The 71,002-nt window shown below is 46.4% G+C and overlaps 3 protein-coding genes across 5 annotated transcripts; 1 reads left to right on the top strand and 2 right to left on the bottom strand.

Moving 5' to 3' along the window:
* The first annotated feature begins 7,880 nt into the window (after nt 1-7,880).
* Kcna10 (potassium voltage-gated channel subfamily A member 10) lies at nt 7,881-9,561 on the top strand. The gene has a single exon (XM_090333694.1). It carries the CDS (start codon nt 7,952-7,954, stop codon nt 9,473-9,475), a length of 1,524 nt encoding a protein of 507 aa, XP_090189820.1. The 5' UTR covers nt 7,881-7,951; the 3' UTR covers nt 9,476-9,561.
* A 15,075-nt stretch (nt 9,562-24,636) lies between these two features.
* On the bottom strand, nt 24,637-37,398 carry LOC150061489 (chymosin-like). Its single transcript, XM_090333693.1, is given in 10 exon segments — nt 24,637-24,774; nt 25,367-25,465; nt 26,214-26,358; nt 26,913-27,026; nt 28,397-28,426; nt 28,428-28,543; nt 31,391-31,509; nt 33,466-33,583; nt 34,517-34,637; nt 37,337-37,398. Coding segments are annotated over 10 exon segments (1,062 nt in total).
* Nucleotides 37,399-48,629: 11,231 nt separating this feature from the next.
* On the bottom strand, nt 48,630-70,115 carry Prok1 (prokineticin 1). Of its 3 annotated transcripts, XR_016535825.1 has the most exons (4): nt 70,089-70,115; nt 68,321-68,510; nt 63,849-63,952; nt 52,150-52,225 (listed from the first exon to the last, which is right to left on the bottom strand). XR_016535825.1 is itself a non-coding variant. In XM_090333692.1 (3 exons), exons 1-3 carry the CDS (start codon nt 55,111-55,113, stop codon nt 48,728-48,730), a joined length of 318 nt encoding a protein of 105 aa, XP_090189818.1. In that variant the 5' UTR covers nt 55,114-55,458; the 3' UTR covers nt 48,630-48,727. The 3 variants fall into 3 exon arrangements, 1 of the variants encoding a protein (XP_090189818.1); XM_090333692.1 differs by lacking the exons at nt 63,849-63,952; nt 68,321-68,510; nt 70,089-70,115 and adding exons at nt 48,630-48,847; nt 55,042-55,458 and having other exon boundaries at nt 52,100-52,225; XR_016535826.1 differs by lacking the exon at nt 68,321-68,510 and having other exon boundaries at nt 70,089-70,110.
* Between the last annotated feature and the right edge of the window lie 887 nt (nt 70,116-71,002).

Genomic DNA, 71,002 nt, shown 5'->3' with positions numbered 1-71,002 from the left:
GCTGAACGAGCACATCCCCTCTGCCACAGACAGCTGACCCGGTGGAGCACCTGCAGCTCACATTGGCCCCAGAGACACACATTACCTTGGGTCGCTCTTACCGGTGAGTTCTCAGACATACTGTTTTGATTGGATTTGTTTCAGACCTGGGGATTGAACTCAGGGCCTGTATACTACTATCTTTGAACTCTTTTGCTCAATGCCACAGCTCTACTTCTGGCTTTTGGGTGGTTAGAGGGAAGAGTTCAATGGGCCTTCCTGCCCAAGCTGGCTTGGGGCTGTGATCCTCAGATCTCAGCTTCTTGGGTAGCTGGGATTTAGGTATGAGTCACTGGCACATGGAAGCCCCACTGTTTTCTTTGAGCCTCTCTTCAATCTTTGTAGCTGAATCTTAATTGCCTTATCAAAGGGCCCCAGGTGCCCTTCTCCTAGAGAGAAAAGAAGAGATCCTGAAGCATTCTGGGGAAATTCAATTGCATTCATGGCAATAAGCATAAGCTAGGGCAGACTGGCTCACTTCCCAGCGTGCTCTCAGGGAGACACATTATTCTTCTGGTCCACATTCCTAGCTACTTATCTCTGGGCCTTCCAAGAACACTGGCCTCAGTCTTGGCCTTGACTCTTCACCAGAAGAAAGCGTAATTGTCTTACCTCCCTGCCTACCACCTTCCAGTCCACATATTTTTGCGCAAAAACACTTTGAGACTTCTTGGGGTTTACAGAAATCTCAGAGCCCCCAACTCAACACTCCACATACAAGCCAGTCTAAGCCAGCCAGCCAGCCAGGAAAAAAATAAATGCGGCTTTCACCTCCTATCTTCCCCTACAGGCAAAAGCCTGTAATTACACCTGTAATTACACTCCAGATGCATCAACAATTATCCAACGAATATTTTTCAGAGGCCTTCTATGTACAAGGCATCATATTGTACTAGGAATCCTTCCCCTAAATCTTCCTGTAGAATACTTTTTATTCTTCTTACTTACAGAGAAAGGAAATGGGGGGGGAAGAGGTTAAGTAACTAGTCCAAGGTTAAAGAGCTTAAGAAATCCTGAAATGTAGGTATGAGGTATTTCTTTAGAGAGAATCCCACAAGAATATAACTCATGATTGGGAAGACTTGAATAAAGGAGACATGTAACCATACGACTTTAATGGCTGGCCCCGGATGCCTATGGAGGAAGGAAAGAGTGGTAAGAGAGAAGGCGCAGTGGGAAACCACTGGCAGAGGGATCAGAGGCCAAGCTCATTCCATCTCTGCATCCCCCACTGAGTGCTACCACAACCTGGGAGACACAGGCACAGACAGGAAGTAAGTCACAGAAGGGAGACTGGGATGGGGTGGGGTAGGCAGACCAAGGGCCAGCATCCCCTGGAGGGGGGCCTCCATTAGGGACACTTGTACCCAGCATGGGGGAGAGGAGAATAAGGGCAGGGGGCCAGGAACATTTTTCACTTTATCACTGATGAGCTGCAATATACGTAGAGAAGATTGGGGAATGCCTGAAGTCTAGGCATATCCCTCACCTTGAGTGAGACTGCCTAGTAACACAGGATGAATTTTAGGCTCAGAATGAAATGAAGGAGTAAGCACTGTAGTTCACACCTGTAGTCCTACTGCTTGGGAGGCTAAAATCAGGAGGATTGTGGCTCAAGGCCGGGCAATAAGTTTAAAAGATCCCATCTAAACCCATAACTAGTTGTGACCATGTATACCCATTAGTCAGTGATAGCAGGATTTATCCAATAGGATGCATGATCCAGGCATAGAACCCAGCCACAAACTGTGAGACCTTTTCTCAAAACAGCCAGTGTAATGCAGACTGAAGCCATAACTCAATAGAATGTGTACCTACTAAGCACAAGGCCCTGAGTTCAAACTCCAGTACTGCAAAAAAAAAGTGATTATTGAAATGAACTCCAGGAAATGGAAACAAGAAAAAAAAGGAATGCATCAAGGCCAAGATCAAATCCCTACACTGTTACTTGCTTACTTCATCACTCTGGACTGAAGTTCCCTCATCTATAATATGAAGACACCTATGGCAGTCCTTCCATCTCAGATCTGTCTTAGGTCAGATGAAAACATAAATGAACAAACTTTAGAAGTTTAGAGCAGAACACTCCATTTGAAGGCAGAAATCATGGGCCTCTTCTACCTCATTCCTAAGGTTTCTTCATCAGGGAACAGATCTGGTCCAGGAACTGTGCGAATTTCCATCTGAGGGTTCCCATGAGTCACCTGCTCTTCTCCTCTCCTCTCCTGTGCATTTCAGATCCCTTTGTTCACACAAGGGGTCAGAAATTGTTGTTCTTTTCCTTTTTCACCAGTCTTGGGGCTTAAACCCAGGGCCTGAGCACTGTCCTTGGACTTTCTCAAGGCTAGATCTCTACCACTTGAGCCATAGCACCACTTTCAGCTTTTATCTATGTATGTGGTACAGAGGAATCAAACTTGGGTCTTTGTGCATGCTGGGCAAGCACTCTACCACTAGGCCAAATTACTGGCCCCAAAGGTAGATGTTTTAATATCTGTTTTTAATAACAAAGGAATCAAAAGTTAGGAGGTTAGGGTGATTTCCCTAGGCAAAGGCGGCAATTGAACTCAGGTCTCCAGAATCCAAACGCCATGTGCTTTCCAACAAACTGACTTCATGAGAATTGGTGATTGAGACCAAAGTTGGCAATAGGAGGAAAGTTAAAGGATTAAACAGAAATGTGCTTTTGGCCAAGACATTCTTTCTCACATTCCTGGGAATAGCTAGAAGTAACTCCAGACTGGGAAAAGTAGGCAGAAGAAGTTTTACAAAAGCGAACACCCCAAATCCCTTTTTCTCTTCCCCATCCTATACCTAGCAGCTAAGTTTTGCTGACCAAGAGATAGCTCTGTAGGATCATCCAAGACCCTGGAGGAGAGTAGGCAGGGTACAGAGCAGCAGGGTAGGGACATTTGAGGACTGGGTATGATTATGTGGGGACTGTCCCTCCTGGCCTCGCACCTCCCCAGAGGCCTCTTATAGATGGCTGACTCCCAGAAGCCCAAAGGGCACTTCTGTGACAGACTCAAACAGAAGCCAACTCACTGAGATCATGCAAGGGGGAGAACCAGACCCCCATGTCTTCATGCATAGACAGAAACTATACCATGAAACTGTACCTCTTGCCATTCACAAATGCTTCTCACTAATGCAATCTGGAAGTATACAGGGCCTAACGCTCATAATCAAAAGATCCAGCGGAAAAACCCAAGAGACCTTTCCCCCAGCTGACTCCCAGAACAAAATACAATGTCAGAAGGGAGCCGGCCCAATCTCCATGGTTAATAGAAGTTCCGTTGTAAGCTCTTATCTTCCTACTAGAATGAGTTATCCTGTGATCATTCCATTCAGTAAGACCACTGCTGCTGCTGCAGCTGCTGCTCAGGTTTTAGGGTGAAAGCTGTTGCCTGCATCATTTTGTCTCTTTAGAAAGATAGCTTTGTCCTTGAACAGTCCCCCAGGGAGAGAGACAGCCTGCCCACACTACACCATCGCCACTCCAACAAGGAAAGGGGTCACATGACCAGCCAGCTGAACCCCCTTCAACCCTGGTTATCTTCTTCACTTGCTTCAAGCAACAGATGACTCTTCAGTCTCATGAAGCAAAGGCACGAGAAAGGACATCTGGGCACAACTGGAACAGACATATCTGGGCAATGTGGATATTTACTGCATTGCAAGTTGTCCTGGGGAGTTTGTATATTTGCACATGAGCACACTTATAGGCCTTCAGTTACTGTGGTAATTCTCTATGTAGTATGCATGGTATGTACAAGAAGACACACATAGCCGCATGATGTGTGGAGCTGTACACAGCTCTAACTTTGGAGGGGGAGGGCTCCCCAGACACAGCCCTTGATGGAATGAATGATCCTGCATGAGAATCCCATGTGTTAGCAGCTCTGCTTTTGTGAAACTCTGAAGGGAAGGAGATTGAGTTTGCAACCAGAACATTGAGGTGTGAATCGCAGTTTCATAGATTTTGGGACCAAGAGACTTTGGACTAGACAGATATCTTTCTGGACCTTGGTGCCCTCATGTGTGAGGGTCCCCCATGGGGGACCCTAGTCCCTGCCTGTGCTAGGACACCTGCTAAGGCTCAAATGAGTATTTTGGAAACACATGATCAGGAGTGTAAATACCTGAGTGCCTCAGCCCATGTGTCAGGACAGGACATGGAGCCTCACTCACTGTGACCATGGTGAGAAGGTCATGGTGAGATGGCTTAAAGGAGATGATTTAGAAGCCATCCCAGGCCTTTTCCAGGCCAAAAGGCATCATTCCTTTGGCCTCCCCTCACCATCATCACACATGCCCCGGACCACTGACCAGTGGTTAGCTGCTACTAACCATCACCATTCGCCTAGCATCTGTCACAGGCATATGTTCTGCTGACTGGTAAGATAAGGACTGGTAAGGCTGCCGGAAAGCTGAGGAACCTTATGGGATGCTTGTGATGCAGGCCTGCAATGCTAGCCACTCAGGAGGCTGAGATCTGAGGAATGTGGATTGATTTTAGTCTGAGCAGGAAAATCTTATCTAGCAAAACTAACTAGCAAAGGACCAGAAGAAGAGCTGTAGCTTAAGTGGTAGAGCACCAGCTTTGAGTGAAAAATCTAAAAGACAGTGCCCAGGCTCTGTGTTCAGGGCCCAGAACCAGTGCATGTGCGCACACACACATACACACACACACACACACACACACACACACACACACACACACACTCTGAGGAAGTGAACCTTACATTAGCCCTGGAACCTATGCTCCCTAGCAAGATGGAGAGCTTTCTCTAGGCTGGCTAATGGAGCCATTTCCTTCCGTGGGGATAGGAGTGATACCTAGCTACCCCTTTCACTCCCTAGACTGCTGTCTTTTGTCTCTCTGTAGATCTGATAGCAGGATTCTTCTATCAGATTCACTTCTGCCTTTTTACTGATTGAACTGGAAATAAGAATTTCCCAGACTTTCCTGCCCTCTGAGCCTCCAACACTGCTCACTTACCTTGTCTCTGCCTTCTGTTCAGAAAGCAGAGGAACTGAGTACCTGCGGTTAACCCTGACCAGGAGGGTCAGGGTAGGGAGCAGTACCAGCGAGTATCAACTTTGTCTCCCTCCATGTTTTTTAGCTGGAAAACTAAGGTCTAGAGTTGGGTAGCAATCTTGACCACTGATAAGACAGAAAGGGTCAGATCTGACTCTTTTGATTCCAAATTGAAGCTGGGCGCAAGGGTCAGTGTAAATCCAAGCTTTAGCTTAGCTAAAGAAAGTGCAGAGAACAGGAAGGAATGGATTTGAGAAGAATCCTGAGATGGCTTAGCAAGACTTATAGTCTAGCTTGGCCATACAAGGTTAAGGAGACATCAAAAAATGGAAGGGACACACCTGTAATGTTAGTTATTCAGGAGGCTGAAGTCTGAGGATCTTGGTTCAAAGCCAGCCCAGGCACTAAAGTCTGTGAGACTCTTATCTCCAGTTAACCACTAGAAAACTGGAGTGGTGCTGTGGCTCAGGGACAATGCCCAGGTCCAGGGGTAGGGTAGTAGCATTGAGATGAAGAGCTCAGGGACAGTGCCCTGAGTCCAAGATACACAACAACAAGAAAAGAAAAAGAAGAAGAAGAAGAAGAAGAAGAAGAAGAAGAAGAAGAAGAAGAAGAAGAAGAAGAGGAGGAGGAGGAGGAGGAGGAGGAGGAGGAGGAGGAGGAGGAGGAGGAGGAGGAAGAGGAGAAGGCTATGCAGAGCAGTCAGGAATTGCTTCTGGCAGACAACAGCACCCTCTCCTGTCCACCTGCTAGCAGCACTGTCGTTGGCCTTTCACCACCCTCACCCTCTCAGGATTCCTGTAATCTTGGCTCCTTGTACTCCGCAACCCAAGTAGAAAGCTGCCTGGTGCCAGGACTATTTACCAGTTGCTTGGTTCTCCAACCAGCTACGAGCCCCGCAACACCTGAAATTGGCCTTGACATGGCACCACCCTCCCTGGGGTCTGGGGGTCTGAGGCACTGTGTGTGTATACACAGATGTCTTTACAGAATGACTTTTTGTAACCATCCCAGACTTCCTGGCAGCTGCTGCCTCACCTGACTGTGGAGGCGATGTTCAGGTTGCTAGGCAACAAAATGCAACCTGTGGGGATGGGCTCTGACCCTGCCTGCTCAGTATAGCTCTGTGACCTCGCAAAGTCAGACCCACAGCCCCCATCTGCACTAAAGGGATGTGTCTGCACAATGACAGAAACCTGGGGCCAAGTCTCCAAATCCTTGACTGCAGGAAGTGCCCAATCTAATGAAAGACTAGAACACCACACCACAAAGATTCATCTTTCCCTGTGTACCCACAAGCAGTGCTACAGGGCACAGGGGCAGCTGAGATCACTGTGATTCACCAGAGCAGTGAAAGTGATAAGGAGAACTTCCCAGAAAAAAAAGGTCCCGCTCCTCCTCTGTTGCATGCCTACTTCATGACAGCCACAGGAGCAGCCATCCCAGGAATCCTGAATGGCAACATGCTTGGACCATCTCAGAGGGGAAGAAAGCAGATGTCGAGCTACGACCATTTAACAAATCCGTCTGGCCAGGGAGCAAAGGTTATAAGATAGAAAGTACAAGATGCCCAGGAAAAGTGAAGGTGCCAGCCTCCTGCTGGGTATCACATGATGAGAAACCCAAAGATCTCCCAGGGGAAGAGGGATAAAAGTGCTTTTACCCAGCATCCTCGGGGAAACTTCACCTTCTGATGCGGAAGTATGGTGTGCAGGTGGCAGGGTCCACATACATAGCACTCTGGAGGGAGAAAAGTATGACACAGGTGTCAGAGGGGAAAGAGGCTCATTTAAATGCTGGGCATGGTGGCTCACACCTGGAATCCTAGCTGCTCAAGAGGCTTACATCCGAGGTTCCCAGTACAAAGCCAGCCTTGGGCAGAAAAATCTATGAGACTTATTTCCAAGTAACCAACAAAAAAGCCAAAGGTGGAGGTGTGGCCCAAGTAATGGAGGGTCAGGCTTCAACCAAAAAGCTCAGGGAATAGCACTCAGGTTTTGTGTTCAAGCCTCGGTACCAGAAAAATAAAAAGAAAAATATTACAACTGCCCCTTTGTAATTCTGCCCTTTTCTCCCACACCTATACTCATCCAAGCAACTATGCATCTGCTAGTGATAGACCACTCTACATTTGCATTCCCTAGACTTTTGTATGGATGAAGTAATTCTGTATGTGTACCTGTTCTAATCTGGTTTCCTCAACGCAGTGTATTTTTTTTTATTTCAGATGATAACCAGGATGCTGGATGAGGTAACTCAAGTCATCAGTGACCCCACAGCAGTGTAGGACATGCTCTGAAGAGAGTACCTCCTCCCCCCTACCCCCACAATCCACAACAGAGCTGCTCAGTAGAACTAGAAAGATCACACACACACACACACACACACACACACACACACACAAAACCATTTTTGTTTATTATGACCCCTCCCCACCCCCTTGTGTATTGAAATTCTCCTTTACTACCTCTCTCTGTCAGGCTCTTTCTCTACATTTTGTTTTTGTTCTAGGTTTGCTTGGGGTGGGGTTTTTGTTTGTTTGTTTCCTTGTCTGTAGTGATGGCTTGAACTCAGGACCCTCAGGTCCTGCCCTGATTTTTTTGCACATAGCTGGCACTCTACCAGTTGAGCCGTGCTTCCATTTCCTGCAACTTCTAGTAGTTTTATCATGAACTCCGGAGGTGAAAATTGATCACAGGGGGAAAATGTTACCAAAATAGCCATGATATTCCTTCTCAAACTAAAAATAAGGCAACAGTTAAGTCCCTTGGTGTCCTCAACTGTATTCTAGCCTTGCTTCCCAGTGATGGATTCCTTCTTCCCCACAGCTCACAGCAGGCAGGAAAGGCTACTTCCTCCACTCTCCCTAGAATGGATGTGTGTGGCTGGAAAGAAATGGAGGTTGCTCTGGTCAATTTTGATACCTCGGATGAAATCCAGGAAGAGCCAGGCTATGCCACAGACTTTGATCCAACCAGTCCCAAAAGCCGGCCCGGAAGTAGCCCCTTCCCGAACTGGAAAATCCTCATCCAGGACAGCAGCAGCCACGAGACTGCCTTCTCCAAGCTCCCAGAAGACTACGTGGCCCCTCCAGGGCCGGAACCAGGCATCGCGAAGGAAGGGAACCAGCGGGTGATCATCAACATTGCAGGGCTGAGATTTGAGACTCAGCTTGGAACCCTCAACCAGTTCCCGGAGACCCTCCTGGGAGACCGGGAGAAACGGATGCCATTCTTCGATTCCATGAGAAATGAGTATTTCTTTGACCGAAACCGGCCCAGTTTTGATGGCATCCTGTATTACTATCAATCTGGCGGGAAAATCCGGCGGCCGGCCAACGTCCCCATTGATATCTTTGCCGACGAGATCTCCTTCTACGAGCTGGGCAGCGAGGCCATGGACCAGTTCCGGGAAGACGAAGGCTTCATCAAAGACCCAGAGACACTGCTCCCCGCCAACGACTTCCACCGGCAGTTCTGGCTCCTTTTCGAGTACCCTGAGAGCTCCAGTGCCGCCCGAGGGGTGGCCATGGTTTCGGTGCTGGTGGTGGTCGTCTCCATCACCATCTTCTGCCTGGAGACACTGCCCGAGTTCCGGGAGGACAGGGAGCTGAAGGTGGTGAGAGACCCCCGCCTCGACGCCAACCAGACGGCGCCGCCCGTGTTCACCGACCCCTTCTTCGTGGTGGAGTCCACCTGCATCGTGTGGTTCACCTTCGAGCTGGTGCTGCGGTTCGTGGTCTGCCCCAGCAAGGCCGACTTCTTCCGCAACATCATGAACGTCATCGACGTCATCTCCATCATCCCTTACTTCGCCGCGCTCATCACCGAGCTGGTCCGGGAGACAGAGCCCAGCGCCCAGCAGAACATGTCCCTGGCCATTCTGAGAATCATCCGCCTGGTCAGGGTCTTCCGCATCTTCAAGCTCTCCCGCCACTCCAAGGGCCTGCAGATCCTGGGGCAGACCCTGAAGGCGTCCATGCGGGAGCTGGGCCTGCTCATCTTCTTCCTCTTCATCGGCGTCATCCTCTTCTCCAGCGCCGTCTACTTCGCCGAGGTGGACGAGCCCGATTCCCATTTCTCCAGCATTCCCGATGGCTTCTGGTGGGCGGTGGTCACCATGACGACGGTGGGCTACGGGGACATGTGCCCAATCACCCCCGGGGGCAAGATCGTGGGCACTCTGTGCGCCATCGCCGGCGTCCTCACCATCGCCCTGCCGGTCCCCGTCATCGTCTCCAACTTCAACTACTTCTACCACCGCGAGACGGAGAACGAGGACAAGCAGAACATCCCTGGAGACATGGACAAGATCCTCCACAGCTCCAGGATGGGCAGCACCAGCTCTCTCAATAAGACCAATGGCAGCTGCTCCACAGACAAGTCCAGAAAGTGACCCGTTTGGCATTGGTTGAGTCCCTTACTTTTCTTCTCCTTCTTCCTCTCTCCCCCTGCTTTTACTGGTTTTTTTTTTTTCTCCCTAGTGACCAAACTTATCTTTTGTGACCAATCGCTGTTTCTGATTGCAAGCTCTTTTAATAAAGTCTTACATCTGTGACATGTCTTAAGCTGTGTCTTCTCAACTCAGTTGAAGATTTTTGTCACCTGTCCTGTGAAGGAGAGCATCAGTGCACTGCAGCCCAAGTACTGGCATCATTTGAGAACATGAAAATACAAACTCCAGGCCTGCCCAGACCCACCCAGTCAGAATCTGTATTTGGGGGGGCGGGAGGGGGGTATTTGCACATTCACTGTTGGAAAACATTGGGTTTGGTCTTTCTAAACAGCAGTTTAGGTTGCCTGGATGCTGGTAGCTCATGCCTATAGTCCTAACTACTTAATGAGGCTGAGATCTGAGGGTTTCAGTTCTAAGTCAGCCCTGGCAGAAAGCCCGTGAGACTCTCGTATCCAAGAAGTCAGAAAGCTTAACATGTCTGTATATCACCTTTCTAATAACAACAAAAATATTTTTAAAAGATTTCACAGTGTTCAAATCTTTTCAGAGAAAGAGCAAGATCTTGATAGTTATTGAGTCAAGGAGATGGGTTTATGGGACTCAGTTTACCATTGGGTTTCTATGTATGGCTAGATATATTTCTACCCTTGGCCACCTGGGTAGTAGTATGGTCACCGCCTCTCTGGGCTTGGTCTAGTATCTTCAACCCACCTGCGGGCTTGGCACCTGAGTTGGTAATCATTGCCCTGCTAGATGTGACAACCTATCTGAGAGATGGCAGCAAGGGGGATTGTGTGTGAGGTGCTTGGTAAAGAGATTTGCAATAGAGCAAATCTTGATACATAAGGACATATAATGTGAAGCTAATTGAAAGGACCTCCAGGATACTGAAACAAAAGCCATGCAATGAATGATTGTTGTCCTTAATGTACTATGTTGTCTCTCATCTCCTTTGCTGTCCCTTGGTTATCTCATATTGGTATAGTATCTCACTTTGTTATCTGATATATTGAATTTATTTGTATTTGGATATTTGAAATTTGATAGGGAAGGGGGGAAAACCAAGACGGGTGGGGGGTGTGGGGGGGGAGGGTAATGGGTACCAAGACATGTGAAAGGGTATCAATGTATGTGAATTAATGCACCTTCTATCTGGCAAATATCATGTAACCCTTTTACTAATTACAATAAAAAAAAGAATGATTTCTTCCATTGTTCTCCTCCCCAGATATATACCTGAGTAGAAAGACAAGGATTTGGGAGTGCCAGGGGGACAGCAGTGCCTTCCCTGCTTAGGAGACAGCATCCTTCTCCTACCTCAGGTTCTCTCCCTGGTGGGCAGGATGCCAGGAAGGCAAAACATGTCCTCCATGCCCTCCCAAGATCTCCAGCAGATTGATCAAGGCTTCGGAAGGCTTGTGGACAGCAATCTGAATGTCCGCCCCCTCATACCCTAGCTCAGTAGGGCTCAGGACAGCCAGGGCCATGTAAGTCTTATTGATTGACAGGAGCTTTTCTCTCCCTCCAGAATAAATCCTCCACCCCCAACCCATTCCACAAGTGTCCATATCTTACCTCTCTCTCTGAATTGGATCCTGGGGTGGGGAGGAAAGAAAGCACCCAAGGCACCCTGCCCTGCTCAGCCACAGACTCCAGTCTCCTAAGAAAATGGAACACATGCCATCCACCCTGCAGCCGTTAGCTCTCAAAGGCCCTTTGAAGAGAGAAGAGCCAGCCTGGTCTCCCTGGGGACTCCTGTGTTGGCTCAGTGACACATGGGAAGAACGTTTGCCCTCAAATGCAGAGATGAAAGGGAGTGAGGGTGGCAGGGGAGCGGGGAGAGGAGGAAAAGGAAGATCAGACAAACTTTTGTTATTGCATCTCAGGGGAAGTGGAGGCAAAAGAGCTGCCTTCAAAATGTCACAGGATAATGAATGCTATTTCACTCGTGTGGCTGCGGTGTCAGTCAGATGCTTGGGGAGAGAAGGTACCCTCCTCAGACGGGGCTTCTAGAAGGTTTCCTGCTCCTATGACCCAGAGGGGCTAAGGCAAAGCCCTACTCCCTCCCCGACCTATCTCCAAACACTGTTATTAACACAAATAATAAATGTGAATGTAATCAACTAAGTTTTTTTTAAAGCAGACTTCCAAGATTATCATGAGAAGTGAAAGGTGTGCTTTGTATGAGGAACAGGAGAAAAGTCTCCCTCCCTATTTCTGTCCTTCATGCTTCAGGAGTTAGAAGCAGAGGAAGGAGTAGGTGAGAAGAAGAGGAAGAAGACAACTGAGGGATTCTGGGAGTACCTTTCCAGTCCCCAAGGAGGAGGGGACCTTCACCCCTCCTCTCTTCTCTCTGGAAACAGCTTCCACTAGAGAGCTGTACAATGAAGCCGCTCCCATCCAACTCTTTGCATCATGTGTCAGAGTTTCAGGTTACTCTGCTTCTTTCCTCATGGGCTCAGAAAAGGACCCAGCGTAGTATGTGGGATTACATGCCTCTGTCCCATCCCTCATGAGCAGAGGTAAAAGGATTGTCAGTTCCAAGCCAGCCTGCGCAATACAACAAGCTCTGTCTCAAAAACAAGCTGGGGTTGGACCCTAGCTCACATCATTCATTCACACTGTCATTCTAGCTACTTAGGAGGAAAAGATTTAAGGATCAACATTTGAAGCTTTCTCAGGCATGGAAGTCCAAGAAATGTCATCTCTAATTAACTTTGAAAAAGCCAGAAGTGGATCTATGGCTCAAGTGGTAGAGCTCTAGCCTTGAGCACAAAAGTTCAAGGCCAGCATTTATACCCTGAGTTCAAGTCTGAGAACACACACACACACACATACACACACACACACACACACACACACACACACACACACACACACACACACACGGCCAAGCATGGTGGCTCAAGCCTGTAATCCTTGGTTACTGGGAAGGCAAATACTGGAAAGGCTGAGATTTGAGATCAGCCTGAACAAAAGGTTTTTTAAGATCTCATCTCAACCACTAAACAACAACAACAAACCTCAATATAATGACATTCACCTCCTTGTCATCTCAGCTACATGACAAAAACAAACAGGAAGATCACAGTCCAGGCCAGCAGAGGCAGAAGGAGCTTATTCAAAATTAACTAAAACAAAAAAGCTTGATGTGGAGTTCAAGTAGTAGAGCCCTTGCCTAAGTTCAAACTCAATACTGCCAAAGGGAAAACAGGAAAAGAAAGAAGGAAGAAAAGAAGGAAAGGAGGGAGGAAGGAGAGAGGGAGGGAGGGGGGAGGAAAGGGAAGCAAGGAAACAATTTAAAAATTAAAAAAGCAATGGATCGCTGAAGTCAAGAGCTACCTCCTCACCACACACACATACACACACTTTCAATATCTGAGCCCTTCCTTCACCCCTGTTCCTGCCAGAGCAGGGGATAGGGCACGTGTTTGACAAATCTCCAAAACTGACTTATCAGGAACCATGCACGAGGCCACCACCCTCTGAGATAGGAAATCCCTTTTTACATCAGCATGTTGTTCAAATTTTAAATGGATTCTTAATGCTCCGCATTACTAGACTGCTTGGAGTTTCAATTCCAGAGCTAAAAGGCAGCCTGGTGGATGTGGTGCTATAGGAGACACACTTGTCCAAGGACCTCCAATGCAGATCTCTCTCCTTCCACCTGTAGGAAAGAATCATTAACACTGAGAGGGGAATATCTCTTGTCCCATGACTTGACTCTCTCTGAGCCTCAGTTTCCCCACCTGTCAACAACATCAATAAACAATATATTGGGCCGGGAGTTTGGCCTAGTGGTAGAGTGCTTGCCTATCATGCACGAAGACCTGGGTTCGATTCCTTGGTACCACATACATAGAAAAAAGCTGGAATTGGTGCTGAGGCTCAAGTGTTAGAGCTCTAGCCTTGAGAAAGTCTAAGGACAGTGCTCAGGCCCTGAGCTCAAGCCCAGGACTGACAAAAAAAACAATATATCAAAATCCCAAGATCACCATGATATACAATATGAGATTCCTTAGCAAAGCATAAAAGGTGCTATTCAAACTAAGACAGAGGTAGATACAGACCTGATCCTTCCATAGGGGATCTGTCTTGAGGATATTTTATGAGAAATGGTCTAGTTTAGAGTAAACCCAGCACTATTGGCTCATGCCCATAATCCTAGCTATTCAAGAGGCTGACATCTGAGGATACTGATTCAAAGCTAGCCAAATCCATCAGATTGCTATCTCCATGTAGCCAGCAAAAAGCTAGGCATGGAGGTGTGACTCAAATAGTTAGAGCCATGACTGAAAAAAGTTGAACCCTGAGCCCAGTTCAAGGCCCCAAGTTCAAGCTCCAGTACTGAAAAAGCAACAACAACAAGGGAAAAAAATCTATAGGGTTCCAGAAGACATGCCTGTGTGATTTGGTTATGATTACCCCATTACAATATGTCAAGTGTAATAGATGCTGAGGTATAAAGGAACAAAAGAAGGAGGAAAGATGATTGATGAAAAGATGAGATTATATCTCTTGGAGGTGGTAACACCTTTATTTCTTAAGATGTAATAAGTTAATCCAACAATTAACAGATTAAAACAACCCACAGAGACATCTCACAAGTTTTGTGGAAGAGGAAAGACAGGTACTAATTACATGAGTCCCTAGACTTGAAGTTAATACTTCCATTACCTTGAAGTTTAATGAGCTGGAGGGAGTTCTCTTGTCATGAGCCAAGGGTGACAGATCTTCTCTGCCTGCTGGCTGGACATCTTTGCCACATGAATCTCACCCTAGACACCTCACAACATGGTTTCTTGTTTTCTTGGAGCCAGCAAGACAGGATGTGAGTTATAGAAAATCTAACATTTGCAAGACAACCTCAGAAGTAAAGTCCCATTACTCTTGTCTGTTTTCAGCATGCCCCTCCCAAGCACAGGGGTGTGCAGCCTGGAGGCCAGGATTACAGAATGCTCTGCTGAAAGGCTGTGGATCACAAGCACGAAGCACCACATAAGATAGTCTCTTATTGGCCAGAGCAGGCTGGAGGAAGAAGGCAGATTTCAATGAAAGCAGCACATTAAAATAAAGTTGTGAGTCTTTCCACAGGAAAATACACGCCCACTCCCACTGAGGAGCCCCTAGACCCATCCAGCCCAGTTTCCTGCAATCTATGTTCAGGCTAAAGGAGGTATAATTGTCTTTCTCCCAGATATTGGATGCTTCTCAGTTGTTTACATTGCTATAATGATAGCCATACTTCTTACAGTCTGTCTTATTTTAGTTGACATAATTTTTCCCAAGTTTTTCTATTTCATTACAAATGATACAATACCATTCTTTCTGACAGCTGAGTAGCATTCCATACACCACATTTTCTTAACCTATTTGTCCATTGAGAGACATCTGGGATGATTCCATATCTTGGCTATGGTGAATAGTGCTGCAATGAACATGGTTGTGCTGGTGGCTTTGGTGTAGACTTGTTTGTACTTTGTTGGAGTGGAATTGCTGGGTCATAGGGTAGTTCTATGTTTTAGTTTTTTTTTTTTTGAGGAACTGCCATACTGCTTTCCATAAACCCAGAGAAACACAGCTTGTAAGCTTTCTCTCATTCATAGCTAGAATGTGCCTATAAATCTATAAGTAAGCACACTGGGTGGTAAGTAAGTAGTTACAAATGAATTAACAGAAGTACAACAAATTCTACTGTGAGTTCAAATAGTATAATTTTTTAGAAAGACTAAGCCAAACCCAACAAAATAAATACCAGGAAATGGATCCTTGCAAAAGAGAGGAGCAAAGGGATAGGGGTAGATGAATGAAGTGAAGAAGAGGGAAGAATGCAATCAGGAATTCATAGACCTCAAAATTAAGAAAAACAAAGGTAAGGGTTGGGTCAAAGGAGAGTGAATATGTTGAAGGGATGACACGATCTAGATGCATTATATACATATAATCTGCTTTGTTAAATGGTGAAAAATACAATACATATCCTAAAAATTTAAGAAAAATGAGGGAAGGGGTGAGTTGGGAGGGGTGAGTGAGAATATTGAAAGAGATGACATTGATCAAGCTGCACTGTATTCATAAACTGCTTTGTTGAATGGCAAGTCTTCTACAACTACTCAGAGATAATAAAAATAAAAATAACTAATCACCCGCCCTGCATAGGAGACTGCTTTGTACAAAACATCTTCAAATATGGAACCAATCCAGATGCCCCTCAGTAGATGATTGGATCAACAAGATGTGGTATTTATACACGATAGAATTCTATGCTGTCATCAGAAAGAATGACATCGCCCCATTTGTAAGAAAATGGAAAGACTTGAAAAACATTATATTAAGTGAAGTAAGCCAGACCCAAAGGACCCAAAGGCTCAATGGTTTCCCTCGTTTGTAATAACTAGTACACACCTAGGACTCTCCTAGCAGGGGATTGCAATAGTGCAAAACCTAGATACATAAGGTCATATAGGATGAGGCTAAATGAAAGGATCTCCAGGATATGAAAACAAGAGCTTTATCTTGTGTGATTGTTGTTCTTAATGTACTATGTTATTTCTTTTCTCTTTTATTGCCCTTTGGTTAATCTCATGTTGTTACTGTATCTGACTTTGTATATACGTTTGTTTATTTGAAATAGGAAAGGGAAGGAGGAAAACAAGATGATTGAGAGGGTGTTGGGGGAGGGAAATGGGGACAAAAACCTAAGAAGGGCTATCAAGGTGTGAGAAGTAATGCATCTACTATCTGTCAAATATAACTATAGCCCCTCTCTACATTACAATAAAAAAAATCTTCTGCTGGGTGTAGTGGCTCACATCTATAATCCTAGCTGAGATTTGAGGATCAAGGTTTAGGGTCGGGCAAATCAAAGCCAAGAGACTCTTATGTCCAATTAACCACTAGAAAAAGAGAAGCGGGGCTGTGGCACAAGGGTAGGGTGGTAGCCTTGAGCTGAAGAGCTCAGGGACAGTGCCAGGCCAGAGTTAAAGCCCCATGACTCCCCTGCCCCCACAAAAAAGAAAAACTTCAAATTCACTATCTTATTTTCTTCTTTGACTGTCTTCTGATTGATCGCACCTGTAAATCCTAGTCACTCAGGAGGCTAAGATCTGATGATCACAGTTGAAAATCTGAGACTCTTATCTCCAATTCACCACCAAAAGCCAGAAATGGAGGTGTGGCCCAGTGCTAACCTTGAGCAAAAATGTTAAGGTATTAGAATAGCACCTGGCGTTCAAGCCCCAGTACTGACACAACAAATTTTTTTTTTAAATCCCTGTTGGGCTAATAAAGGTTACATCTTCTCAGCAAGGGGGTAAGATGCGTAAAAGCCTGGAAAAGCCCAAGAGATCACTCTAGAAAAGTAGACAAGGGAACTAGACACAGGCATTTCTCTAATCTAGGGAGGTCTGGGGTTTTTCTAAAGCAAACAGGCCAAGACCACCGTCTCTGTACACATTCAGGGCTTCCACAAATGCAGCTACAGTTGCTTCCCTTGCCACCCTTCAAATCTATCCTCGCAGGTGGCCTCGGAAGTACAGCTGAATGCCAGCCACCAACTTCTGAGTTAAGATCTGGGACAGCAGGCCTAAGAAAGATTTTTGTGATACTTGTTGGCATAAGTCACAGTCTGGCAGATGGAGTTTGGTTTTGGAATTGCCAACTTTTCTAGGACACTGCAATCAGTTGAGGGGAAAATGGGGCAAAATAATTTAAATAAAAAATATGATCCTTCCCATCCTTGTTCCCTCCTCACCCTAAAAAAAAGTCACCAGGTTGAGTAAGTATCACTCCCGGCTACTGTTGGAGTGTGGAGTGTTGTCCTTCAAAGGCTGTGTGTGTGCCAAAGGCTTGGTTCTCAGCCCATGGCATTATTGTAAGATGATGAAACTTGTAAAGGGTGGGGCCTAGTGGGAGGAAGTTGTGTCCTTGGGGGCCTGTCCTTAAAGGGGTATTGAAGCTCTGGCTCCTTCTTGTATCTCTCTTTCAGTTCGGAGCCATCATGAAGTGAGTGTCTCTTTATCATGAAATCCCCACCATGATGTTCTGCCTCAATGTAGTCCCCAAACAATACAACTTAGCCATCATGACTCCATGAACCAAAATGAACCTTTCCTCTGTATAAGGCCATTTTCTCTGATACTTTGACACAATGACAAGAAGCTGGTTAACACACTCCCATAAAGCTCATGAAGATGAAGACAGGGTCTCACTTGTCATTGTGGCTTTAGGATCTGGTTCTAGGGATGCCTAGGAAATACTTGAGGAGAGAAAAAGAAAGTTCACATGGACAAGGCCAAGAATATTCATCTCCTAGATTTCAGGCCAAGGCCATCACCTATGTGAGAAAGACAACAGTCCCCTGAGTCACCCATCCTCTTTCACCTTCCTGGTTCAGGTGTCTCTGGTGGAGTCAACTGCTGGTCCTCATGTGGCATCTGAAGCTCTCTGGTTCCTGCCAGTCCCTGAGCTGTCATTCTCACACAGCTGGAGCAGTTCCAGCCCTGGAAGCTGTTTGCCAAACTGGGCTGGATCAGAATTGATTTGTGACACGATGGTGGGAGCTGACAGGTATGGAAGGAAGAAAGGAAGCCCCGTGCTGGGATGCCACCACCACCCCCAGTGGCATCTCCCAGGATTCAGAAATCCAAATGTCAAAGGGCAGAGAGAGACCTGGGGACAGATACCCGCTGGCCTTTGTCAGAAAGAACCTCATAGGCTGCAGAAATCTCTTCCTCTCCTTGCGCCCAAATAATCCCTCAAAGATTGGCCCAAATGTTCACAGCCAGGTTGTCACCAAGTGACATCCATGCCACCCTTCTGGGACCAGGTCATCTGACTTTCTGGCCAAAGACAATTTTTGAAGGTCTGAGATGCCCAGGTGATCCTCTCCCTTACTGGCTGGTGTCTGGAACCTCCCAAGACTAGTGAGGACCTGAGGATTCTCTACTCTTTGCCTAGTTCCCCACCTACAGGAAGCATGCACCCAGGTACAGGTCAAAGCAGTCTTCAGCTGAGGTTACTTACCTCGCTGTCTCAGGAGCTGAGACCAAGCAACAGGCCATCAGAGGGACTTGGGGAACTCCAGGATTGTGCTTCAAGCCCAAGCATGCAGATAGACAGCTGCGAGTCAGGGAGTTCTTGAAGACATGCATCCCAGAGGCTGATCTGAGCACCGTGGCTGGGACTGGGGAAGACCCAGCTAACAGATCTCCCCAGCTAGCAGATCTCCCACCAGTTCAAAACTGCCTTTCAAGTTTCCTTGCTCAAAAGACAACCTAAACAGAGCTCTGGGAGAAGAATGGGGCTCTCCTGTTTCATAGCTTGACACAGGAAAAAACAAGGGAAAAACCAGAAAGGTTGAGGGACCAGGGATGGAGTTTGAGAAGATTTAGGACCATACATAGAAGGTTGCCTAGGCCATGCAAAAGCCTCAAAAAGGAATCACAGCATCAGCATGTGGGGCAAGTTGTCCTGCTGCCTATCAGCCCCAGTCATGGCCCTAAACCAGCCCAGAATCTCTACTATGTCTAATGGACGTGACACTGGCTGCTGCTACTATAGCCACCATGCAGACCTGAGCCCCTGAGACATTCTCACCAGGCAGATCCTCACCTGGCCAGCTCTGTAATGATCCAGAGAGGGTGTGTCCAGAGAGGTGGCTGCAGGATAGGGGCCACCTCTCCTGTGATTATCTGCCTCCTGCAGAAGTGACTGTGTTCCGAATGCCAGGACTTCCTCACTGTTCCCAAGGTCACCTGAGGCATAGATGTGACAGGATATAAACAAAAGCCCCTGAAAATGAGATCTTAAATCTTGTCACTAGAGGGCGTTCTAGGACTGGAGCTGACTCGGAGGCAGTCCTGGTTTGTGGGTTTAAAGGACAATTGGGAGTTAAATATTTATTCAAAATGCATCTACTGAATGATTGATTACTCTGTGCCCAACACTAAATGCTATAAAAGGTATAAAATCATTGCAAAATGATTTTATTGTTCATTAGAAAGATATGCAGTCTAAGCAAACAATTATGTAGCCATTTTATTTTTTTAATAATTTTTTATTGTGATTAATAGAAGATTTACATTATATTCACCAGATAGAAGGTGCATAACTTCACTAACATTGATACCCTTTCTCATGACATGGTCCCCATTTCCCTCCCCCCCACCCCCACTTATCTTGATTTCCCCCCCTTCCCTATCCAATTTCAAATAACCAATTAAGCACATATAAAATATATCAGATAACAAGGTAAAAAATTATAACAATATGAGATAACCAAGGGATGGCAAAAGAGATGAGCAATAACATAGTACATTAAGGACAACAGTCACTCATTATATGGCTTTTGTGTCCTTATCCTGGAGGCCTTACATTTAGTGTCGTACTGTTTGGCCTAATGTCTCTAGATTTTGTTCTATGGTAAATATCTGCTAGGAGAGCCCAAGGTTTCTACTGATTATGACAAATGAGGGAGACTATTGGACCTATGTTTCTTTGAGTCTGGCTTACTTCACTTAATATGATTTTTTCTAAGTCTTTCCATTTCCTTACAAATGGGGCGATATCGTTCTTTCCGACAGCAGCATAGAATTCCATTGTTATGTAGCCATTTTAATATGTATTTTTATTATTCTGATAAAGGTGATATGCAGAGGGGTTACAGTTACATAAGTCAGATAATCAGTGCATTGCTTTTCAGACAATGTCACCCTTCCTTCACTCTCTCCCAGTTTTTCCTTCCCATCCCCACTCACGTGTTCTGTAGTTCATTGTAACGTTGCATCTACTGAATACCATTGCTGCATTTGTTCAGCTTTTGTCCTTCCATTTCTGTGCCCTTCCTTGCTCTCCCAAAGACAGATAAATGAACAAACAATACAAAAAGAAGAAAGAACAAACACAACAACAAAGGAAAAAAAAACCTCTTGGTTTCATTTCCTGGAGTTCATTTTGATAAATAACATTTTACATATCAGAGGCACACAGGCATTGTACCTATGTTCCTCCCCTAAGTGGAGGAAACTCCTTTGATCGCGCGGTGTGTAAATGCCTAGAGTCCTGTGTAATTTATCACGTCCCAGAGTATTTCAGATCTAGCTTCCACATTTGAGAGCAAACATGTTTTGTTTGTCTTCCTGAGCTTGGCTTGCCTCGCGTAAGCTAATGTGTTCTAGGTCCATCCATTTCCCTGCAAATGACATAATCTTTTTCTTTCTAATGGCTGTGTAAAATTTTATTGTGTATAACTACCATATCTTTGGGTGCCTCATCTATAAGGTGTCTACGCTGTTTCCCTGACTTGGCTATTGTGAATAGTGCAGCAGTGACCATGGGTGCGCAAATGTCTTTACAGTATCCTGGCTTATGATGATCTGGGCAGATGCCCAGGCGTGGCATGTACCCATTTTATCTACTGGTAACATGTGTGTGTGTGTGTGCACTTATACTTGAGTTCAGGGCCTGGAGCTCTCGCTTGGCAATTTTACTCAAGACTGCCAAGAAGCCACAGCTCCACTCTGTCTTTCAGCTGATTCATTGGAGAGAAGAGTCTCACAGATTGCCCCGCTTGGGCAGACTTTGAATTTAAATCCTCAGATCTCAGCCTCTTGAGTAGCTAGGATTACAGGTGTGAGTCATTAGCATCTGGCAGGTAACTCCCGTTAAGTTAGCACTGATATAGTTAATCCATGCATACTATTGCTTCTCCATGTGTGGTGAACCCCTTTTTCATAATTTTTGCCTAAATACCTTCCTCTGGCTGATCCCGTCATTCCAGTATCTTTTTTTTTTTTGCCAGTCCTGGGCTTGGGCTCAGGGTCTGAGCACTGTCCTTGGACTTTCTCAAGGCTAGAGCTCTACCACTTGAGCCTCTGCACCACTTCCGACTTTTTTCTATGTATGTGGTACCGAGGAATAGAACCCAGGTCTTCATGCATGCTAGGCAAACACTTTAACCACTAGGCCAAACTCCCGGCCCCTCCAGTATCTTTTTAAAGCCCAGTACTCTTAACCCTTCTCACCAGTGTTATTTAACACAAGGCAATTACAACCATGTGCATGCATTCGTCACCTGCACTGTGTGTCCATGAGGCTGGAGGGTCTGTACGCACACCAACGGATGCCATAGCTAAAATAGTGCATACACACCAAGCAGGTAACCATCTCATAATAAAAGAAGTGACCATTCAGGGACCAGGATTGGCAAGTTTGTATTCCTGTGGTTTGAGGGAGGGGTTTTAATGTGAGGGCCACTTTGCCACTTAATGTGCGGCAATATTTAAGCCAAGCAGTTGGCAGATCAAAACAGATGAAAGGGGTTGACGGCATAGCTAAGGATAGAGTGACAGCCAAAGAACGAGAGCATTGGATACTGAGTTTGCATCCAGGTCTCAGACCAAAGACAAAGACAGAGATGAATAAAAGGCCACTACAGACAGAAGGAAGGCAGGAGAAGGCACAGAGGCACTGAAGGGTGTTGAATGTTGCCACTGCAAGATGGCCATTCTGCCTTGGCAGCCCGCCCCCCAATCCCGCCAGGAGCTGCCCTTACTCTGGCCACTCAGCCCCTAGTCTGAGACACTAGGCAGCCAGATTCTGTCCATCTGCCACCATGGGCCATCCCCTCGCCCCAGGTTCTACTGTTCGATTCCTGCTTTGGGGTTTCTCTGAATTTGTTGCCTTTAGGGCCCCCTGGCCAAGGATGACCTTCACCATTTCTGACTAAGTTCTATTTTCCCTTCTGCCACAAGGGAGAAACAAACTGCACAGCTCAAAAAACAATCCATCATTTTGTCATAACATTTCCATTTCAAAGGCTTCCTTTCCAGGCTTCTCCCTGGCCAAATGCTTCCTCTTATTAGCATATGAGCTGGCAGGGACTTGAGTGACAGGAGAGGGGCCAAAAATGCCAGTGTAAGCCAGAAGCCTCAGCCTGTCCACTGGGGGAGGGGGGAGAATGAAGTGTGAGATTGTGCCAAGTCCTCAGGCACGCCATTAAGACCACTTGATCAAAGATGTAACCTCACACACACACCAGAAGGCACAACCACTGTGTATGCCAGGAACTGCTGTGCTGAAGATTCAGAGGAGATACAGATACAGGAGCCTTGTTCAGAGGCCAATTTGTAAGCAAGTAATGACCATGACTGAAGAAATAGTGTAAAGAGCATTCGAGCCCCACTGACAGAGGCGCTATCACCTCTGAGGAGGTGGCATTTAAGTGGTCTGACAGATGAGGCATGATTCTCAAATAAAAAAGGATGGAAGGGGCAGAGCAATTGCAGGGAACAGCAGGAGATGCTCAGAAGTCAGCTTCAGAGGATGCTCAGAGGCCAGCTTCAGGTGCTGTGTGTAGCTGTGGCCAATGGCCCTCCGCTGCCCTCTGCAAGACCTCACCAGCAGACAGCACCAAGGAAGCCACTCAGTAGGACCGCAGTTCTTGAGTGGACATTTCAGAAGGGAATACTCAAGATTTCACAATCTGTCCTGAGGAGCCCACACAGTCTATGAAAGGAGACAGACTGAGAATGCCAGGAGCATCCTGATGGAATATGAGCAGAGCTGAGGCCTGGAGCATGAACTTCACAGAGGGTAAAATATCGATCCAGGAATGTGCAGCCTGGATCAGATCCAAGGCTACAGGGGTGCCACGTGACCCCTATTCCAGGAGCCTCAGGAGGCAGAAGATATCTCCTCACTACCAGCTGGTGACAGGATGCCAACAAGGCCAAAAGGAATGGAAATTATTTGCTCCAGGCTCCACATTTATAACAGACACTTTTTTCATTATCTCCCACTGAGTTTTGGGTGCTTATAATGCAATTGTTATATATAAATGATTAACATATATCACTACTTTATGGCATTTTCTTTTTCTTCTTAATCTACAAAAAAAAAACTAAAAATAATGAAGGTGGCCCAATTCTGTTTCACTTTTGGCAAACAGAGACTATTGGTCCTAGATAAGAAAATGAGTAGCTCCATGCCTGTCATCCCAGCTACTCAGGAGGCTGAGATCTGAGGATCAAGGTTCAAAGTCAGCCCAAGCGGGAAGGTCTGTGAGACTCTTATGTTCATCAGAAATGGAAATGGAGCTGTGGCTCAAGGGATAGAGCACAAGCCTTGAGCAAAAGAGGCTAAGGCACAGCACCGAAAACCTAAATCCCTTGTACTGGAATAAAATAAATAAACAAAAATAAATTAGGGAAAGTATAGAAACAAATGAATGCAATCCCCTAGCAGAGCACTGTCCAGAGAGTCCAAGCAGATTCCAAGCTCATGTTCTCAGAAGCTCATCTGCCCACCACATCTCCCAAGACAGATAAGGGCCTCACATGAGAGACTATATTAAGCATGCCTCCTAAATCCTCAGGGGAACCCGTGCTCTGCTCCTATCACATCTGCATTTCCTGCACAGGAAATGCCCAGGGCTCTGTGCACATAGGCACTCCGTGTGCTTGACAGTGGCCATCTTCCCTAGGAAGATGCTGGATGCTCGTATCTCACTTTGACTGCCAGCTTCTGAGAGCCAGCCTGCAGGAGTCTGCTTCCACCTGGGGCTTTCCTGTGCGTACTGATGGCTGCCTCTTGAGTCTTTATTCAAAGTGATAGTAACCTTGGAACCCTAGGATCTCTCCCAAATGCTTTTTCCACCCTGCCATCCATCCATGAAGAGAAACCCTAGACTCAATGCCTTTCGATGATGGCCTGAGTATTCTCTACTCAGCCCCACCATCACACCCTGGCCTGTCATCCTTGGGTATCTTTCTTCATTCTAGAAAGAGCTAAGGCATGAGGTATACATGCCAGGTCTTCCCTGAGCTTGAAATAGAAAGTCCTCTCATGAAAGTCTCCACCCACTAACTGTGTCCTTAACCCTCCCCAAGCCACTGCTTCCCTCCCTCTCTCCCATGGTAGACACTGTCCCCCCGCAACTAGTACCAGTCTTCAGAACCACTGAGGACATGGGAAAGCAGGCTTTGCAGAAATGCAGTGTTTATTGAGAGCCAACTGCTGGAAACCCACTGTAGGTGCATGTGTGTGCATGTTGCATTCATGCATGCATTTGAAGAAGGTGTGGTCTAGGGTCCAGGGTGCACTCAGATGGCCTTAGCCAGCCCAACACGATTGTTGGCCCTGTCAAAGACACTGTAATACTCCCAGAGGAAAACGGTCCCCAGGATCCACAGCTGGGAATGAGTGTTACTCTGAAAGCCACTGGAGCAGAAGCCCAGTTCCTGGGAAAGGGAAGGCCAAAAGGAAGCCAGACGTAAAGGCAAATAGTTTCTCCCCTTCCTCACAATTACTTCTCTCCCCAGGGACACAAAGATACCAGCTCCATTACACTCAAAAGATGAAGAAATTAAGATTCGAAAATCAAAGTGAGTTAATTGGAGATCATTGTATGGAATCTGGGAGCCTCGAGTCCTGGATTCCATATCTCCTTGCCTGTCCATGACAGCCCCTGGCTCACTGGCTCTCAGCACACATCATCCTGCTAACCAGCCATAGAAGGCCATCTCACCAGTGTGGGGCGCTCAGGAGCAGGCCAATAGTCCCCACAAAACCCAGACAAGCTAAGGAAACTTGAACAGGGGCTCAGATCCTATCTGTCTGACACCACTCCCTCAAGCCTTGGGCCCTAGCCTTCCTGCTACTCACTGCTCCCAGGATGAAGTTGTGGTGGCCACAAATGAGATCTCAGACAACATGGCCTCACTCCAAAGGCTGTACATCCCCACCACATGATCCATCCCACTTCTGATCACCAACTTCCCTGCCTGGCCCTGATGGAGTGCTAGGCAGAGCCTCCTCTCTGGAGATCCTTACCTGGATGGTATAGGCAGAGGGTGGCAATGGGTACTTTCTGCCCTGGATCTCAAAGACAACGGTGGGCATCATGTTCAGACTCCAGCAATCAATGACAAACTAAGAAAAAACGAGAGTCGTGGTGACTAAAAGATGCCATGCTGAATGCTGGTGGCTCAGGCCTGTAATCTCTCCTGCTCCAGAGGTTGAGATTTGAGAATCACAGTTCGAAACCAGTCCAGGCAGAAAAGTCTGTGAGGCTTGAGTGATGGAATGCTAGCCTTGAGCGCCAAAGCTCAGGGACAGTGCTCCGGCCTTGAGTTCAAGTCCAGAGACAGGCACAAAAGGAGAAAGATGCCATGCTAGCATCACAGAAGCCCCTCTTCTGAAGTCTGTGATCCCCCAGATGTGGGTGGGACTCCGCTTCCTCACAGGGCCACAGGGAAGCTCTCAGGACATGGTCCTCAAAAAGATCCCCCTGAGGGGACTGGGTGACTGTCAGACCTGGAGACAGACCATAGCAAAGGGCACAAAGGTGCTTGTTTTCAGGTCTCCCCCTCCAGGCCCAGTCAGAGTATACAAGGCCCTGAATGGTGGGCAGGATGGAAAAGGGAAGCACTGGGACTTGAAGCACCAGGAGGGCACCATCTTCCAGAGGATTCAGAAGCCGGATCTCAGCAGCTCCAAAAACAATAAGGGGAACAATGGGGCTCCCGCAGCAAGGATGGCCAAGCCAAGAGGGCATTGTGAAGTCCTCCCATGAAGCCCCAGTCGGTTGGAGAATCCCACACCACCCCTTTCCTTTCTTCCATGTGGAATAGGAGTCCCTTCAGGGACCTTGGGAGGTGGGCTGAGGGCCTGATCCTACCTGGCCGTATTGGCCTTGTGTCACTCCGATGGCATTCTGGATGCTGAGGATGTCTTGACTGGGAGCAGCCAATAGGGAGGTGCCTGTGTCCAGGACAGCCTGGCAGCCACCATCACAGGCTACCACCAAGCCATTGATGGTGACTCTGAGGAGGTGAACATGAAGGCTTCTGGGTACAGCCTGCGTTCAGCCTCCCTCCCTGCATCCTTTCCATTGCTGCCAGGTTTTACACACAGAGAGAAAAACCCCAAGCACTCTCAGCCCCTTCCTGGAGCCCCAAAACTTTCTGAGCCCACAGAAAAGACCTAAGGCCATTTTCTCCTACGTCAGTGGTTAAACTGATGATAGTCCACCTTCCGTGGCTAAAAAAAAACAAACAATAAAACCACTCATATGCATGGATTAAGGATAAACGGATTGTGCTAGTTGCCTGGAGATCTCTGTTAAGTTTTCTTTCTGGAATTACTGTAAATCTCAGTTTCTGATCTACAAAATGGGCACACAGATGCTCCCTGCCCTGATTTCAGGAGCTGCTCTTAGCTGGGAGCTGGAGACTCACACCTGTATTTCTAGCTACTCAATCAAGAGACTGAAATCTGCGTATGGAGGTTCAAAACCAGCTCATGAAAGCCCCGTGGCCTAACACCTGAGTCCCCATATCTCCACAGAAAGAATCCTATTGGGGCTTGGCTCACTCACCTGTCCACAGCTACCTGCCAGTATTGCTGCTTGGTCACAGGTATCCAGTGCAGAGAGCCTGAGTAGAAAGATGAATCCACTGCCCCCAACATAAGCATGCTCCCCTGCTCATACCTGGAGCCAAGCAAGAATATGGGTCAGGATCTCCTTGTGGAATGCCCAGATGCACTGGAGACTCCCCCCCACACACACACCTGCCTTCCTCCTGCACCCCTCTCCACTAGCCTGGGAGTCGCCCTGCTGCCTGACTCCCCTCCCATTGGGCTTCCTGCTGATGTTAGCCACCTCTTGTTCCCCTGAGCTCTGCTAGGGAGGTGCCATGAAAGGAGTGGTGATAAGTCACCATACAGGTCAAGGAACTGCTAAGCTGTGCCTCAGGTGTCCCCAGCATTCTTTGGTGCCTCCACCTCCCTTCTTGTCACCCACAGCTTTTTGCCCCCTGGAGGAAAGAGGATCTTCAAGCAGGCCAGAATTGGGGGCTAAGGCATGGTTCAAGTTGTACCTGCCTAATAAGAACAAAGCCCTGAGTTCAAACCCCAGAACGCCAAGAAAGAACAAGGAGAAGGAGAGGTCGAGGGAAAGGTAGAGGGAGGGAACAGAGAAGGAAGGGGGAAGGATAGGAGGGAGGGAAGGAGGGAGGGAGGGAACAGAGAAGGAAGGGGGAAGGATAGGAGGAAGGGAAGGAGGGAGGGAGGGAGGAAAGAAAGAAGGAAGGAAGGAAGGAAGGAAGGAAGGAAGGAAGGAAGGAAGGAAGGAAGGAAGCCACCCAAGTTTTATGTTCCTTCTGAGGCACTGGTTCACACATTATGGGTAGAGGGAAGACACTCACACACTGTCTTGCTTTCTCCCCACACTACAGCTCTCACTTCCTAGAATACAAGCCCCTTCCTTCTTCTGGGTTGTATACAGGTTGTCCCTCTGTCCTTCCCTCATCCTCCTTGAACTCTGCCCTGCCTCTTTTTACACCCTTACTCACCAGGTGTCAAACTGCAGAGACATCTGTTTTACCCCACAGCATCCTCCTCACAGGTATCAATTGCAATATGCTGTGATTCTGCACTCACAGATCCCACTAAAATACCACTCCACAAGCCAGGTGCTGACAGCTCGCTCTTGTAATCCCAGCCACTCAGTCAGGATGCTGAGACTTGAGAATCTTGGTTTAAAGCCAGCCCAGGCAGGGAAGCTTGTGAGACTCTTATCTCCAACTAACTAGCAAAATGGCAGAAGTAGGGTTGTGGCTCCAGTAGTGTCAACACACACACACACACACACACACACACACACAAGTCAGAAATGAAAGCCAGTTTGGGCCGAGTGAACTGTGATAGCATCAAGGACTCCACTGAGGGCCTTTGCATAGGTGACTGGACACGCCTGGGAAACAAAAGAGGCCCACGTGGATGCTAGTGACTGCTCTTGACCGGAAGTGTCCCCAAGGAGAGATCATTGGCCTCAGCTGACCGTGCAAGTCAGACCCCCACCTGCTCATGTAAATAGAGAACAGGTCTTGAGGCCAGGGAGGGATAGCCCAGGCCCAGGGTCCCATCAAACGGGAAATAAGTGAAGATGTCTCCAGGCTCCTGGGTGCCCAGACCCACAGTCTGGTGGGGGTCCACGATGCTGGAAACCTGCAAGAAAGCCATAATGACATCCACTTGCAACTAGACACAGAAAAGCCCCAGGGATGGGGACAGCTAGTCCTGGGTCATAAAGTAGTGCCATACACCAGTGCTCCCTCCCTCTTTGTGGGCAATGCTGTTATTTCAGCTTTAGCCAGGTACACTGATGAATGCTTATACTCCTACTTCACTTGGGAGGTGACCATCATGTCTCAATCAATAAACCAGGCGTAGTGGTTCATGTCTGGAACACCAGCTACCAGAGAGGCACAGCCAGAAGAATCATAGGCCAAGCCAGCCCCAGGCAAAAACAGGAAACCTTATCCCCAAAATAACCAAAACCAACAAAGGGCTGTGGGTGTGGTTCGAATGATAAAGTGTCTGCCTAGGGAGTAAGAGGTTCTGACTTCAAATTCCAGTACTACCTCCCACCAAAAACCAAAAAAAAAAAAAAAGAGGATGAAAAAAGACTAATACAACTAAGCAAACAAAAAATGTTCTGTCACGTGGTATGCTGTGATTTTTAGGAATTGATGTGATAAGGCAAGAGACAAGGAAGAGAGCATCCAACAATGGATGCAAACATAGGTGTTCATATAGGGGGAATAAGCTTAAAGAAGGGGGTGCAATGGGACATTCTCCAAGGTCCTCTGCAGGCTTGGAGTCCCCACAACGGCTACACCTAGGGTGCTGGTTCCTCAGGGAGGAGCCTGGAGGCAGTGTGATGCACTGATAGAACAGGCTTGCATCTTCCGTTGGGGGACCCCATCCTGTCACGTACTGACTGCAGTCAGTCAATGCAGTGGGGTACTTGAACAAGTACTCCCCCTCAGTCTCCTTATCTGATAAATGGGATATTAATACCTGCACCTTGAGGCAGTGCTTTAGCTAAGGACCACCAGTTGCTGAGCATTTACTATGTTTGCTGAGTGAACATCTGTTGATACTATACAAAAAAAAATGTGTTAACTGCAAAATATCTTGTTTATCTGCCCCACTCCCTGGTAGGTGATGGATGAGTCCACTAGCCTATTCTGAGCCACCCAAGTGATTGACCCAAACCACCATAACAGGCCTCTTGCTTCTACATTTCCTTCTTGTAATGCACGTGTCCCCCTCCCTTTCCCCTCCCCCCCACAGGACAGCCAAAGGCATCTTGGAAGGAATGGAAGCTGCAATGAAACCTTAGTCCTGCCTTGTGCGCCCTAACACTCTGGTCCTGCTTCTCATGTCTTTTCACTCCACTGGTCCCTCAGATCACCCTACACAGGACACTGCCCCATGTCCCAGCTCCTCTCTGCCCCCAGCCCTGTGCACTCGCACTTCCCTCTGCCTGAACCATCTCTCCATCTCCTTACTCTTGGCTGCTGGAATTACATCCTTTGGTTTCTAACACGTTAAAGGCCACCATGCTCACTAAATCCCTTGGCCCTTAACTCCTAAGCCCTCTCCTTTATACTTTTCCAGGTCACATTTTTTTGGGCAACTCAGTGCTATTCAAAGCATCTGCCACAGAAGAGGAAGCACATAAGAGAAGGTCCCTGTCCTTTCCTTGGCACTTCTCCCCTGCCCCAACACAAGGCTTGGTAAAGGCTTGTAGTGGAATCAGCAAACGAATCAGGCCACTCACTGTATATCTGAATCTTATTAAAAAGCCCTCAAGTGAAAAGTCGGGGTTCAAGATGGGCACCAGTGACTCACGCCTGTAATCCTAGCTGCTCAGAACATTGAGATCTGAAGATCCTGGTTTGAAACCAGCCTGGACAAATCTAAGACACTCTTGCCTCCAACTAACAAGCAAAGAAGCCAGAAACTGAGGTGTGGTTCAAGTGGTAAAGTGGAAAAGCCAAGGGAGAGCATAAGACCCTTAATTCAAACTTCAGTACCAGCACAAAATAATAATAATAATAATAATAATAATAATAATATTTAAATCAGGACAAATACTAATGGAGAACTAAATTCTTCCTTCAGTCAACAGCAGCTATTAGCTGTCAGCAAGGTTACAGATGCTAGGCCTTGGTGACCTTACTTGGGATTACAAGTAAGATCTCAAGGTAACTAAAAGAAAATGTCTGGGCCGGGAGTTTGGCCTAGTGGTTAAAGTGCTTGCCTAGCATTCACGAAGACCTGGGTTCGATTCCTTGGTACCACACATGCATAGGAAAAAGCTGAAGTGGTGCTGAGGCTCAAGTGGTAGAGCTCTAACCTTGAGAAAGTCCAAGGACAGTGCTCAGGCCTTGAGCCTAAACCCCAGGACTGGCAAAAAAAAAAAAAAAAAAAGAAAATGTCTACAGGGAATTGGGAGAGTCTTTATCCAGTGGGAGGGTCTAATAACAGATAAAGAAGTAAAACGTTGAGCATGTCATATAGCAGTAAATCCTCTGAAGACAAATGAATCAGGACCATGGGATATGCTATAGGCCTTGTTGATACCATGACTTTGGTATGGAAGATGGTAGATGGAACAGTTAGGGGAGAATTCACAGGAAATGTATCATATGCACAGGAGGCAGTGCCTTCTTGGTCAGGGTATACCAGAGCTGGTGTGAACTGAGGCTTGCCACAAACTCAGAACTCTGGACAAAGGCAAAGAGGTAGACCTCAGACCCAGAGAGGTCCCAAGATGGGGCTCCGAGACTTGGGACAGGAAGGATCAAAGGGAAGAAGGGGACATGCCACAGATAAATGTCACCTGAGATCTTTCTCTGAGTCCTCACCCCAGTGGGCAGGACTCCTAAAGCCTCCTTAGCACCTGCCAGAGGTGCAGCCCACTGAGCCAGAGTGTCAGAATGAGATGGATAATGGCTGTTGATAAAAGCAGGTGAGCCCCAGCCCATCAGTTATCCCACTTACAGAGACAGTGTCGTAGCCCAGAAATCCCTGCATGCTGCCTGTACCATACTGCAAAACTAAGGGCTTGCTCAGATTCCAGAAGGTGGAGGACCTGGACGGGTCAAAGCGGCGGTGGTTTCCTGGAATACAAATCCAGGATTAGTGGGATGTTCAGGGTTTGGGAAGGCCCAACAGTGCCCAATAGTGCTTGTCTGGATACGGACCATCCTCAGTATAGAAAATAAGCATCTCATATTGTTACAGCATTTTACCTTGTTATCTGATATATTGTATATATGCATATTTGGTTATTTGAAGTCGGATAGGGAAGGGAGGAAAACAAGACAAGGGGCCGGGGTTGCGAGAGGAAAATGGGGACCAAGACATGAGAAAGGGTATCAATGTGAAGTAATGCACCTTCTATCTGGTGAATATAATGTAACCCTTCTATTAATTACAATAAAAAATATATGGAAAAAAATAAAATAAACTGGTTTCAATTTTAAAAAAATAAAAAGAAAATAAGCATCCTGTTCTCTCCCTAGCCTCAATCTCACAGTCTAATCAAGAAAACATTTGGAGCTTGGTGGCAGTGGCTCATGCCTATAATCATATTCAAGAGGCTGTGATTAAAAGATTTTAGCTCAAAGCCTAGCTCTAGTTTAAAAAAAAAATTAACCACCTCCCCCCGAAAAAAACCAGAAACCTGAAAGTGAATTTGTGGCTCAAGTGGTAGAGGTTCAAGAGGTAGAGCATCAGCCTTGGCTGAAAAAGCTGTCAGGGCAGGGACTTGGGCTTAGTGGTAGAATGCTTGCCTAGCATGCACGAAGACCCGGATTTGATTCCTCGATACCACATACATAGAAAAACAGCTGGAAGTGGTGCTGTGCTCAGGTGGTAGAGCACTGACCTTGAGAAAGTCCAAGGACAGTGATCAGGCCCTGAGACCAAGGCCCAGGACTTGCAAAAAAACAGAAAGAAAGAAAGAAAGAAAGAAAGAAAGAAAGAAAGAAAGAAAGAGAGAGAGAGAGAGAGAGAGAGAGAGAGAGAGAGAGAGAGAGAGAGAGAGAGAGAGAGAGAAAAGAAAAAAGAAAAGAAAAAAGAAAAAGCTAAGTCAAGGCCTTAAGTTCAAGCCCCAGTGCCTGCACAAAGAAAAAGAAAGACAATATTCTTGAGTCAGTCTCTCTCAGCCCAGGTCTGCTTGTGTGATTAGCAAACAAAGCAGAGAAACATTCACTGCTTAGGGTCCTTACCACATGAATGTCCCATGTGCAAGGTGGGGACCAAAGGAGTTCCCACTTCCCAGGACTGCTGGGAAAACTAACAGCTAATATGATAAATCTCCTCTTATCGTTTGGTAATAGGCCTTTCCACTACTCTCCTAGACCAACTAGTATGAAAAAAACAAACAAACACCATTTCACAGGTAGGAAAACAGAAGAGCCAGTAGCGTAAGCCATTTGCCTTAGCTCTGGGTAGAAACAAAAAAGAAACCAGGTGCTGGTGGCTCATGACTGTAATCCTAGCTACTCAGGAAGATAAGACCTAAGGATTGTGGTTCCAAGCCAGCAGGGGAAAGAAAGTCTGTGAGACTTTTATGTCCACTTAGCCACCAAAAAGCTGGGGTTCAACTAGTAGAGCTCCAGCCTTGAGTGAAAAAGCCAAGTGAGCATGCAAAGCCTTGAGTGCAATCCCCAGTATTGGCATCAGGTTCGATTCCTCTGTACCACATACATAGAAAAAAAGCCGGAAGCGGTGCTGAGGTTTAAATGACAGAGTGCTAGCCTTGAGAAAGTCCAAGGACAGTGCTCAGGCACTGAGCCCAAGCCCAGAACTGGCCAAAAAAAGAAAAAAGAAAAAAAGAAGGAACAACAATAAGGTTTTCCAGTTTCTAACTGGTGCTTTATAAACGAGACCCATGATTTTGAGCCCTTCCCAATCTGTGGTCAGTGGGAAGGGCTGAGCCAGGACACCTAGTACAGCAGGGAGATTGGCCTGTCAAGGCACCTCTTGGGACACGCCCATATTTGTCCAAGCTCTCTGCTCATTGGCTGTTTCTGTGTATGAGGGGCTGGCAGGGCAGAGAAGTCACTCACAGCAAGCATTGCTGGTACAGTAGAGAGAGGGCACCCAGAAGTCTGAAGAGCCTGTGTCAAACACCACGGTGAACTCCTGGGGCGAGGTCCCGATGTAGATGGTCCCAAAGTACTCACTCTGAAAAGAGACAGCTCTGGATCAGAGGCAGGGGACAGTATCTAGCATCAGGTAGACACTGTGTATTTCATTTTTCAGGCTCTGTTTCTGCTCAGAGACCTGAGAGAGGACAAAGGGATGGGAAATGAAAGGGGTCACAGGTTCACATCAGGGAGGGTCTTCACCTCCAGCCCCCACCTCAGCTCCCACCCCCAGCCCATGCATGGTCCTTCCCTGCCCCACACACCCTAAAAGCCTTGCTAGAATCAGCCCAGAAGCCAACCTTGAACCTAAACACAAGTCCTGTCTGGAAGAGAACCTGGGCAGGAAGGAGCTGGACCCCTAAAGTAGAGCACCAGCTGGGGACAGGGTCCCTCAGTCTTCATTCAATCTATCCTGCCCTATCCAGCTCTCCTCAGATTTCTGGATTTCCATGCTGAGGCTGGGGAATAAGGGAGGGAGGTGAAGATGACCTAGATACAGAAATGAGGGCACAGAAGGGGAAAGGGCTGCTTGCCTATTGCCAAGAGTGACAGATGAGAGGGAGAGACTAGCTCCAGAAAGAAGGCACATGCAAAGGTGTCCCTGCCTGCACTGGATGGGAGGAAGAGGAAGATGGAATCTGTCTCCTGGCAGGCAAACAAGAGGGTACCAGGTGTCACCTTGCCTGGTAAGGCCACATGGCATGGCTTCCCTGGGCAGGGAAGTCAAATATAAGATTGGAAGAGGAGAGCAGATTATGTTCCCAGAAGGATATTGTATGGCATGGTATCTGAAGCATGCAATAAAAGCTTCAGAGCCCTAAAGGCCAGATGGTCACCTTACCTATGTTTATTGAGGTCAAAAAAACAGCTCATAGCCCACAGGGTCCAGCCGGGAGCCCTGGGTGTCTGCAGAGGAGCAGAGCCAGAAGATGAGAGAAGTCATTCCTGGAAGGCGAACCGAGCCACTCACATCTATGTAGTTTGTCAGTGGTTCACTGGCCACCTTCCCAAAGATAGAGTACTTCCTATGGAAGACATCCTGGTGTGTTGAGAGAAAGATGTCCAGAGTCTCCCCTTTGTGTAAAGGGACCCTAAAGAGATGGAGAGAAGCCATGATGAGAGACACTGCACGCCCTATCGTCCACCCATACTGCCCTTTCCAGCTCCACTTTCTGGCCAACATCCTATTGACCAAGGCCAATGATTTCTCTTTTAAAAACAATTTGGTCAGGTGCTGGTGGCTCACTTGTAAGCTAGCCAGCCACTCAGGAGACTGAGATCTGAAGATTGTGGCTGGAAGCCAGCCAGGGCAGGAAAGTCCATGTGACACTTCTGTCCAACCAACCACTTGAAAATTGGAAGTGGAATTGTGACTCAATGTGGGTAGAGCATTAACCTTGAGCACAAAAGCTCAGGGAGAGTGCCCAGCACCTGAATTCAAGTCCCACCACTGAAAGAAAGAAAGAGGGGAAAAGTGCACTTAACCATTTTAAGTGGCTGGGCGGGGTGGCTCAAGCTGAGCATGATAGCCCACACCTGTAACCTAGCTACTCAGGAGGCTGAGATCTGAGGTTCATGGTTTAAAGCCAGCCCCGGAACTAAAGAACATGAGAGTCTTATCTCCAATTAACCACTAGAAAACAGGAAGTGGGACTGTGGGGCTCAAGGATGGTAGCCTTGAGCTGAAAAGCTCAGGAACAGCTCCCAGGCCCAGAGTTCAAGCCCCATGACTGACAAAAAAAAAAATTAGGGGCCAGGAGACTGGCCTAGTAGAGTGCTTGGTAGAGAGCCAGGTTCGATTCCTTGATACCACACACATAGCAAAAGCTGGAAGTGGTGCTATGGCTCAAGTGGTAGAGCTCTAACCTTAAGAAAGCCCAAGGACAGTACTCAGGCCCTGAGTACAAGCTCCAGGACTGGCAAAAAAAAATTTAATCATGCCCCAAAGTATGTATTTATACAATGAAAGCCTCCTAAGTGTCTACTGCAAAAAAAGGACTAACTCCTTCCTATCTGACCACTCTCTGAACTCTGCCTTTGACAACTAGATGGACTTACCTGTCAGGTTCTTAGTATTTCCTGTGGATTCAACTAGAATCTTCATGAACACCCCAGTCCCTTTCACCTCTAAGAATTAGATGGCCCTCCTCTAGGAGCAGGCGTCAAGAACAGTCTAAACTCCAGAAGGGCCAGTGCTTTGAAAGCATGCACTGGAAAGTGGAACTGTGGCTCAAGTGGTAGAGTACTAGCCTTGAGGGCAAAAGCTAAAGGATGGTGCTCAGATCCTGAGTTCAAACCCAAGAACAGAGAAAAGGGAAGGGAGGGAAAGGGTAGGATGGATGGAGGGAGACGGGCAGGGAGGGAAGAAGGGAAGAAGAAAGCATACACTTGTAAGTCTCCCTGAAAGCAGATTTTTCTTATAGTGTTCATATCCCAAATAGAAGAGTTTTATGGTGAATAATGGCACTTCCCGGGGAACCCGTCACCCACAGCCTCACACAGAACTGCAGTGAGGACCTGATGGAGTGATGACAAGTTAGCAAGACATTTCTCAGCATTGGTTTCTGCTGATAGAAAAGTACCTCAGCCCCAAAGAAGGTCTACATTAAGCTCCCAAGACTGGCTCTAAGACACCCTTTTCAAATCTGCATATCCAGATCCCTAAAACATTTTCTACTTGGCTCCAGGTCTGATTCCTGATGGTGGCTCAGCATCCAGTGCAAGACCTCAGGGAGCCTCTTCTCTAAGAGGGAAGCTGGCAACAACCAGAAGGCCATCTATCGCCTTGACCTTAGCAGTCACTAGGGAGTCTCAGCTCCTTGGCCTCCCATCTTTGGACTGGATCTGTCAGCACATCTGGGGCCTGGAGAGACTTCATTTTAAGGACCACCATGAAGTGCTCTATTAGACTGATCAGAGACCTCTTTTCAGGCATCTGGCTTCACCAGCTGGCTTAGGCTTTGACCTGTCATCCACAGAAGCATCTGGAGGGAATGTGACATCTGAGCCAAACCCAGCTCTTCCACCATCTCCTCATCTGTACAATACAAAGCTTAATCTCTTCTACCCAATCCATGAAGAAGGTCATAGCAAAGCCTTTAGCTAACTGCCCAAAAGCTAACCACAAACAACCCAATAAATGTCAGTTATTACTTTGGGAGGAGAACCTAGAAAGCTCTCCCTCAAAGAAACTCTTACACAGAGAATTATTTTGTTGAACAAATTCATATATTACCTCTTAGGATACATCAGGCCCTAGTGGAAGCATTTGGCAAATATGAACTCACCTGGGTACTAATGGTACATGCCCATAATCCTAGCTACTCAGGAGGCTGAGATCTGAGGATCATCGTTCAAAGTCAGCCTACGCAGGAATGTCTATGTGATTCTTATCTCCAATGAACCACCAAACAGCCGGAAAAGTGGCGCTGTGGCTCAAGTGGTAAAGCACCATTTTTGGCATGTGAGTTCTGGTACTGGCACACACACAGAGAACTTTACAATCAGACAGCAATGCTATGGAATGGATACAGATGAAGAAATTGAGGCACAGAGAATCTGGGTAGTGAGAGGGCTGAGGATGCAATGACTCCAAAAGCCACGCTCTCCCTGTGACTCAATAGCCTAATTAAGGCCACACCAGGAGAGAAAAATCCCAACATGCAAACCCAAGTGGGTCAGGATCAACCAGGAAGTACAGCAATTTCCTCCCAGAAGTCCCCAGAGGAGGAAAGGACTGGAAGACTGGGACAGATCTTCCCAGAGACGCTGCCCCAAATGTGGCATTTACCTGATGACCTCCTGGCCATGGGAAAGAACAAAGACAGCAAGGAACACCACGAGACACTGCATCCTGGACAGCAGGCGGCCAGCACTCCTGCAGTGTCCATCCGCTATGCTTTTATAGCAGAGTGGGGCTCCCTCTGGCTGGACTTCAGAGACAGACCCCGACATCAGGTCACTCCACAAACAGAGATAGCACCCAAACTACCTGCGACCCACACTGATAAGTGCCACAAAGTCTTCCATTCTAAGGACTTCAAAATTGAAGGATACACAGGCCTGATCTTCGAGCTGGGAAATGTCAACATGGGCCCCTCTGAGCCAATTTCCCCCCACACTGGATTTCTGAGCTGGCACAGGTGGAGCCACTGCCAGGAATCTATTTCATGTTCTGCCTCCTGGCTGTAAGGGGTCTGCTCCCCCTCAGGCCCCTGTGCCTACCTCCCTTCTCAGGGTCTGACCTCACTGGAGGCCAGCAGACTGCCATGTTCAGGATCTCCTTCAGGTCTCCTGAGCCAGTTTCTGGTGGGGGGGTGGTGTTGAGGGATTCAAATGGTGTCCAAGGCAGAGAGTCCTGTACAATCTGTCACCCTATGAGTGGAGCTCAGGGTTTAGAGCATAGGGAGGCAATGCTATCCAAGTTCCCACAGAGCAATGCCTAACAGAGACAGTCACTCAGAGACCCACATGCTTCTGTGGACAAAAGTCTTTGGTGCCATCTTAGGGGAGGGTTGAGAAGGGGAGAGGAAATGATAGATCCCAGTAGCAAATGGCAGGACTAGGCAAGGTTGAACTGGGAAAATGGGTATGTGGCAAGAAGGAAAAGATATATGTGGTTGTCCAGTTAGGGAACAAGATATGCCAAGAGTCTGAGGGTGGTGTCAACTCCCCTCCCCCAAGACTGATCCAAAAATGCCAGCTACTGTCTCTGGCCTGTAGCCTGAGTGAGACTTAGAATCACACACACACACACACACACACACACACACACACACACACACACACACACACACACAAGTCAGGGGGTCTCCATGAACTTGGTGGAAATAGTCGCATCTTAGGGATAGAAGGAGTTTATAAACCTGAAGTTAAGGACTAAGTCAGAATACGATGTGCAAATCAGAGAGCAAGGGCTTCAGGACCCCAATTGTGCACGAGAACATGGTGACTGCTGCCCCCCACTGGTAAGACCAGTATCTACAGGACAGAAGCTGAAAGGCCAACTTGGGTCTGGACATACCAGCCCCTATGAGGGGCTGGGGCAGACTCTCAAGTTCCATGCATTTGATTTGCGAGGGCCTCAGATGAGCTCCCAAGCAGTACAAGCAGAGGCGACTTGAGTGTTTAAGCATAAGTTAGGATGACAACTAGAGCTGACTTCTACTGTGGCAGTACACTTCTCTAGCCATGTCCCTTCACAGAGTCACTGACTATATTCCCAAGGGGTCAGGACCTCCCTGCTCCCTGTGTCCCAAACACTTACAATGGTCACTCCCAAAGCCAGGGAAGCACAAGCAAAATGAAGATGTGCTTGATTCCTATTTTCTTTTCTGAGGGCCAGGGCCTACATCAACAGCCTACATCTGGGCCATGTCTCCTCCACCAGCACTGAGTATGTCCTCAATGAATTTTAGTTAAGCAGATGAATGAAGGGATGACCTTGCCAGTGCCCTTGAGTAGTAGGGTAGCACTAGGTGACAAATATCTGATATTCCTCAGATGCAGAAACAGAGAGATGAAAGCTTGACACTATCCCAAGAGTCCTGGTCAAATGCTGCCATATGCCACTGTAAACCCAACCCACTGCCTTGGGGCAGTTATGCTGCACACAGAAGGGCCATCTTTACCATCTGGACCTAAGATCTGTTAAGGGCACCACCTTCAGAAGGGTAGGCAGGCTGCAGGTCTTTCTGCTGGGGTCACCAGTGGCTGGCCTGAACTAACCTAATGGCAACTCCTTTTGGGCACCAGATGTGGCCGCTTCTCTCACTGGAAGGTGACCCGCAAAGCCAAGAATCAGACCCTATAGTACTGATTGCTGTGTTTGCTCCCAGACAGCACTGATCTAATAGAATTCCTGTATGCCTCTGTTCCAAAGAGCTCACTGTTGAGAAGGGTTATCGCAGTTCTGGCCAGCCCCAGAACTGCAAAGAAAACGCTTTTAGTAAAAGCATTGATAAGATTTTATCACTGCTTACCTGGCACCAGGTGAGGACAACTACCCTTAGTTTAGACAGCTTGGGCTCAGGGAATGATCCAAAAAGGCGGCTAAAACAATTCAAGGCCCAAGGACATTGCACACACACACACACACACACACACACACACACACACACACACACACACACACAACTGCCATCATTCTCCCTCTCTGGAGAAGACCATGGTCAGGGGACAGGCCAGGTCTAATAGAAGCCACAGTTCCCAAAGCTACATCCACAGATTACATTCTGTAATCTCAGGCAATGGAAGACCTGCACACCAGCTACATTAATTAAGGAAGGATATTTTTCCTCTGAGATAAATGTGTGTTAAAAATATCAAATATTAATCACTGGCAACATTAATTTATAATAATGTGCTTGTCTGCCTCTCAACTTCCAAGCTGACATTTGCTGTGACGGCTTTGAAAATAACACTCACTCCATGGCAGGAATTATAAATAGCCAAGTTAAAAATCTTCACCTTGAGTTCACCAGATGACTTTCTAGGGTGGTTTTTTGAATTGAGGGCACTTCATTGTATGCTAAATAAAAGATTAAAGCTAAGGGGGGAGGGGTCTATTTGGGGATAGAGTTTTAAATGTCTTTAAATTTTTTAAATTTTCTTTAAGTAGTTGTACAAGAGGTTTCAATTCAATATGTCAGCTTCTGAGTACGAAGCATCTTAGTCAATACCACCTCTTCCATCATTCCCCCCAGCTCTCCCATGTGCCTTGAGTCATCTGGCTCTATTTTCATATACGTACATGAATGGAATGACTATATACACATCCATCCCTCCTCTCTCCACTCATCTGCTCCCCACTCCCCACTCCCCACTCCTGATAATATACGCCCCAGCTTCCTGGTATTCATTCTGTTTAACTAAGTTGGTTGTTCAAAAAGGTTACACCACTGCAATCTTTCCTGCATATATCATAATTTAGTTAATACGTTTAATAAAATATATGTATATATACATATGACTCTTCACGTGTGAGACAACACTTGCATCCTTTGTCTTTCTGAGCCTCACTTCCCTTAAGATAATTTTGTTCAGGTCTATACATTTGTCTGTAAATAATGTAATGTTATTCTTCCTGATGAATGGGTCAAGAAAATGAAATATGTATATATATAACATATGCATATAACAGTATATATAATAGATATGATTATATAGGGATTATGATTCCTGTTTTCCAGATACAGATGTTTCCTATTTGTTTGTTTGTGGCTTTTGGGGTATCACTTTGATATAATATACTATATATATCACATGTATGTTGTACAGCATAAATATTATAAAACAATATACAAGACATAGTATATACATAAATCTATGATATATAATGATATATATGTATCATGTTCTTTAAGAAAAAAATTGGCAATTGTGGAGCTGAACTCATGGCTTGAGCACTGTCCATTTGAGTACAGCACCTTTTCTGGTTTTCTGGTGATTATTTGGAGATGTGTCTTACGGACTTTCCTGCCTGAGCTAACTTTGAACCACAATCTTCAGATCTCAGTCTCCTCAGTAGCTAAGAGCACCTGGCCATATCATATTTTCTTGACCCACTCATCCTTTGAAGGGTATGTGGGCTGCTTCCATAATTTGGCCCTCGTGAATAATTTAGCAATGACTTGTGATGTTCTGGTTAATGCTCTAGAGAGGTATTGCTGGATCATAGAATAGATCTACATAAAACTTCTTTTTTTTAAGGGAAGAAAAAAGCAGGCTGCAATCCAGAGGTAGTGCAGAGGCTGAGGCAAGAGGGCTGTGACCACTTCTCCACTCCCATCTGACCATTCCGTGATGAGTCAGAGGTGGAGGGGACCCAGGCCACATATTCACCCATGCTTTGGTCCTACACTTTCCCTATAGGCATTGGCTGATGCAAAGATTGCCAGTTCATCACAGAGAGGGTATAATCACTTTCATGAACCCAAGGAGATGTCAGTTGACCCACAACTCATTCCACTCCACATATTCATCTCCTAATCGGAGGTCACACTTCCTGTCATTCACAATAGCTTACCCACCTCCCTCTGCCCCTCACAGCAGCCTTTGTGTTAGTCCTAGTAGGAGCCCCGTGTTTTAGATGAGGAAACCTGGGTTAGTGAAGAAGGAAATGGAGGGTTATAGATAGCACAGGTGGGCAGAGGCAGGATTCACACAGAGTAGTGAACATTGACCTCATTCCACCATTCCATGACAACTAAGATTCCAATTCCCAGGCCATAAACTGACAGTAGTAGCCTTGTCTGGCGGTGCTAGCCCCAAGGGGAGGCTGCAGGCGCCGTTTGCACTCCATGCAGCAGGCAGAAATTATGATTCTTGTTTTCCAGATACAGATTTTTTCTGTTTGTGGCTTGGGGAGTTTCTTTCTTTCTTGTTCTTTTTTGTGTGCACATATATTGAAGCCTGAGCACTGTCCCTTTGCTTTATTTGCTGAAGGCTGATGTTCTAACCACTTAAGCCACAACGTTCTATGGCTGGCTTTTTTTGGTTTTGGTGGCTAGTGGGAGATAAGAATCCCTCACAAGTGGCACTGTCGCTCAAAACAGTAGAGTGCTAGCCTTGAGCAAAAGAGCTTAGGAACAGAGCCTAGGCCCTGAGTTCAAGCCCCACAATGAACAAAAAAAAATGTATTTGGGCTGGTGGTGTGGCCCAAGTGGTAGAGTGTCTTGCCATAGACAACAAGGTCCTGAGTTCAATTAAAAAAATCGAATCCCTCAGACTTACACAGTGCTGGCTTCAAACCATGATCCTCAGATCTCTGCCTCCTGAGTAGCTGAGATTACAGGTGTGCCTCACTGACACCCAGCTTCAAATGTAGAAGCTCTTGGAGCCACTAACTGCGTCAGGGAGCTGAGATTTGGACCTTTGGTCCCAGACTCCAAGACCACAGCCTGGGAAGACAGAGAGGAAGAGAGATAGAGAGAGTGCATCATGGAAACGGAGACAGGAAGGGGAGGCAGAGCATAGAGTGTGAGAAAGAGTATGGACGAGGCCAGGGCAGCTCACTGCCTCACCTCCAGGGGTACCCAGATTCTCCAGGTCTCCATGCGACCCTGGACAACCAGATGCACCCTCTCGTAGCCATATTCTTTGCAGACTGCTTCTCTCCAGGGGATGCAGGTGCCTGGTCTCCTGGAAGGTGCAAGTTCCCCACTGCTGGGCCCATGGCAGGTATTTCTATGAACAGAGGATGGCAATTCCCAAAGAGAGGAAGGAAGAAAATAAATCTTCTCCATCCCTTGCCAATTAGGGCCCTGGAGCCTGTACTGTCCAAGCAAGATTAAAGCAGAGAGTTCCAGAGGAGGGGGAAATCTTCTCTTAACATTCCTCTGGAAAGACTTTCAAATGCTTTGTCCTCTGAGACTCCTCAAGGCACCCTCCTCTGCCTTGGCCCCTATGAGCCTGCCCCACGCCTCTTCTCCAGGCTCTTCTTTCTCTCTTTCTCTGGGGGCTGACTAACATTTCCTGAAGGCCTACACAAGGGAAGCCTCTCAGGGAGAAAGATGGCCTGAGGTAGGTTTGAGTTGAACCCAATCTGAGAATTCCCACTCTCCTTATGACTAGCATGCGATTAAGATCAAACCCCCGTATTGAGCAAACACACCTGTTGGAAACAATAACCCACATATTTAACAAGGTATTAAGAAAAAAAAACAAGGTATTAAGAAATAGTTAAAGGCCCGGTACTGGTGGCTCAAGGCTTAAATTCTAGCTACTCAGAAGATTGAGTTCTGAGGATTCCAGTGGGAAACCAGCCCAGGGCAGAAAACTCTTTGAGACTCTTATCTCCAATTAACCACTAAAAAGCTGAAGCTGGAGGCATGGCTCAACTGATAGAGCGCTAGTTATGCAAGAGAGAAGCCAAGCTAGAACTCTAAGCCCTGAGCTCAAATACCAGTACCAGAGGGAAAACAACAACAAAGCACTTAGATAAGGTCTACGCATCTCTATTCCCAATCAGAGTTAGTCCTGGGTTCCACCAAACCTGGATTTCTGAATTTCATGACAGTTTGATAAGTGTACCCCACTAAAGGAGAAGTATCCGGTATCTCTGACTTGGAGGGATGATCACAAGAGCCCCACACCCTGTGCCCAGGAGCCTAGAACTGACTCCCGAGGGGTCAGAAGCCCAGAGACCATCCCTAAGAGTGTCTGTGTCCTAGGCCTTGCTCTTGATGCGTCATTCTCACAGCAATCCCAAAAAAGGGGTTGCTGGTATTACTGCACGTGGGGAAACTGAGGCATGCAACATGTGAGAACCTAACCCAAGTCCCAAGCTAGTAAGTAGCTGCAGCAGTCACTGCTCTAGGTAGGGTAGGCAGAGATATCAACCACTGTACTATCTGGCCTGTCAGGAAAAGTGAACTGTGGATAATTCCATGAGCGAGAACCAGAGCACACTGCAGGATGACAAGGAAATGTCCAGGTACCATTAGGACATATTTGTTTACTTCATCTGAGGGATGTGACAGAATTTCCCAGATGCTTGTCTGACTTGATTCTATTGGAAACATGTCTGTCTTTATCCATGGATGATTCTCTGCCCATTCATCAACACAGGTCTTCCGCCCAGCAGATGCTCACAGATTCTGCCTCCCAAGCAAAGGCTCCTCTGCCTTTGAAAGACTTGCAATGCCCCCACCCCACCACTGCCCTTCCCCTGAACAGGGCCAGGTGCTGCAGAACTCTTTTCAGTTTCTTTCTGTCAGTAATGGGGCTTGAATTCAGGGCCCTATGCTCTCATTTGGCTTTTTTGGCTCAGGAATAAAGATCTACTGCTTGAGCCACATCTCCAATTCTGGCTTTTTTTTTTTTTTGGTGGTGAATTACAGATAACAGTCCCATGTACTTTCCTTCCCAGGCTAGCTTCGAATCATGATCCTCAAATTTCAACCTGCTGAGTAGCTAGGATTACAAGCATGAGCCACCAGGGCCTGGCCCAGAGTGCTTTAAAAGAACCATGTTGGTGGGGCCAGGAATGTGGCCCAGTGGTAGAGAGCTCACCTAGCATGCATGAAGCCTTAAGTTCAATCCCTCTGTACCAAATACACAGAAAAAACCAGAGTTAGCGCTGTGGCTCAAGTGTTCAAGGGCCCAGAGTTCAAGCCCTGGGACTGGTAAAAAAAAAAAAAAGGAAAAAAGAAAAAACTATGTTGGTAGTTCTGCCACCTGTGGCCAGCTGAAAAGTAGTTGAGAGATTAAGCCAGGGGGAAAAGTGTCCCCTGGGGATACAGGCCACAAATCATCTCCCTCATTGACACCAGGCCAACATGGGACAGAAAGGGCCCAGAACTGTGGGTGGCGCTGAGGGGTTGGCCAAAGACAGAGGGCCCTTCTCCAGAGTTGCTTAATGAAAAGGATTGTACTCTTCTCCACCGAATCAATGATTCTGTGTCTTCAGGCTTCTGAGGCTATAAATGGCTCCACCCAGGGTGAGAACAGGGGAGGGATGAGATGGTATATACCAGCCATGTTCCTGCCCAGAATTGGCCATGCAGGGCCCAGTTCTGAAGGGGACACAAACAGTTCTAGAACACACAGAAGACTCAGTGCCCAGTGCTCACTGTGCCTGTTAACTTTGCTCAGCATAAAAGCTTCTCTGTGCAAGGTAGGTAGGGCTCCCTGTGGGAAGATACACATATTTCTCACACTTTAAGATGCAGTCACACCCTCACATACAAAAAAGACACAGTTGTAATTCTGAGCCCCAAACTGAAGAGTATATGACACTGTGCTTTCATGCCACTCATGAGGAATTCCTTTTATCATCTAAAGTGGCAACAGCTCAGTATGTCATTCCAAAAGTTGTCTGGAAGGGCTAGGCACAATGGTTCAGGCCTGTAATTCTAGCTACTCTGGTGGAAGAGATTAGCAGAATCCCAGCTCAAGGCTAATTGGGGCAAAAAGTTCGGAAGACTCTGTCTCAGCCAACAAGGCAAATATTTATTTTGATGATTCCAGAGGCATAGTAGGAGGATTGTAATCAGAGGCAGGCCTGGATCTCTGGGCTTCCCCACATTGCGGGGATGAAAAGCACAACTGCCATTCCTAGATATTGGTCACTATAGAGCCTTGTCATTTTTTCCCTCTTTTTGGCCAGGGCTATTCCCACATTGTGATTCATTGATCTCCATCTCCCAAGAAGCTAGTTTTACAGATTTATGTTATTACACCTTGTCTGGTTCCTCATTTTTTTTATTGCTATTCTGTCCTACAACCCTAATCAGCTACGAATATAATTTGACTCTACAGATTTGCCTATTATGGATATTTTACATAGATACAATCATGTGAGATACGGTTTTTTTTGTAACTAGCTTCTTTAAATTAACTCAGCATGATATTTCCCAGTCATCTACATTGTAGCATCTATCACTACTTCTTTCCTTTATAGGACTGAATAGTATTTTAGGCTTGGGCTAGAAAGGTGTGACCCAACCAATAGAACACCTGCTCAGCAAGCACAAGGCCCTAAGTTCAAACCCCAATACTGCAAAAAAATGTTTCAAGCTTAATGATGCATTTTACTAGTCTACTTAACAGGGATGGGGGAACTGCTGTTTGTTTGAAGATATCTCTTTGCTTGCCTTCTCAATTCCTGACCAGAGAAAGTATCTGAAAAACTAGACAAAGAGCAAACCCTAGGACTCTGTGGTCTTTCCTTTCTATCTGCAGGTATGAGTTTTAAAAAAAAAAACAGGCTCCAAACGAGTTCTCTAGATTGACTCTTGGGGTTAGTCTGAGTGATAGTTTTTGGCACTCTTGAGTTTCTTCTGCCCTCATTTATTCTACCTTTTGTCCATCTCAACTCTTCATGCTGTCCTTGCTTTAGCCATCAGAGGGCGCAAGACACCATAGTTGAGGATGAAAGATTGGGGCCATGTAGGCCAGTACTGGTGGGTGGATCCTGAAAGGATGTGGTTTTCACCTGATCTTATTTCCTAGAATATATCTGTCTTAACGATATATGGTTCTAATAAGCAGGTTCTTTTTATAGCTAGATTTATCAACAGCATATTTCTAGATATAAAGAACATTCATAAATATTTGTCTTAGCCTCCTACTCCTTTTTGTATGCCCTTCAATCTTCGGCAATAACAGCAGGAATCTGGGGCAGAAACCAGTTATGCAGTCCTCACATTTAAAATATGAAAAAATAGATTCAATCGGTGATTCTGCACATCGATGAGTCTGCAGTTGACTGCTCCTGGGGGTAGGGAGAATGGCATGGCAGTGTGCCAGGAGGCTCAGGCATCCTGGTGCCTCTTCCCAAGACACCCACTTAGTTATCTACACAGGCGGCTCTGTTTCCATGGAGGGGCACTTTGGAAATGGCTCCTCCAAATCAGGATCTGGCAGAACGCGGTGGTATCTTGAAATCCAAAGGGCAAGGAGAGGCAAATTAGAGCCCTCAACTTAAGTTCTGGATTCTCATCTGGAAAGTGATATCCAGGGTCTGAGCCTGACACCAGGAGGGAAAGAGACATGCATGCTTCAGGAAAAAGAGCTGCACAAGTCAACACAGCAGTGACCATGTCTGTCAGAGGGGACAGAGGCAAAGAAAGACCATGTGCTAGTAACTTGTGTCTGTAATCCTAGTTATGCCACAGGCTGCGAGATGAGGATTTCAGTTCACACCCAGCCCTGGCAGAAAGCTCTATGAGGCTTTTATTTCCAATTAATCACCCAAAAAGCTGGACATGAAGCTGTGCCTCAAGTAGTAGAGAGCCAGCCTTGAGCAGAAAAGCTGAGGGGGTACCCTGGTTTTGAGTTTAAGCCTCAGTACAGGTGCAAAGAGAGTAGGGAAGGGAAGGAAGGAGGGGGGAGGGAGGGAGGAGGGAGGAAAAAAGGAAGGAAGGAAGGAAGGAAGGAAGGAAGGAAGGAAGGAAGGAAGGAAGGAAGGAAGGAAGAGAAGCTGGTCTGAATGCAGAGCAACAAGGAGGAGAAGGGATGGAGGACTAATACAGAATGAACTCTCGGAGACATGAGCCATGATCTCCCGAGAAGTAGGGTGTCATGGGACATAACATCATTTTCTAGAATAAGAACTGAGGTGGGGAAGAGGCAGCAGGACCAGCATCTTACATGCAATGTGGCCTGATAGGGTCAACGTATTGCCATAAAGCCACTGGGAGTGAATTTCAGACCTCAAGAGTGCCCTCCCTACCCTCTGAGCTGCCTCTGGCTCCTCATTCAAAGACTCGCTGAAATCCACTTGTTTCATACACTTCCCTGGCTCACAGGAGAGCCACCATCACTGCTCCCTTGGCTGGTCACGCATAGTCTGGTCTGCCTGCTACAAGCAGAAATGAACACAACACAGCCACACATCTGGGTTTGGTTTCTCTTTTTATTCTGAAGCAGAGGGGGAAAGCATAGGTGTGTGTGTGTGTGTGTGTGTGTGTGTGTGTGTGTGTGTGTGTGTTCCTAGCCTGGCATCAGCCTGGTAGAGGGGAGCCTGCAGACTTGTTCACTGGGGTTGATCTTTACAAAGGGGCTCTTTACAGGTACTCCTAATTACCTTCTTAAATGTCAGTGAAGAGGAGTGGGCACTGAAGAGTTCACTGACAAAGGAATCAGGGTGTCAGATGAAGCTTAGAGACATTGGAATGCTAGCTTGATAGGCAGGCTGGAGATCACAGGCCATAAGTCACAGGTCATAGGCTGGCAAGGACCTGACCTCTGGAGATGGGCTCAGCTCTCTGGCTTCCCACACCTGACTTCTGGAGCTGGCTGGAGTCTGTTCTTTTCAAGTCAGTCATGTTGGTCCTTCCAACCCTCTAAGAGTACCCCAAGGCCAATGCTCCGGATTGTCTAGCTCAGGAGGAAGGGCACATGTAGGACCGGGCCCGGAGAGGGGAGCCTTGACCTTTCCTCCACTCACAAGCTCTCAGTCCTTCAGAGCAAGAAAGAGCTGAGCTGGTAACCTCTTATAGCCATAGCTTCAAACTGGACACCCTCCCTCAGGCCTGGTGGGCCATCCCACAGTGGGAGGTGTGTGTGTCCATTGTGTGCCCACACACGCACTGAGCAGGAAGACTGGGGGAGGGGGAAGAGCCGTATAAGGTTTGGGAGAAGTGAGTTGCATGGCAGAAATAAAAATCCAGAAGAGATGACTCCAGACGGTGCTCAGGAAGAGACCCAACGAGCTGTCTGGAATCCAGAAAAGTTCCTAAAAGCTTATGTTCTTCAAATCTATGGAGCAACGATATTTGCCATCCAGAAACCTCAGACACAGCAGGCTGGGCAGGCAGGGACAGGTGTGGTGCTGGCGTTTCCGGAAGAAAGGGATCTGGGGAGAGAAGAGAGGCACGGTCACCCGTCACCAAAAGAAGTGAACTTCCCGCAGGAGCCCTTACCCGCCTAACACAGCATCGGGGGTGATGACAGATGTGTATGGCCAAGACAGAAGTGGACAGCCACACACCAAGGACACACAGCATATTTGGAGAGGAGCTGGGATTTGGACCCAGGCAGCCTGGCTCTCCAGACCCTGCACACCTGTACCCACAAGCTCTGTCTCTGTGTCTCTGTGTCTCTCTCTTTGTCTCTCTGTCTCTGTCTGTCTCTGTCTCTCTCTCTCTCTCTCTCTCTCTCTCTCTCTCTCTCTCTCTCTCTCTCTCTCTGTCTCTCTCTCTCTCTCTCCCTCTCTCTCCTCTCTCTCTCTCTCTGTCTCTATGTGCTGGTCCTGGGGACTGAACTCAGGGCCTGAGCATTGTCCTTGGGCTTTCTCAAGGCAAGAACTTTACCACTTGAGCCACAGCACCACTTCTGGCCTTTTCTGTGTATGTGGTACCAAGGATTGAACTGGGGACTTTGTGCATGCTAGACAAGCACTCTACCACTAGGCCAAACTCCAGCCCCCCCCCCCCACACCTGTTTGCTTTCTTTCAGGGGCCTCACACTTGGCTTTTTCCACTCAAGGTGTTATTGGCTTCATACCTCCACTTCTGGCTTTGGCTGATTCATTAAAGGTGAGTTTCACCGATTTTTTTTCTCCCTGGGCTGGCTTTGAACTTGGATCCTCAGTTCTCAATCTCCTGGGTAGCTAGGATGACAAGCATGAGCCACCAGTGCCTGGTTCCCACACATTTCTTTTGAATGAACATGCACTGCTCTCCCTATGTGCTCAGCTCTGTGGTGAGTGCCCCTGGTGTAACCTCAAAGTGGCAGGCATCATATCAGCACACATGGCAGAGAAATACCAAGCTTCTGAGGCTTGAACAGAAGCAGGAACATAGGTCCAGAACCAGACTGCCTAGACTGATGTCTCTCAGTTAGATAACAATTGACTATTTGACACACACACACACCTTGCTATGTCTCAACTTTATTGTCTATAAAATGGATTAATTGAAGCTACAATGCTACCATCCATGGTTGTTTAAAAAAATATGGGCCTGGTGCTCACTCCCATAATCCTAGCTGCTCAGGAGTGTGAGATCTGAGGATCTCTGTTCAAAGCCATTCCAGGCACTAAAGTCTGTGAGCCTCTTATCTCCAATTAACCACTAGAAAGCTGGAAGTGGTGCTATGGCTCATGGGGTAAGGGCAGTAGCCTTGAGCTGAAGAGCTCAGGAACAATGCCCAGGCCCAGAGGTAGGGCAGTAGGCCTTGAGCTGAAGAGCTCAGGGACAGTGCCCAGGCCCAGAGTTCAAGCCCCCAAACTGACAAAATATATATATATATATATATATATATATATATATATATATATATCAAAAGCCTAGGGCCAGGTGCTGGTAGCTCACACCTGCAATCCTACCTAGCTACTCAAGAGAGTGAGATCTGAGGACCAGTTTGAAGTAGCTCAGGCAGGAATGTCTATAAGACCCTTATCGCCAATAAAATGCCAAAAAAAAGCTGGTGGTAGAGTGCTAGCCTTGAATGGTAGGAAGCTAGCCTTGAACTGGTCTGGAAGTAGCTAGTTCAGGGATGGCCCCTAGATTCTGAGGACTGGCACGACCCCTCTTGCCAAAAAAAATGCTTAGTATGAAAAGTAAAGAAGGAAATACTAAGAATTTTTTTGTCACGACTGAGGTCCCCACAGAGACTGCCTCACATATCCCAAAGTAACAATGGCTAACCAGGCTACTTTTTCAACTTCCTCCGCTCCAGAGGGAAGTGAGGGGGAGGCCATGATCAGAAGGGAGACTGATGAAGAAGTCTCTGAACATAAACGAACACAAGAGCCTGTCAAGGGAAATCAGCAACAAATAAGATATCTGATCCTAGGCTGGAAAGCCTATGTGAAGGGTGTTACCCTTTGCTGCTACCCCCCCAAAGCATTTTAGAGGGGATACTGAGGTTTGATTAGCAGGACCCTGCAATTACTAGGCAGGTGCTCCACCACTGAAACTTCATCCTCATCCCAAGGCCTTCCCTGACTCTCCCAATAGCAAAGACCACTTAACCTTACTGAGCTCTGTAAGCTGTGAACTGACAGTGCCAGAAAAAGAGCTGGAGTCAGAATGGTTAGAATTGGGAGGAATCACTGTACTTTCCCTTCTTCTTCTTCTTCTTCTTCTTCTTCTTCTTCTTCTTCTTCTTCTTCTTCTTCTTCTTCTTCTTCTTCTTCTCTGTCTCTCTCTCTTATTTTTTAAAATTGTTATTATAAAGGTGATATACAGAGGAATTACAGTTATATAAATCAGATAATGAGCTCATTTCTTTCTGGACAATGTCACCCCTTTCCTCGCCCTCTCCCAGTTTTTCCTTCACTTCCCCATTTACAAGTTGTACAGTTCCTCTTCAACATGGTGTCAGTAAGTATCACTACTGCATTTGTTCACCCATTGTGTGAGAGCCTTCCTAACGCATCTATTTGTTTCTCTCTGTCCCAAGCTTGTATAGGAAGTCATTTTGTGGGTATCTTAAGAAAGCAAAGGGGCTGAGCACCAGTGGCTCACACCTGTAACCCTAGCTACTCAGGAAGCAGAGATCTGAGGATCATAATTTGAAGCCAGCCTGGGCAGGAGTCCATGAGACTCATGTACAACTTAACAACCAGAAAACTGGAAGTGGTGCTGTGGTTCAAAGTGGTAGAATGCTATCCTTGAGCAAAAGAACTCAGGGACAAGACATAGACCCTGAGTTCAAGCCCCATGACTATAAAAAAAAGGTTTCTTAAAAAGGAAGAAGGGGGGCGGGGCAGGAGTTTGGCCTAGTGGTAGAGTGCTTGCCTAGCATGCACAAAGACCCGGGTTCAATTCCTTGGTACCACACACATAGAAAAAGCTGGAAATGGTCCTGTGGCTCAAGTGGTAGAGCTCTGGCCTTGAGAAAGTCCAAGGACAGCATTCAGGCCCTGAGTTCAAGCCCCAGGACTGGCAAATAAATAAGTAAATAAATAAGTAAATAGGAAAGGCAGGCAAGAAAGGAAGGAAGAAGGGAAGGAAGGAAGGAAGGGAGGGAGGGAGGGAGGGAGGGAGGGAGGGAAAGGAAAGGGAAGGAAGGCAGACTCTGCCTCTGTAGTCTCAGCTGAATCCGGGCTCCAGGAGCCCCTGGCTGGCCCACATGTGCCCCATGGTGGCCAGCACAATACCTTGTGGCTTCCTGGGTGGCACTCCTCTCCTTCTCGTCCCAGTGGGGTGCACATCCTCAGTCCCCGAAGCCACAGGCTGATGGCACAGCATGTGCCAGCACCACACTGGACATCACGCTCACAGGCCTGCAGGGGCAAGAGAGAGAAGGGACAGTCCATTAGTGCCACCAAGACCTATAGGTCTTGTCAGGCTCAGGGAGGAAGCAGCTGAGTGACTCCGAGTAACCCAGGCACTTTGGGCTATGCTTTACTGTCCCTTCTCCCCTCCTGGGCAGGGCGCTAAGGCTCAGCAGAGCATCAGTCACCTCTGTGCCCCAGCCCCTAAGTGGGGCCTCTTCCACTTATCCCCCAGCTCCCAGAGGCCCAGTGACCAGTAGTCTCTCCCCAGCGCCTCTCTGAGGGCCTCCAGATAAAGACTTCCCTAGATTGATATTCCAGAATAGGCCATGTGGCCTTGCCTGGTTTCAAGAAGGCGTCATTTGTCAACAAGGCCACCTAAGGCCACTGCGCACACAAAAGCTAATGTTAGGAACACAGACCTGTGAACTACTTCAGACTCAGATGGAACATGACAGAGAACATTCTAGGTTTCCACTGCCTGACAGCAGCCATATGTCCCAACTGACCTGAAATTCAAAACTGATTTGCTCTTCTCTGTTACAAAGCATGGAACATTTTTCAGGCTGCCCGAGAAAGAACTCAAAGCTTCTGATTCCTGCCCATGATAGGACACAGAAACTCTCTGCTTTCTCCACTTAGGAGGGGGGAAGAGGATGTCAAGTCTCCTCATCATGAAAAGGAGATGCAGGTGGCATCATGACTCCTCATCTCCCACCCAGTGAGGGCCCAGCTCCCACCCCAGCAGCCCCCTAAGAGCCAGCAGTTGGGGGGAAGCACCCCTGTTTGACTCTTCCTCTCTGGCAGGCATGGGGTATTTTGTCCCCCACTGGAAGGAAAGGGCATAAAGTCTAGAAATCATCTCATGTAGGAGTCAGGAGCATAGAGGATGTAGAGTCTGTTCTCAAATGCAGGCCCATGGTGGGCCTGAATGTCCAGGGAAGCTTCACAAAGACAGTTTGAACAGGTCCGAGGGAGGAGAAACAACACATGTGAGATCACAATGAGCGAGGGAGTGAAGGTGGCTCAGGAAATGTGTGGCTGGGCGAGGTGAGTGGTTAGAACAGGGTGTTGGGGAAAACTAGAGAGCCCAGCCACGTCCCTTTGCCAGGCTCTGCAGGCGCCTGGCTTTTTATTTTCAGTCCATACAACCAGAGGATCATCTCTGATCCTCTCATCTGCTGAAGATCATGCTCATTATATGTAATTCTGTCTTTACCCTTTTACTCCAGGATCCCAAAACTTAATGTCTGTTCTTTTGAAATCTGTCTCTTCCCTTTGAAAAGGAGAATGAAGTTGTCTTTTCTATGAGCACTAAGACTAATCTGATTCAAGGAATTGCCATTACTCCATATTTTCTTTCTCAAAGTCAAAAGCAGAAGGAAATTGAAATAAAAGTTAATTATCTCCCTCCCACCCCCTTGTATTTAGGAAATACTCAGGTAAAGCATTGCTGCTGGTTTTAATGGAGGTAGCCCAGCTGCCACAACACACCCTATGCCCCAAAATTCAAGAGGGGTGCAAGGTACAGGCAGAAATCCAAGGGGCCTCCACCATCCCAAGTGTTGGGACACTGAAATATGCTGTAAAGACTGCCTTTCTACCCCTCCATTGTTTGGGTGTGCTCAGCCAGTGTTGGCATCCCCCACGCTCCCCACAGAACTCACTGGGCATGAAATGAAGGAGATGTTTTGAGCATCTCTGGGAAAGAGCAGAGACCAGATGATGCAAAAGCAGCCAGCACACCCACAGCCTTTGGCCAACCCAACATCCATGTGGACCAGACAGCACCAGATGCACACAAAAGATCAATTAGAAACCCGATACCAGTGGCTCATGCATGATTGTTTCAACTACTCAGGAAGCTGAGATGGAAGGCTTCCAGATAGGTGTCAGTGTGAATAGGGAAGTCCATATGACCTTTATCTCCAATTAACCAGCAAAAATCAGGAAGTAGACCCATGTCTCAAGTGGTTGAGCACCAGCCTTGAGCAAAAACTGAGGGTGAACATTCTTTGTGCCACTACTGGCACAAAGAGAAAGTCAGGGCTACTAATCCACTTTGTAAAAGAATCTTGCTGGATGCTGGTGGTTCGTGCCTGTCATCCTAGCTGCTCTGGATATTGAGATCTGAGGATCATGAAGCCAGCTTGGGCAGGAGAGTCAGTGAGACTGGTATCTCCAATATGCTACAAAAAAGAGTTGGAAGTGGAGCTGTGGCTCAAGTGACAGAGTGTTAGCCTTGAGCATCAAACCTCAGGGACAGCTCCCAGGCCTGGAGTTCAAGCCCTGGGACCAGAAGGAAGGAAGGAAGGAAGGAAGGAAGGAAGGAAGGAAGGAAGGAAGGAGGGAGGGAGGGAGGGAGGGAGGGAGGGAGGGAGGGAGGGAGGGAGGGAGGGAAAGAAAGAAAAGGGGAGGGAAGGAGGAAGGAGTGAGAGAGAAAACAAAAGAAAGAAAGAAAGAAAGAAAGAAAGAAAGAAAGAAAGAAAGAAAGAAAGAACGAACTGAAAGAAGGAATGACGTTGAAAGGAATAAAGAAAGAGAAAAATAAAATGAATCTTCCTTTTACCAAAAGACTAAACTTCAGTGTTCTCTCCTGATACATTTTAAATGATTCGTCTAATACCCAGCTTCTCCAAACCATCCCTCTTTACCAGTGGGATTGAGGTGGTCTGAGGGTCACATGCGGCCCCTCTCCCATACACCCCCTCCCCTCCCCTCTCTCTCCACTCGCCTCCCCTTGCTCTGTTGGTTTCCAGGCTTACAACCTATGCACATCCTGACATTGTCCTAAAACCCAAGCCTAGAGAATGCTAGAGACTTACCCCTGTGATCACAGCACAGTCAGACACAGTGATTAAGAGGAGAATGACCAAAACTTGCATGACACTCTTCATGGCCACTGGAGGTGAATGAATGCCAACACTGCCCGATCTGATGTCTTGGTGCCTGGCAAGCTGGAAGGCCAGGCTCTTGTGTCTTTCTTCCTCCCGGATTTATATGGTCTGCTCCAGGACTGCCTTAGTGATGCCTCATCTCCGCTCTTCCCTCCCTTTACCCACGTTATTCGGATGATCTCAGAGTGAAGATGAGACCGGAATCACTAACGATATCACATCACCATCAGAACTAATAAAAACGGACACATCGCGGACTTTGACAGTTGCTCTAACTCTTCCAGAAACGCCGCGCTCCTCGCAGAGGTGTACATTTTGCTTCTTACTCTTGTCTGCCTCCGCATTGTTCCTAGGCTGCTTAGGACAGGAAGAAGACTTTGGTAATGAATTAAGAGATTTGCAACATTGCCATTTATCCTTTCCTGCATGTAACCTTGCAAGCTGCAGGATTATTGATTCGATCCCCTTCCAGCCAGCAAGCATGCACTAGATGTTTACATGAGCTCAGTACTGAGACAGATAGTGGAGGAGACAAAGGCTTGGATGGTATTTGTGATCCTCGGAAGATTCCAGTTCCCATGAGCAAATGTGGGACAATAAGAAAACTTGCAAGGGTGGTCTCTGGAAGCTCATGAGGTGTCACTTGATACAGAAGAAGGTCAGCGAGCATACAGGTGACACAGAGAATCAAGCTTGGGCTGGGCTACAGCTAAGAGTCCCAGGGGCCACACAATGCTGGCCTTTCTGTCACAGGCAGTGAGAGTGAGAGTGACCATAACACCAAGCAAACAAGCACAAGAGCTTCAGATAGCTGTCCGGTAAGAAGATGGCTCTGCATAGCTCTTGCTATGGGAAGTATGGGTAAGTCCTAGTTCCAGCCCTGTCCATTCCAGACAACCCAGAGAGAGGTCTTTGAGACATAGTGCTATTCTGGTTTTCTGGTGGTAACTGGAGATAGTCTCACAGACTTAAGTGCCCAGGCTGGCTCTGAACCAGATCTCAGCTCTCAGCTTCCTGCATAGCTAGGATTACAGGCGTGAGCCACCAGTACCTAGCTAGGTCCTGGATTCTTTACCAAGCAGTTCAACTTCTCTTTGCAATAATAAAAGCTGGTATTTTTTTCATGGTATCTTTTTACACACTGTTAACACAAGCTGAGCTTCCCTAATCCAAAAATCTGAAATGTGAAACTCCAGTCCTCGAGCTTGAGCTCACTCAGGGCCTGGGTGCTGTCCATGAGCTTCTTTTTCCTTTTTTTTTGCACAAGGATAATGCTCTACCACTTGAGCCACGCCTCCTCTTCCAGCTTTTTGGTAGTTAGTTGAAGATAAGAGTCTCATAGATTTTCCTGCCTGGGCTGGATTCAAACCACAGTCCTCAGATCTCAGCGTAGTCAGCAGGATTACAGATGTGAGCCACCAGTGCCCAGCTATGCAAAACTTTTTTGACACAATGTCACACATGGAAAATTCCCTACCATGAAACTTCGTTGAATGCACAAAATTAACTTCAGGCTATGAGAACAAGATGTATATGAAATGAAAAAAATTATGTTTGACTAAGGTATCATCCTCCAAGATACCTCACTATACACATACAAATATTCTAGAATTTGAGAAAGTCTGAAACCTGAAATACTTTAGATCCTAAGCATTTAGGATAAGGGGTACTTAATTTGTAGGTATTTTACACATGCACATACACCAAAAACAAAAGCTTTCTATAGTCAAAGATTTGGAGAACATTGAGTTGCACATTTTTAACCAGATTATTTCTGTTGGACTTTTTTTAAATTTTTTTTTTTGCCAGTCCTGGCTTGAGCTCAGGGCCTGAGCACTGTCCTTGGACTTTCTCAAGGCTAGAGCTCTACCACTTGAGCCTCAGCACCACTTACGGCTTTTTTCTATGTACGTGGTACTGAGGAATCGAACCCAGGTCTTCGTGCATGCTAGGCAAGCACTCTACAACTAGGCCACATTCTCAGCCCTCTGTTGGACTTTTAAGGGCCTTTTATCGGTGTTAATAGGTACCTAACAGATTATTCACAAAGGTCTTTTTTCCTTTAAGTATCTGGTAGAAAAAAAAATCCCAGCAAAGAAATCATTACAGGCACTTATAAGTAGAGAAAGATTCCAAAGGATCTGGACACATAAAACTCTCCCCCGCCTCCTAGGCAAACTCGTTCACGTCTGGCTCAGATTTGTTCATGGGCTTCACCACTTTGAAATATTGTTAATGCTCTAATGCCCAGTTTTCTGAAAGCTTCTCCTTCTTACCCCTTCCCTCTTCAGCCCACAAAATCTAATTGTCTCACACAATTACAATGAAGAAATTGTAGGGAGAAAAGACCATTGCAAAACAAAAGCAATACCCCAGACTGGAACCTTCTCTTTTTGGATTAATTAAACAGGAAAAGCTTGTTTAATTAGAGGGAGTAGGGGGAGCTAGGAACTTAGCTTAGGAATCCTAGAGAGGCCTTGGGAGCTATAGGAAAAAGCAGCTCTATGTCTTTATGCAATAACTCCATTATAAGCCTTCACTGAAAGCTTTCCATGCATGGATGGTATGGCACTCATGAGCTCTGGCTGGAATTTCTCTCTAGATAACCTGGGCATGGAATTTCTATGTACCAGGGAGTGTCAACAGTTCTCCTGATACAAGTAGAGTTAGTTGGGCATTTGTGTGTGTGTGTGTGTGTGTGTGTGTGTGTGTGTGTGTGTGTGTGTGTGTGTGTGTATGTATGCCAATGCTGGGACTTGAATTCAGGGCCTGGGCACTGTACCTTAGTTTTATGAGCCACAGCTCTACTTCTGGCTTTTTGCTGCCTAATTGGAGATAAGAATCCTATGGCCTTTCTGCCTCAACTGGCTTCCAACTGGTATTTTCAGAGCTCAGCCTCTTGAGTGGTTAGCTACCAGCACCCAGTTTAGTTAGTTCTGACAAAGGCAGTGAAGAAAATGAGGGGACTGAGAAAGCAGGAACTCCAGGAGGCAAAGGCAAGAAGTCAGAGGTAAAATGAACTGAGGAGTAGTGGAAAGTGAGGGAAAGAATGGGGCAAAAAGTGATGGAAAATGTACTCAGTTCACTTGAAAGAAGAAAGCTAGTGGAGCAAGTAAACACTTAAGGAAAAGACAAGGGCAGGTAGACAGGCAGGTGGCAGGCTGCATGCAGTTGAGCAATTGTAGGCATTACACAGTTACTAGGCCACTGTCACTATTAGATTAAGGTATTAATTAAGGCATTAATAAAGAAGCATATAACCAGGTACTGTTGGCTCATGCTTGTAGTCTTAGATAATCAGGAGGCTGAGATCTGAGGATCATAGTTCAAAGCCAGTCTGAGCAAGAAAGATCATGAGACTCCTATCTCTAACTAACCAGCAACAAAAGATAGCCAGAGAATCTCAGAAGGCTAAGATTTGAGGATCGTGGTTCAGAGCTAGTCCTGAAAGGCAAGTCATTAAGATTCTTACCTCCAATTAACCATCAAAAAGCCAAAAGCGGAACTGGCTCAAGTAGTAGAGCACTAGCCTTGAAGAATAACAACAAGCCCTAGAACTGGGGTGAGGGAATGAGGTTGGAGGGTGGGAGTAGGGGAGAAACAAGCTGGGTGCTGGTGGTTCATGCCTGTAATCCTAGCAATTTAGGATGTTGAGATCTGAAAAGCATAGCTCAAAGCCAGCCCAGCAGGAAAGTCAGTGAGACTCATCTCTAATAAAAAGCGCAAAAGTGAAATTGTGGCTTCAGTGGTAGAAGGCTAGCCTTGAGCAAAAAGTTCAGGGACAGTGCCCAAACCCAAAGTTCAGAACAGATTAAAAAAAAAAAAAAAGTAGAGCTGTGCCTCGAGTTTTAGAGCACTGGGCTTGAGCAAAACAGGTAAGTATGAATATGAGGCCTGAGTTTAAGCCCTAGTTCTGTAAATAAATAAATGTATATATCATCATTATCACAACTATTCCTTAACATATGTTTTGACAACTGTACTTGATATAATTCATTTCTTTCAAATCTTGTTGATTTTATTTATTTAAAAACATCATTCTAAGAAGACACGATGGGCTTCAAAGGGTTTATTTACAAGAACAGTCAATAACTCCTAAGGTAGGCTGTGAAGACATAGAAGGAATAAAAAAAAACACTTTATTCAATATAGTACAAAATCATAAGTTCTGTAAAGCCAAAGAGAAAACCTAAAAGTAAACAAATCTGAGAAGCCATTGGCAAGAAGAAAAAAAGGGTAAAGGAAGAAGGAAAAAGAAAAGAAGGAAGAAATTAGACCAAGAAGTTGAGCCTAGGCCAGGTACTGTAATCAATCCTATACTCAGGAGGCTGAGATCTTCCAGTTTGAAGCCAGCCTGCTAAACAAATCCATGAGACTCTTATCTCCAATTATCCAGCAAAACACCAGAAGTTGTAATATGGCTCAAGTGATAGTGTGTCAACCTTAAATGAAAAAGCCAAGCAAAATACCTGAATTCAAGCCCAGTACAAGAAAAATAAATAAACGTTGAGTGTAGTCTAATCTCTGGTAACTAGGCAGATTAACAGTGGCTCAGAGTAGAGGAGTATCTTAGTCTAGTCCAGCTACAGTAACCAACCTTAGGATGCATATTTATAAATAATAAAAATTAATTTCCCCCAATCATGAGGACTGGGAAGTTCAAGACCAGGGTGCCAGTACATCTGGGTATGTGGTGAGGTGTCTGCTTCACAGACAGTGTCATGTTGAATCTTTTGCTTCCTCTACCATCTTTATAAGAGTACTAAGCCCAAGTGTGTCAGTCCCATCCTCCTGACAAGGTCACCTCCCCAAATTCCCCACTTCTTAAAAACATCCTATGAATTCTGGAGGAACATGAACATGCAGACCAGACCCAGGAGAGGGGGATTGTCTCCACACAGAGGAATCATGGAAAAATTGGCTCTTAACCTGGGCCCAGGTTCCTGAGTTTCCCAAGCACATCATAGAACTTATAACCCCATACTCACTCAGCTTCAGAACTCTTTGGGTTTGTTTGAAGAGGCTTTCTGACACGGGCTGCCTTTGAACCTTGATCCTCAGATCTTAGCCTCCTGAGTAGCTAAGCTTACAGGCATGAGCCACTGGCACTGTAAAGAACTCTGGATTTTAAAAGAACAAAAACCCAAGGTCCTTTTAGGTCTTCAAACAAGTCTCTACACAAGTAACTTAATCCCAACATTCAAACTGGGTTTCAAATGATTGAAAGCAGTTTATTTCTTATATTGACTACAATAGCATCAGAGAATATCAACCTAGACTGTCCCTTAACTTTCTCAGTGTAGTCCACAGTAGAGTCCTAGCCTGCAAGCATGGCCAGGCTTCTCTCCTCTAGCTCCATTTCTAGAGGTCTCTGCTTCCCTTCCAGGTCAATTCTCATGACTCCAGTAAAGAAGCTCTGTCATCTTTGACTCTCTAAATTCTGGGAGCAAAGACCATCTTTAATTGTCCTCTTCCTAGCCCAGAGACCCTCAGCATGGCAACTCCTCCCTCCTTAACTTTCTCTTCCTTTCCGGGTATCAGTTCCTACTGTTCCCATAATGCCATCCAAAGTCTATCTGAATCTTTCTTTCTTTCTTCCTCTCTTTCTTTCTTTCTTTCTTTCTTTCTTTCTTTCTTTCTTTCTTTCTTTCTTTCTCTCTTTTTCTTCTTCCTGCCTTCCCTCCTTTCTTCCTTCCTTCCTTTCTTTGTTCTTTCTCTCTGTTTTCTTTCTCTTTTGTTTCTTTAAGACAAAGTCTTCTTATGCAGCCAGTTGGACCTTGACCTTTCGTTCTTCTTGCCTCAGCTTCCCTAGCACCTGAATGGTTGGTTATGTGCCTACCTGGCTTTCCCTCTGCTTCCTTTTACATTTTGGGTCATTTCTCTGATGTAGCATTGCCCTTGTCCTGAACAAATTTCGCAGCCACCTAAGTGTAAGATTCAAGTCTGCTCTCTCTGACCAGGGGCCCACTGATGTCGAGGCACCGGTGTGCCACTGGCACTTCACAACAATGCACCCTTATTCCCTGGTGCCCTTTTTCTCCCTCATTGTTAAAACGATTTTATAGATCAGGCTTCTTAGTTGTAAATAACAGAGTACAGCCTGGCTGGCTTATGTGGAAAGGGAATTTAATGAAGACCATTAAGTAGTTCATTGAATTGTTGTGTGTCTTGAGAAATAGGATGGGGCTCCGTGTCTAAGAACAATGCCCAGAAGCACAGCACTGGATTGCCTAATAAGGAAAGCACCGCACAAAGCCAGCCCTGCCCACATGCAGCTCCCCTGACCCCCACACCCAACATGCCTGAGTAGCTACATCCCTGTGGAAGGCAGCTATGGGCTCATGATTGCATAGCCAGGCCCTCTCACCTGCTTTCTGCAAGGGCAGACTCATCATGGCCTACAGCAAAAGTGCTTGAAGCTTTCCAAGAGCTGTAAAGCATGTTCTCCTATTTATCCTCCCAGCATCCATCAGACACTTGATCCCACTGGAGACTCCCACAAGAACCTCCCCTGGATCCTAGTTGCCCCTCCCCTCCCGTCTTCACCATAGCTCTCTGGTCCATTTTCATGACCTGCCACTCCCTCCAAACTAATTCCTGCTTCAGCCAGGAAGCTCAGAGATCCGCTCTTCACCTTTGGAAAATCAAAGGGCTCCAAGGTCTTCTCATTGTCCTTAGGATCAAGCCTAAATTCATAGGCTTCAACCCACAAGTTTTAGATCTCAGGTCCCTGAATAGCTAGGATTATAGGTTTGAGACACGAATGCCCTGGACTAACCATGTTTCCTTTACAAGCAGTCACTAGGATAAAGGCATCTCTGAGAATGGAGTTTGCATACAGACATTTCCTGCCCTTCCCACAGAGTTTGCCTTCCAGATGTTGTAGACTGAGTAAACCCACGTCCCCTAATTGCACAGCTCAAGGGAAGATCCAGGTATTTAGTAATTGGTTTGCATTTATCTTGACTTTTTGAAGACACACTGGGAACTTGACTGCTTGTATGTGCTTGCTATTTGATTATTTGTTTATCAGTCTGTGATGAGAAATATTATGACTGATTTTCCTTTGACATTTGATTATTTTAACTAAGCTCCCCACCCCCATCTTAATTTCTAAGGGGTCTACATAGGGAATTAGAGTCACAGGCCTAGGCTGACTGAGGGAAGCTGGGAAAAAGCTAGCCTTCCTTCCCACAGCCTCCAATGCTCACTGCCTGGGTACACTCAGTGTTTCCAACACAAGGTTTAGTCCCAAGACAAGCTGATCTGTGGGTACCCCTTCATTGCACAGTGAAAAATCCAGTGTCCAGAAAGACCCAAAACTAGATTATATCAGAGTACAAACTGTACCTGCTTGGGCAGGGAGGAAAATGAGGCATGCAGAAAAGCAGTCTGGTTTGAAATCCCAGCTCCATCACATAAGTCAGCAGGATTTCTTTATTCCCTTCAGTCTGAGAATGTTTTTACCTTATGTGTTTTTGAAGGGAGTAAAAGAGAAAAGTGGGATGACATGTTTGGTGAACCACAGCTCCTTTGCCTACTCTATGGCTAGACTGCTGAGACAGACTGGAATAAACTTGCACAGACAGACAGACAGACAGACAGACAGACACACACACACACACACACACACACACACACACACACACACACACACAGAGGCTATTTCATAGAATAAGAGTAGAATTAAAGAGTAGAAATTACAGGGTGCAGTGTGAGGAAGAAACTTCCAGACAATTGTATATTTGCTGCCATGCTTGGTGTGTTTGAAAAGTGGTCATCTTTGAGTGCCAGTGGTTCTTGCCTGTGATTCTAGCTACTTGGGAAAATAAGATCAGAGACTCAAGATGTGAAGCCAGCCAGGGCAAGTAAGTCGGTGAGACTCTTACCTTCATTTAAACAGCAAAAATTTCAGAAGGGGAGGTATGTTTCTCAAGAGGTGGGGTACTAGCCTTGAGCCAAAAATCTAAGGGACAGAACCCTGAATCCAAACTCCAGTACACAAAGTCAGCCCAGGCACATAAATCTCAGGGGGGTAGAGGAGGGGAGAAAGGAGAGAGAGACAGAGACAGAGAGACAGAGAGAGAGAGACAGACAGAGAGAGACAGAGAAAGAGAATGTACTGGGGCTTGAACTCAGGCCCTTGCATGCCAACTTGGGTTATTTGCTTAAGGCTAGTTCTCTTCCACTGGAACTATACCTTCACTTCTGGTTTTGTTGTTGTTGTTGTTTTGTTGGGTTTTTTTTGTGGTCATTACTTGGAGATAAACATCTCAGAGATTTAACTGCCTGGACTGACTTTGAAACTTGATCTTTAGATCTCAGACTCAATTAATTATCTAGGATTACAAGCATCTAGCTAAGGTTGTCTAATTTTTGTCCCCACTTCAAATTTAAGATGAATCAAACTAGGCACCCCAAACAATTGAGTTCATGACTTCCCAAATAGCAGCCTTCTATCAAGGCACCCGAAGTCTCCCTTTCTACAAAACCTCATTCATATTCCCTTGCCTACCCAGGAGATTCTGCCAAGACACAAGTGACAACACAAAGTAACAGTGGCTGGCTCCCCTCTACAGCAAACTCAGGATACATAGACTTTGGTTTTCTCGTTTTCTTTATTTCCGCACTCTTTCCAAGGCTAAGATTCAATGAATGGATGTGTGTGTTTTATGATATACATATGTACATATCTGCATATATACATATATACATATACACCATGTTATACCTACCTGAGCCCTGGGCTCAGCTCATTGACATCCGGCCATGTGGAAGTCTCTCACAGCGGGCTCCACTGCTACCCCAAGCACCAGGTCATCTATGATTTCAGTGGCATCTGAAATGTAAAGTTCTACATGAGGTGGGACACTGCTGGTTCATACCTGCTATCCCAGCTACTTAGAAGGCTGAAGTCAAGAGGACCAAGGTTTAAAGTTATCCCTGGGCAAAAATAAATAATTTCTCAAGATTCCATGTCCAATTCTAGCTATATGGAAGGCTGAGATAGAGAGGATCACAGTCCCAGATCAGTTCAGGCAAAAAAAAAAAAAAGTTTGTGAGATCCCAGTCTCAGCTGAAAAAATTGAGCACAGAGGCGTGTGCCTGTCAAACCAGCCAATTACTAAGTATAATAGGTTTAGTCTAAGCCAGCCAGACAAAAAGTGACACCGTGTCTCAAAAATTACTAGAACAAAAAGTGCTAGAGACATGAATCAAGAGGAAAGCTACTGTCTAACAAGTGTGAAGCCCTGGATTCAAATTCTAGTACCATCCTTCGCCCAAAAAAATTTCCATATGAGTTCAGACTCTCCTTACATTGACCAGATCTTTCACCTGAGGAAGATTGCTTCTTACCACTTGATTACCCAGAGCACAGCATGCAAGTGCAGGGTGAGTCTCCACCTAGAACCAGAGATTGGTGGAGGGGACCAGCCATGGGGTGGGGTGGGGGGGATGGTAGCCTCAGGGTAAGTGCTTCAACGTGGAAGTCATCCTTAGACTTCTCCTGAGACCCAACCTAGCCTCCAACTACAGAACACATTCTTCCTTGGCATTTCTTGTTTCCTTTCTTTCCTCTGCAGGTTCCTTCCATGTTCTGGAATCATCTTCCAAAACAAAACAAAACATCAGAAGCCATGCTGTTGTCTCCAGCTTTGCTTTCTGAAGAGCCCAATGTTTTGGATCTAATTCTTCAGCTTTACCTCTACCTAGTGATTCAGGGACCATATGAAGAGCCCCCAATGGCTACTGAAGTCCAGTGAAAAACTCTCATGTTGCCCTTCACATAGCCTTATCTCAATCTATGTTGTTTATCTGTATTTCTCTCTAGAAGGACTTGAGCGCTAACCAGTCAGGAGACCACACCCACACTAAGTACCGAGACCCAGAAGGTTTCCTTCTGACTCGCAGTATATAGATTCAGAAGAAAGAGCTGAGTCTCCTAACCTTTCCTATTCAGCCTCTTGTCCCAGGCTGGGGCTACCTCCCCAGGAACACATTCAGAGCCTATCTGGCCATGATGTCTCATCAGAATGAAGCATGAAATTAATGCATGCCTGTGGCTGAATATTTCCAATAAATTCCTGGACATTACTATGTGGGGTGGATTGCTTCTTCTCATAAGAGGATTTTCCAGGCAGCAAAAACCTCTTTGGTTCATTAACTCTCTGGTTCCCTATAAATGTCAAGGCCATCCCCCTGTGGGGCCCAGCAATGTCTTTGAAGTGACAGTGGCCATAAACATCTCAGTTATTACCTCTCCACTGGTCAGGAAGTCTCTGAGACCATCAGAAGGCTGTGGCCTCCTGTACTCCAATGACTCCCAGCTTAGCAGGAAGATGTCCAGTGCTAAAAGGCAGCTGCTAAGTCATAGAGGATCAGGACCAGGGAAAACCGTGCTGAACCTGACTCCCATTCCAGAAACAGACAGCTGAGATTTCTCTTTCCTTGTCATAGTAGGCCATGGAGAAGCCAGCAGTCCGTACATCTGTATAGTTTCTATCTGACTCGACTTCTAAGCACAGCTGGAATTGAGCCAGAGAAAGCAAGAGATCAGGAAGATGATGGGTAGAAAGATCCTATGAGCCTGAGCCACTGATTCTGTGTCATGGCTCTGTGAGTGTGTGGTCCTGGGTTTTTCCATTCATAGCAAGAATAAACACAGAATGTTGCCCTCGGCAGAGGCATTGTGGTTTGCCAGCACAGATTTCTCAGCTTGATCAAGGTGAGAAATTCATCTAGGTGTATTGTACCACGGCCCAGGACTCTGACCTCTACCATCGTAGCAGGGAGCTTTCTGAGTCTAACTGCAGCTGGTCCTGCTTTCTTCTGCCAGGTTCCTGCTCATCCTTCACCTGTCGCCCACCCAGCATGCCACTGTGTTTACATTCAAAGATAGTCAAAATGATAAACTGCTTATTTTTTGGTCTGAGATCGGGACTGAAACTCAGTACCTGAGGCTTTTACTCATTGGTTAGCCACCCTACCAACTGAGCCACACATTCAACCCCTTATTGTTTTATATATTGACAAACTCTTTTGGTTGGAAAGAAGAAACCCAGTTATAGGAGGGGCTCTGAGAGCACAGGAAAGTGAGACAGCACATCAAATCTATGAGACAGTCCTTGGAAAGATGGCATGAAATGCTGTCCTGGGCATCTGAGTGTGCCTCCAAGAAGGCCTGGCTGGAGGTTAGCTCTAAAGGCATCGGGCTGATGGGTGGACAGTGAAATGATGAAAGGTCTGAGGCCAAATCAGTACCAGTGACAAAGGCAGTGACTTCATGCCATGGGTGATTGTTACACAGGTAGATTGAAAAGGGAGATTCAGGCAAATGGAAGAAACTGTGGGGCATGGTAGAGACAGTGGTCATGCTCTATTCAAAGATCTTCATCTACAGGCTCATCATCAGCTGTAATAGTAGCAGCAAACACTATCCTAATACTGTCTGCTGGCCCATCCCAGCTGCACAGCAGCAGCTACCTACCTCATTCTGTTCGCAGGCTCACCTCTAGCCTCCTTGACCTCCAGGGAAAACACATTGTCCAACAATGGCATCACCCACAAAAAGTGGCATGTGGCCAAGAATGACCATACAACTGTGTACACTTGGACACACACACACACACACACACACACACACACACACTCCAGGGTTACCTAAGGCAGCACAATCCGCTGAATCCCAGTGCTCTAAAAATGCAGCCCAAGGCTTTCCTGGGTGAGAGGAAGCCGACTTCCTCCATTTACACTGCGGTGATGAAGAGCCATTTGGAGAAATCTGCATATTATAACGAGAGCCCTTTGGCATGGTGACAGAGATGAATCGAATCAAACGAAGAGCCAGTTAAAAGCCAATTTCACAAATGAGGTTCAAGTGAGGGGACTCCCAGAGAGTAGAATGGAGTGGGGACTTTACTAGAGTAGCTGAAGGAGAAAGAAGAATAAAGAATGAGTACAGTTTGAGGAAAGAGAACTGTGTATATGTTGGTGCATTTGCCATGCAACAAAAGAAAAATGCATCAGGTGTGGTCCTATGGAAACAGAATGGAATCAAAGTAGGTAATGTATGATTCCTTCACAAGGATGTGAGCAAGGTATAGGCTAATGCAGCAACGTGAGGCTAATGAGAAAGGTAGAGAGTTTCTACCATCTCCTACTGAAGAGTGACCGGGACCAAGGGCGGGACTTGTAAAGATGGTCTCTTAAGAGGATCTATGACTTTGACGCCAAAGCTAACCTGGGGACCCTTATGGGAACCACAGCAGAAGAGTGAAAGCCATGTTTCCCTTTCTCTACTCCTCCCTCTTACGAAGGCTTCCACTAACCAAACCCAACCAGTGGACAGCCAGCATGGAACCCTTGCTACCAACTTCCAAGAATGGTGGAGAGTGTCAGAGAAGTAGATAGACACTGGAGACAAAGAGTAGACTTGGAGACTTTGCTAGCAAGATGCTAGAGAGAGTCCATCTCTGTTGATCCTGTTACAAATGGCCGAGAATCCTTTTGTTCTATTTGGATGGAAATTGTGAATAGGCCAAGAGCAACTTCCCTTAGTGTTATCAGCCTTTTGAATTCCAGAGAATTATCACTGGGCATCCAAACCTAGAAGATTATAGCTCTAACTCAAGAATCAGGGACAGGAAGTAGGACTGTGGCTCAAAGTGATTGAGCGTTAACCTTGAGTGAAAGAGCTCAGGAACAATGCCCGTGCCCAGACTTCAAGCCCCACATCCAACAAGGAAAAAAAAAGAAGGAATCAGGGACATACTCAAAACCTTTGACTCTAAGCCTTGGGAAGAAGCTTTCAAGGTCAGAGACTTATGGCTCTAGATGTTCTAGTCAGAAGCTCAATGCTCCAGTATTATTAGTGGCCAGCACCCAGAAGCTAGTATTACATGAAAAAAATAAATAAATAAAAATAAAAACTAAGTGGAGATAGCTCAAGTGGTAGAGTACAGCCTTGAGTAAAAAGTTTGAGGACAGAGTCCAGACCCTGAGTATTGTCAAAAAAACAAAACAAAACTATTCAGCCCAGACTTTTCTTGGAGCCTAATGGTACAACACAAAATGGGGTGGTACACAAGAAGAAAGTCTTGTGACTGACCCATGGAGATGGAGATTGAGAGGGGGTTGTTTCCATAGCCCAAAAAGGCATAGCATATGATTGAGCACAGATTCCAGGTCCACCAGCCACAAGCTTCACCTGTACACAGTTCACCAGACCAGGAGAGCATCTGGAGGTCATCAAAGCTGGGATATAGCCAAAGTGAGATTTCCAAGAGCTGATACAAGTAGTCTGGAGCAGTTATAACTGAAGTAAGGCCTCCGACAGCGAAATCAGCTTCAGTTGCAGACAGTAATTACTTCAAAGGAATGGAGCTTCCTCAGGGCACCTATTAAGTGTTCAAAGCAGCCATGTCAGCACGATGACAATTGCCAGGAAATTTCCAAAGAAAGTACTGCTCAGATGACAGCCCTCACCAGGCAGCTAGGCATAGGGGAGGGGTTGACAGCCATCAGTCAAGTGGCTGAGTATCCCGTCCCCAACAGCTTAGCTTATTAGAAGAAAATAAACATCGAAGATTGTTTATGATAAAGACCTATTACGACAGCACTATTGTGACACTAGAAGCCTAGCCAAATACCTTTAGAAAGGGTCAAGTCTGACTCACTTCTAGCTATGAGGCCTTGGCTAAGTCAGCTTCTCTGGCCCTCAGAAGAAGGCTAGACCTGAATACTCTGGAATCATGGATGAAAGTGGAGACCAGGTGTAGCTGAGATTTCTAGAGAATTTGTAGAAGGGCAGAGGGCTTGTGGTAGGACTTGGGAAGGTTGAGGATGGAGAACAGTGAAGAAGGCCAAGAAAGATACCAAAGATAGTGAGTTCCTCTTCTGGAACCCTGCATTTTCCCTTCGATGTCTCTCCTAAGCCTGTAGAGATTATTGTGACCCATGTACCTCCTATCAAATCACAGAGGACTTGTTCCTGGCGTCCTCTAGCCTGGCACATGCTCTGCCTTATTAGTAAAGTGAATAAGTGTGCCCCTAAGAACTGGGGCATTGGCTAACAAATTCCAGAGGAAGACCAAAGATAGCATGGAGGAGGAGGAGGTTCAAGGAGAGGTAGGACAGGACTTTGACTATTTGAAGGACACTCTGGGTTTACCATTGGAAGGGCTTCCCTACAGACTAGAGGCTTGAATGAGATGTAGTCTCTGTGCTCCAGAATGACCTCCTGAAAAAAGAACAGCATCTCTGGCACAGCAGATCGATATGAGGAAGTGGGGAGAGGTGGGTTGGAAGATGTGCTGAGAATGAGCAAAGACTGACTTGGCAGAGGCCTAGGGAGGGGAGATGTGCAAGAATGAACCCAGCTCAATGTTTAGAGAAAAATTAGAATACAAGGAGTGATGAGGCAAGGTTGGAAATATAAGCAGGCAAGAGCTCACGGGGCGGGGGGGAGGACCCCAATGCCCGAATGTAGACTTTTAACCCCCTAGGCACTGGGGATCCCTCAAGCGTATTGAGAAGAGCACAGTGAATGGCGATTTTGCGGCAGATTACAAAAAGATAGGCAGCATGCAACATCCAGATGGGTGTTATAATAATTACTGGGCCAAACAGGTTCAATATTTGTTCTTGCTAATAAAAAAAACAAGGTCCCAAAGGGCAAGCAAATACTGCAGGGATACTCACTAGACACTATGTTGAAAATGAACTATACAACTTGTGAGTGGGGACAGGAGGGAAAAACTGGGAGAGAGCCAGGAAAGAGGTGACTGTCTAAAAAGAACTGTACTCTTTACCTGACTTATGTTATTGTAACCCCTCTGTACATCACCTCTACAATAACAATAAAAATATATTTTAAAATTAAAAAAGACAAGATCCCAAATTATTAAGCAAAGTCCCTAGCCCAGGTCCCTGATGAGTATGCTAAACCTCCAAAGGTAACCCAGCCCCTTACCTACCACACAAGTCACAGCTGGCTCTCTTCCTCCTCCTCCTCCTCCTCCTCCTCTTCCTTCTCCTCCTCCTCCTCCTCCTCCTTCTCCTACACCTCCTCCTCTTCTTCCTCCTCCTCCTATGATGATCTGTTCATCTGAAAAAGATATTCGAGGCACCAAGGCCTGACACAGCCTTTTTATGCTCTGTTAACACAAATCCAAACACTTTACTAGGCATCATGGCCTGAGAGTTAAAGGAAGCAAAATAATTTGCCAAACCCTGAAATAAGAGCTGTAGAACCGCTGAGTTTGATTACCCTTCTCCTAGGCTGAGCTATATAAACACTTGGGAGAGAAAATCCAAAATAGTTTGAACATGACATAGATGGAGTATAAGCAGTCTTCCCACCCTCCTCTCTGGACCCAGAGCCGAGTCTCACCCTGGAGGGTACATTACATTACTTTCACCTAGTGTTGATAGAGTGTTGCAATAAGCAAAAGCTGCTATGGGAATGCTGAGAACTGAAGCTTTATACTAGGTGATAAATCTGTGCTGGGCTATTTTCTACCACCATCAGTTAGCCATGTGCTCTTGGAAAGCTCCTGAGTCCTTGGGCTGCTTCAGGGTCTACATTACTCTCTTCCTCTCATTATAGAATAAGCTTAAAATTGTTAAGAAGCATAAAGAGTACTTGAGTGATTCTTAAAAAGAATATTCGTTAGCCCAGACACATTCTCTTCTATGCATTTCAAATGTTTCATTAAAATAAAGAAAAGCAAGTAAAACAATTCTTGACCAGGCAACCAGTGGTTCACAACTCTAATCCCAGCTTGCTCAAGAGGATGAAATCCAAGGATCCCAATTCAAAAGCCAGCCCAGGCGAGAATGGACATGAGACTTTTATCTCCAAAAAAAGCAGTAAAAATCTGGAAGTAGA

This window comes from Megascapheus bottae, chromosome 6 (assembly GCF_031878675.1).
Source record: "Megascapheus bottae isolate mThoBot1 chromosome 6, mThoBot2.hap1, whole genome shotgun sequence".
NCBI lineage: Eukaryota > Metazoa > Chordata > Mammalia > Rodentia > Geomyidae > Megascapheus > Megascapheus bottae.
The sequence above is the reverse complement of the archived record's forward strand: the minus strand, read 5'-3'. Positions and strand labels throughout refer to the sequence as shown.

Bases quoted from the DNA above. Each gene is read 5' to 3' on its own strand.
- Kcna10 (XM_090333694.1), top strand. From the start codon at position 7,952: ATGGATGTGTGTGGCTGGAAAGAAATGGAGGTTGCTCTGGTCAATTTT.
- Prok1 (XM_090333692.1), bottom strand. From the start codon at position 55,113: ATGAAGAGTGTCATGCAAGTTTTGGTCATTCTCCTCTTAATCACTGTG. The intron at 52,226-55,041 runs GTAAGTCTCTAG...TTGCCCCTGCAG, and splicing joins ACTGTGCTGTGATCACAGGG to GCCTGTGAGCGTGATGTCCA. The intron at 48,848-52,099 runs GTATTGTGCTGG...TTCTCTCCCCAG, and splicing joins GCCACCCAGGAAGCCACAAG to ATCCCTTTCTTCCGGAAACG.